At 41.0% G+C, this 72089-nt stretch overlaps 2 protein-coding genes and 1 long non-coding RNA gene across 3 annotated transcripts; 2 read left to right on the top strand and 1 right to left on the bottom strand.

The window, feature by feature from the left end:
- Positions 1-4903: 4903 nt before the first annotated feature.
- LOC115019195 (cornifelin homolog B-like) lies at positions 4904-7101 on the bottom strand. The gene is made up of 4 exons (XM_029448629.1): positions 7066-7101; positions 6230-6343; positions 5549-5703; positions 4904-5032 (listed from the first exon to the last, which is right to left on the bottom strand). Exons 2-4 carry the CDS (start codon positions 6333-6335, stop codon positions 4910-4912), a joined length of 384 nt encoding a protein of 127 aa, XP_029304489.1. The 5' UTR covers positions 6336-6343; positions 7066-7101; the 3' UTR covers positions 4904-4909.
- A 4848-nt stretch (positions 7102-11949) lies between these two features.
- Positions 11950-14355, top strand: LOC115019242 (uncharacterized). Its single transcript, XR_003833450.1, has 3 exons — positions 11950-12013; positions 12578-12685; positions 13749-14355. It is a non-coding gene; the product is annotated as an uncharacterized LOC115019242 (long non-coding RNA).
- A 16365-nt stretch (positions 14356-30720) lies between these two features.
- Positions 30721-71802, top strand: pdlim4 (PDZ and LIM domain 4). Its single transcript, XM_029448744.1, is given in 8 exon segments — positions 30721-31036; positions 39015-39166; positions 48842-48923; positions 58776-59212; positions 60612-60769; positions 67299-67437; positions 69319-69382; positions 69384-71802. Coding segments are annotated over 8 exon segments (1266 nt in total). The 5' UTR covers positions 30721-30943; the 3' UTR covers positions 69525-71802.
- The last annotated feature ends 287 nt before the right edge of the window (positions 71803-72089 follow it).

Below are 72089 nucleotides of genomic sequence, written 5' to 3'. Positions count from 1 at the left end.
TCTGTAAGTGTCACATGTACGTACACACAATGCATACCATGGCCACAGAAATGCAAGTATGTTTTTGGGGCAGTCCATCCAAATTAAACCGGAGCTTTTGAAGAAGATTATTTACATCGTTAATCCACTTGATTGTCATGCAAACCAGTTGTTTTGTCATAGCATGGTTTGAGTTGTCATTTTTTTCGAATGCTCATAGAAGCAATGGTTTGAGAAGGACCTATTATGTTGTTGTAAATTAGTTCCAATAATCTCTTTACAAATCAAACACACTCCTTCTGTATGTATCATGTTCACCATTACTGTGAATTAAGTTGTTGTGCCTGGCAACTTTGTGTGTTTAAGGTCAGGGAAACATAGTGGTCATGAAATGCCAAAAGTTACTACTCGTATGAGAGAGGATTGTACGAATCGTATGAAAACACTCACACATTTATATCCCTGCACTACATATGCATCACTTCTTCACTTTTTCCCCCTTTCAAAGCAGAAGACACACTTTTAGAACGGGGTAGTACGGTCGATGCTAAATTGTGAAGATGTAAAAAGATCTGGCTGCTTACGTGGATGTCAGCTCCCTCTAAAAGCAATTTGGGTTCACAACTCTTTAAGACAAAGTGACTCACCAAACGTGGAGAAAACTACCACTCAAACACACACACACACACACACACAACCACACACCCTTCAGATTTTAATAGACACTGAGACACTAAGATCACGGAGGGATCAGATAATTCTTGCCCTGCGTGCCCTTTTGCCCCTGCCCTCTGCCTCCCCTGCACACACACACGCTGCTACATCACCAACCTCTACCTATCCGTCTCTCACTATCAGCTGCTCCCTGCTGCCGTTGTTTTGAGAGGTCAGAGCTGTTTGTTTGCTCGGAGGCCCGTCGTCTGATAGTGTGTGTCGGACTACGCCTGCCCCTCCCTCCTCATCTTAACCTGAGCCGTTATCAGCCGACTCCCCGGCAACTCCAACCTTGTCTTTTAAAAGGAACACTTCCCCTGGAAATTATGGACAGATAGACGGTGTCTCCATCTGTCATGGTGGAAACCTCCAGACTGACAGGATGACATGTGCTGCAGGTTCAAATCCATCTCATGACCTCTGATTTACATCTCAGGATTCACTCATTAAGTATAATTAAGGTTGATTCTTTCTTTTACCAATATTCCATTGAAAAGTACAGTTTATTTTTTCAAGGAGCAGATTTAACTTGATGAGCATTTTACGAACCACACATCGAAGGTTTGTTGTGTTTCCTGCTGCAAGAGAAGGCCGTGTAGTTTATAGGAAACACGGTCGTCTTGCAGTGAAGACAGATCTGAACTTATTTCCTTAATAGAAAGCTAAGAGAAAAATAAGAGAAAACGCAATTTAGCTATAAACAAAACTGAGCTACATGCTAACGTTGGCATGCTAACATGACAATGTTGACTTACTGATGACTATGTGTAGCATAACTGATGCATAACAAGTATAAAGTTTATAAGTTAGCATGCTAACATTTGCCAATTTGCAATAAAAACAAAGCTGATGATGAATGTCATTAGTTTTGCAGGTATTTGGTCATAAAGCAAATTATTGGACACATTTGACTTTTCAACTGATGATGGAGCTACGTGAAAGGCTCAGGGATCAGATGTTACAGCTCATCCTGAAGAGCCTGCATATCTGCAGCAACTTGTATTTAAACCCATCCTATAGTAGTGGAGAGAGTCAGGATCATCTGCCATCCATAGACCCGCAGTAGCAGGGCTAAAAACATTAAACAATACAAACTTCAAACTGTTCTTTCAGAGTAACAACGTCATAAAAACTGAACATTACAACCTGTATCCAGCAGAATCTTTAAGAAGTGATTGATCTACATGGTGAAATAAGAAAACACAGTTAAATATTAAGGATAAACAATCATAAGCATAAATATTTTACACTAAAACCTAAAACGATGGTGAATTGAAAGATAAAATATAATAATTAAAAATCAGACTTATTAGGCACTAAAATAAACTCACATTTGAAATAAAGTTCTTCTGTTGTGTTCATTTATTCAATATTTCCAAACAATAAAAAGTGACACTAATCCCATTTGGGCTTTCAGAAACTTCCCTCATCTGGATGGAAGTGCAGTCGGCCGAGTGACCACAAGAAACAAAAAAAAAAGCTGTGATAAAATTACTCCCCCAACACTGGATCAATCCCAGCAGGGAGGGGAGTGCCAACCACCTGATTAAGCAACATGGAGGAAATGAGAGAAGCAAAGGGGTCCATTTTGTTCAGGAGTGGGACCCCGAAGAAAGAATGGGAGGGGATGAACGAGGGGGGTTGGAGGTGGGATAAGCTGTGTACATATGTGTGCGTGGGGGGTGTTGGAGGGTGTGCGGGGTTAAAGTCACAGATTTTAAATCAGTTCTTTGGCCTTTAACGGGCGCAACAGAAGCCCAGTATGAGAGAGCAGAACAAAGAGGGCAGCAGTGGCCTCGACCAATTAACATTCCTGCAGCCTTTATGAGCCGCCTGGTCCCGCCCCTTCACTCACACCTCGTAAAAGTCACAAACATCAATTCTTGCAAACCATAACTGTCATTATAATCCCATTAAAAACAACCCACAGAGCAATTTACAGTGAACACCAGGGCCGAGTGTGCCAGCAGAGGGGAGGGATCACCTCCGCTGCAACGCAAACCGGACTAAACTAATAGGAAGGTTTATTGGGAATAATTTGACAAAATATGACATGATAGTGACTCCATAACTTTATAGGGCAAACTAAACAACACAAAATTAGGTTAATTTAATGGGTCTTGGCAAACATCTAGCTGACCACACAGTAGAGGTGTTGTTATTTAAAGCAGCGTTGGTGGGTTTACGGCCACTAGAGGGAATAACAACACAAAAACAAGCGGACCAATGCGGAGCCACTCATTTAAAATAGTTTAAAAGTCCAATATTTGCTCTCTTTTTGCTGCGGTTTGGTCTCGAACATATCAGCTACAGGCTGTTCAACACAACAACGACGGCTCTTAAGGAGGGTTAGCGTAGATGCTGCAATAGCATCAATTAGACACTAGAGGGCATGAACAGGAGAGTATTTCACGAGGCTTTTCTCGATGGATGTGATGTTTTTGATTTTCCCGACGGCAACAGTTTGCATATGGTTTGTTGATCTGATTGGTTAAAGTGAGCCTTTGATGACGGCTTCTCAGATGGTTCTGCGTAACAAACCATCTGGTGCGTCGGGTTATAAGCATACATGCAACTTCTAATAATAACATTCAGCTAAGTAGCCTGCACCTGAGAGTGAGAAAATACTAAGTTATGACAACTCTTGGCATGGAGGCTCATTTCTGCCAGGAAAAGAAAGAACACACATGAAAAGAAAAGCTTGATTTAAAGTTAAACTGCTCACAGGTGTGTCACTTGTGTGTGTTTTTTTTTTACTTAATATCATCGTTCTTAAGGATTACATGAAATCATGATTAACTCAACATTGAATGTAATTTCTATTTGTGTTTTCCTCGTGTAAATGATCTTTAGTGAGTCTTTGGCCACCATACAGAGGGAGGACAAGATAACAGTCTCAGTTAACAGTTAAAGTCACTTCCTGGTGTTTTAGGTTTTATAAAAACTCTGTTATTTGGAACCAATTCTGGAGAAAGCGTTGGAAAGAAAAGTATTTATCCATTACTTATTTATTACTGGAAATGTTACTCCCTATATATGTTGAATTGTTTGCCTGTAGACACATTTTACTACTCTAAGTTATGCTAGCAATTCATTCAAAGTCATTGATTAGAACTGCTAATTGGACATCTCTATTTTCCTAAGTACCAAATTGCAGAGTTTGTTCCAGGAAACTGTGTCACCACTAAATCCTAATACAAAGGAAGTTGTTGAGTGCCACTTGGCTGTATGTGTCAGCTTCAATAGAGGTCTGAGTGTCCTCATTTTCATAAGTGAGGTTTCAAAGCAGCATTACGCAACTTACAAAGGCAGGAAGTCCGCAGATATTCACCGTCTGTGCTACAGTCTCTCTGTAGCGGATGTGCAAGCTTCATTAAGTTTGATGTGTGTTTGTTATGTTGTCCCTCTCCTGTGCAGGGGGCCGACAGGGCCAGTAAGACATGGTCGCTGCACATCATTGGACAGATCCACTGTGACCCCACATGGCCTCAACCGTCTGTAAAAGTCTTATTGTGAAGTGTGTGGCTCCCTCTAGCCGCTGTGTTAGGTTTCACATTAGTATTGCACTAAAGTTAAAGGTGGCTTTCTGTACGTTTCCTCTGCATTAGCGCTTTGTGTTTTACACATTTGTTAATCTTTTAAAATATATTTATGTATCTGTACCTTCTCCTAACAACATGCTATTTGAATATACAGAGAAATAACGTACTGTAATCATTTAAATTGATTTTATTGACAACAACTGAATAACTGATAAAGGGTCAACTTGTAAACTATGACATCAGCAACTTTATTATAGTAATTACGAAAAGAAAATACAAGCTTATACAATAACTCTTGTGCAGAAAAGTTGTCTATAAATCCGTGGATAGTTGCTTTCTAACCAACATCATATATTATAGAGAGTAAAAATAAAACTACAGGGGAAATACTTGGGTCGTAATGTATTTCAAAAACAATTTGTTTTATACATTTCTTGCTGCAAGAGCTTGCATGCGGGTGTTATTAGGTTAATCGTCTTAGCTAACCTCAATAAATAGGTATTACATGCACACATTTGTGCTTTTCAGTCAGTGACATTAGCGCTGTAGGTTCGGCTCTTTCAAAGGGCTTCCGTCTACAGTATAGTTGTAACAGTTGTAACTGTTAGTAACAACCAACGCAGGCTGTGGTTCATTGCAATATGTTACAGCCTTGCTGGTGAAGAGGCGAGAGCTCATGTGTTCTTGGCACTGACTAGAACGACTTGGATGTTTCTTCTCCTCATCTCTCTGGACATCTGACACCAGGTGCAGGGCGAGCAGAAGGTCGCAAACAGGCAGTCCCTACACATGGTGTCCTGCAGAAAATACAGTCAACAACAGGCTGGATCAACACACAACACTGTAAACATGTCAGGTGGGAAGTGTGTGATGAAGGCTTTTAATTATTCATTCATACACTTGGTATACACATTTCCTCCCTCGCATTTAAATAGTGTACTTTAGTTTAGTTTAAGAAAACCACCCGAAAGGAAAATATAAAAAACATAGGATGCATAACTAATTAAAGTGTACAGACTATGCAGTTTTACTAATCAGTGTACTTCTTTTAATCATTTAATCAAAACACACGTTTTCATAACCCAAAACGATCCCATGTATTTCATATGTTCTTGAATAACTGAGTTTGAGATTTATGTGACTAAAACATGTTTTATTGTAAATGTGTGGTGGATGCCATGTCTCCCTTGCGCTCCATAAATCTACATTTACAGTAAATATAGGTCAACAGATTAGAAATTGGGATTTAAAGGCAAACAGGGCTAACAACCTTTCTGCCTGCTGACAGCAACACAAGAGAATTGTGTCCTTACTTTGATGCCGTAGCGCTGCCGCATGGAGACCCTCATGGACATGGCGACGGGAGGGATCAAACCGAACATGTCCAGCAGGGGGAGACACAGACACTGGCCGTATTTCTTGGTCGTTTTACAGGCGAAGCAGGGACAGCACCAGAAAGCAAAGCAACCTATAGCAGGAGAAAAAACAAATACCAGAAAAGCAACAGATAAACACACCTTTAGTGAGGAAACAGACACGCCTACACACTCCCAGAGACATGGAAACACACACACACTGATTTAAAATGCAAATGAAGATATGAGGGAGTAAATGAATCACCAGCTCTTGCTCTGTCTTTCCGGTTCGGTATAAAACTATTTCTCTGATATGAGATTTGTTGGTATAATTTTGATGTATTTTCATATTAAATAGATTTCAGTCTGGATTTGAAGTTTCTTTGGTGTTCAAAGGAACACATAAGATAGTTTGTTGCAGGTTACACATTGAATCATTAAGTAAATAACTACATTTTCTGTTTTGATGTCGCTGTTAACAACAAAATACGAGCGGTTTTAGTTTATTAGAAGACCACGACCAAAGATTTGTCCTGTCAGTGAGCAAACAATGTCCTTTAGTCACAGAGTCATAGCATGACTGTGCACAAGAGATGCTAATATGATCTTAACTTATAACTTCTCAGCACAGACACTTACACTCCGGCACGTCTTGACGGCAGTCACATATCCCAGATCCCCACTCATCAGATTCCTTGGCCTCCATCACAGGCTGAGGCTGGCTGATGACCATCTTGGAAGTCATGATGGCTTCTAAAGGAGGAACCAGGACGTAGAGTTAATGTTCCACCAATCACATGTTGAAGTCTCCTTTAGCAATAAACGCCACATTTTCTTGATGGTCAGGGAACCACATTTTAAAGTGCTTTGGACAAAAGCAATATATAAATATAAATGTGATTTAATTTACCCATCAGCCACGTGTTTCCCTAACGTTAGTAAAGTCACCATGACGTAGAAGTGAGGTCCTTTAAAAAGAAAAACTACAAAGGTTAACCTAAGTGGAAACTTTAACCGTGGTTTGTATATGAAGACAAAGCGTGTATCGCAGGTCCATGAGGACTCACTCTCACATTCCCTAAGTCTTCAACACTCTTTGTGATTCTTAACATTTCAATAACATTCAATTTGAGTTGTCAAATTAATGAAATATACACGTTTGTATTCGATTTTCAAAATGAAAATGACATATTTTCAGCCGATTTACTTATAAAATCTTAGAAGTGTCACTTCGAAAACATCTTAGATACTTAAATAGCACATAAAATACCAACCTATGGAGATACAAATAAAAAAAATCCTAACAATATATCATAGCAAATTGATTTAAAGGAACATTTTACGGCGTGCTTAACAAAAGAAATCATAGAATCATTACATGACAGAACAATTAGATGACACAGATACTAAATACAGACAGATATATGTACAGAGACGTATTTATGTATTATAATAAAGCCCTGATAATGTCTCACCTGTGTGTTTGTGTGTGAGAGAGCTCTGAGTCCGACGTCCTGTTACAGCTGCACTGAGAAGCTGTCATTTCACTTTAAGTTCAGAAATACCGGAAGACAACAGAACACCTGAGAGAACAAACTGGACAAACCAGTCTGTCCTGCGCTCCTTGAACATCACTTTGTAATCACTTTATGTAACACGCAAAAGGATTAAATCTAGGGTGGTGACATGACATGAGCACCGACGAACGCACATCATGACCTCATGTCAGAAAATGATGTGACACGCAAAGTTCTGGATGTAAACGTCCTGTGAATGAAGATCCGTCAATGATTTCATCGGTTTAAACTCATGATCGATATTACTGCGGTCAAAGCTTTTACCTTGAAAAATAAAATGTCAAATGATTAGCATACGGTCATTACGAGAAACTGTTCAAAACGGAGACAAACAATGAAATACTGTATCTGGGTACATTATCTGCATAATGACTTCAGATCCAGTATTCACACCTGGCGTTAATAAGTGTTATGTTAAGTCTTGGTATGATGCCTGACGTGATTGCATGTCATTATGCAGAATATTAAGCAGGGCTGGCAGACTTTGTGAAGGAAGGCTTGGCAGCTACTGTTCCTTCATCTGTGTTTGTCTTGCAGCTTAAGCTTCAGGATGAAGATGCGCTTGGGGATTAGCTGGTTAGGTGGAATTTCTTTCCATAGGAATGTGACCACAATGTATGGATTGCATTTACGCCTGGCTGACGTCCAATCACAACGCGAGAGCGTGCTCTGGCCAATAGTATTACAATTTGCTCACATTCACACCTGACATCCAGATGAGATATCTGGATACAGATCACGTCAAGCTTTTCCTTACATCTTGCATAGTGACCCCTTCCTATATGAGTGTTGAACAAAATGCCTTTGCGCTTTTATTCTGAAGAACTGACAGGATTTTGAGCAGGATCCTTTTTTATGACGGAAGGAGCCATTTATCCCTGACATATATAAGAATTGGAAATGGCCCGGACTAAGTTTAGATTAAGTTTATACGACTCAAATGACTTGGTTAAGGTTAATGAAAGAGAAGGAAGAAAAGCCTCAACTTACAGAGTCAAAATCACATGCCCGAGTACCACCCTGACCCAAGAGATTATACGGTGGTAAGAAGAAGTCCCACTACTTTTGCCTTAGGGAAGACATTATATGCATGACTACAAGAGGTTTCATGGTCAGGGAAATGTGACCAAACCAAACCATACATACAAGAAATGTTGTATTTATTCTGGCAGGAACATTCTCTTGAACTCAGAGCTTCTTGCTCATAAAACATTTGGTTAGTGAGCAGCTATGTTTGTCTCTCACTGTGTACATTAAGTAATGACGGCACAGATCAAACGCGTCACCAACGAGTCACAAAGTATTTCAAGTATTGAACAGGTGGATGCAACAGGTGGTTTTGGGACCAAAGTGTCTGAGATGAATCTGGTAGTGAGTAAATAAACCTCTCCCATCCTTTTTATCTTACCGTAAAGGGAAGCTTTTAAGTGAGGCACAACACCAACTGCGAGCCACAGACCACAGTAAAGGCTGTGGATGTGAATGAAGGAGATAAAACCAGCTGCAGTCGGCTGAACAAAGCAACATGAAGAAGGCTAGGAGGGAGTTTTAAATCAAATACATAGCAGACAAATGCTGGTGAATGTGTTGCTTGTTAGTTCTTTTTCTCCTGCTTTACCAGCCAAGAGATGTAAGACCTCAGTTCTTCAATGAGTACATAAAGGCTACAAAGAAATAGGAAAAGGTAGAGATTTAAATGACCATCAGTGCTCAAAGCAGCAACTCATCTGTAGAGACACTGAACTGCCTCGCCCTGCATTCCTGTTCAGCAGACAAAGACAGCTGAACAGTGATTATCTGCTCTAGATCATCATTTCAGATACAGCGACACACTTCGACAGAGTCCCCGAATACAATGTTGTAATGTTTCAGTCATTTTTCAACCTCAGTGCGTCATTGACGCATCAGCTGATCAGCTCCCAGTTGACAAGAAACATCTATTCATGCTCATGCACAAGGTACCTCTTCTACCACACACACACACACACACACACACACACACACACACACACACACACCCTCCATGTGTTAGCTTTGTTGTTGTTCACTTTGCTAAGATCTGGTTCCCATATGTATGCTATATTAAGATTTTAATACTAAATCACATCTTATTTTGAAAATAAAGGGTCAGATTTGTATTTTTTAAACTTCCTTTCGCATTGCAAACACTGTCGTTTGACCATTTCTTGTTGTTTTCACCGACTTTGAGACAATCAGGTGCATAATCAGGAGCTGTCCTTTCCTTTAGATGAACTGTTTACTGTAAACTGTTCATCATTCATTCATTCATCAGCGTCTTGCAGCAGGATATATACTGTACATTGTGGAAATGGTTTGAACCGCATAGATTCTGTGTATTCATCTGTAACAATAAAACTAAATATGATGTGATCTAGCTGAAGTACAGAAAGCTTGTTCCCCCCATAATTGGATTTGGTTTGAATCCTGTAAATATGATATATATTTAAATATTTCTTTTTTTTTTTATCAGACATGTTCAAAAAACGAGTGTGAATTACATTTGGCTACCGTTCACGCACCTTGCCTATTTAACGGCAGCACTTTATTCAGCCTGTCGACGGACTCGTCTTTCCACTCTATTGACATGACGCACTGAAAGCTGATCCTCAACAGCTGCTCTAATTTATCAAGATTATGGAAAGCGAGTTTCTCACAGTTCACGGAAGTAAATAGCTACTGCAGATTAGGGAGCAATTCTTTTTTTAACAAAATGAGGAGCTGTCAAAAGTTAACGCCGCAGAAAAAATGCGGGAAATGTTGGAGAACATTGCTTAAATATTACATCTAATTGTGATCTGGATGAAAAGACTTTTACAAGTGTACAGGGTGAACACAATGCTGAGCTCTTTCCCCCGTTCATTCCTACTGAAGATGAATCAGTAGATACTATAAATAGGATATATCATTTCCTTTTTTATTTCAAAAGCTGAGGAAATTCTGAAACCGCTGTCATAGTTTATAGCAAATGTTACTTAATAATTAATACTAGTGGACTCCCGTGAGCTTTTCCGGCGGTGTATGTCATATCAATTGACTTTAATTAGACAACAATGGAGAAGAAGAAAACGCATCAGTCTTTGCACTGCAGACTTGCTAGTTTCAGTGGATTTGTTGACAGTAAGAATGTGCACTCAGCAGCTTTCCTGTTACCTTTCACCTACATGTATGACTACCGTGAAGCAGCACAAACTGAGTGAACCGACCCAGCTGTACTATGACACAGCTCTCACTTGCTCTCTCTGGAAACTTGTATCCACACAGTTCTATGAATAGAGAGAGAGCTGCGAGTCAACATGTGACATGCATCTTTTGAAGGCTGACTAATAATTATTCATGAACGTTCAACAGATGAAAGACAATAAAAACACCCGGTGGTATTTTAGGACAATGCATTACTTTTGAGCACGACATCTACATCACACATATTGATTGAAATTGATTTATTCACGTTGTATGTTGTAAAATAAGCCAAATGCGTGAGCTGTCAGATTCAGCAGACCTACGTAACTGCACATAGTTGATGGAAATTGCTCGTTTGAACTTCATGAATATCACTTGAGGCTAGACCTACCTACTGCTACCTGTTCTGTTCCACTTGTGAGTGAGTTTTGTTTGCAAAATTGTCACCCATGAGTAAAAAGAAGAACTTAACACTGCAGAACGTGAAGTCCTGCAGCTGCAAACCAGCAGACGAAACAACACATTTATCAGGACTTATTAGAGGAAAATGTTATTACAGACAGCCAGCACTGTCATAGAAGGCCTGGCCATTGTTTGACAGGGAGTTAGATGAAAACAAACACTTGTCTGTGACTAAAATGGGAGACGATCATGGTTTTCTCTTGTGAAAGAAAATGAGTGAATGCGACAAGTTGTCTCATATCACTTCGTACAACGGTTCCCACATGAGGTCCAAAGTGTATATTGAACCACATATGCAGGCAGTGACTTCCTGAACCCTGCATCTCTGTTGCAAGGAATATGTGGACACTCAGTGGACACACACACACACACCTTAAACTCTGGAGCTTTGTCCACAGCAGATAAACTTGCTAATCTCAGGAGCTGAAGACCAGAGAGCGAAAGTCTGCTCAGAGCAAACAGACAACGGAGCAGCAGCCGCCGTGCAAACTGAGGTTACAGTCCATCTATAGTCAACACAATCTGTTGTACAAAATCCCAAAACGTTCTTCCCAGAGGTGGCAGAGTTCAGCATCAAGCCGAATGAGTGCAGGGAAAAAACAGGAAGATTATACATTTTGTATGTCTCTGTTTAGGCACCTCAAAGCAGTTGTTTAAAAAAAGAAAAGGTCAAAATAAATATTCATTATTGTCGTTACTTATTTGATGCAGGAGGCAGGACATATTTACGTTTTCAGTGTTGGCTTCAGGCTGAAATTAAATGTTTGTTGGTCACTTGGGGGCAGTGCAACACTCAGCCTTCACTCACTCACTTCCTAATGCTTAGAAGAAGTTCTAAAGGTGCGATGCATTAATGCATAACAGTTACTACCCACATGTGAACAGTTAAATAAACTCCATCTGCCAATAAATAGCACAGTAACAGATTTCTACCAAAAAGTCGACGACTTGCAGTTGTACTTTGCACCATGAGACTAAAATGTTGATATAAAGAGAGGAAGGGTGAGAGAGAGAGAGAGAGAGAGAGAGAGAGAGAGAGAGAGAGAGAGAGAGAGAGAGAGAGAGAGAGAGAGAGCGAGAGAGAGAGAGAGCAGCGGTGACTGAGTCAGAGGAAGAAGAGAAGAGAGGAATGAGGATATCACACTGAAATCTGGTATTATCTACAGTTATGTGACATTTTGTTGTGAGTATTTATAAGTACAATATTCAGATACTCTGGAGCTGTTTGCACGATTTCTACATGCTTTTAATAATCAGTTACATGTGTGTGCATGTATGTGATAGATATGAAGCAACACATCTGAAGCCGTGTGAGCAAATATACTAGTTTGGTTCGACTAATTAAGTCAAATATAATGGTGACCGTCATCTTTGATTCCTGAAGTGTCCTGTTGTGTGCTCGGCATATTCTATCATTTGCTTGGCTGATCTTGATTGTTGTTAATCAGCTGCCTGAGGTTTAATTTAATGAGTGGTGAGACTCAACACATTGCTTCCAAAACCAAACCAAAAGCAATGAGATGAAAGCTGCTAAAATCTTAATAGAGATGATGAAGGAAATAAATGTGTTAGCATCACATTTGTATTTCCCTTTAAGTAGCTTAAATGTTGGGAAAATCTTCTACACTGTCTAAAAATCTATTTTGCATTATTTTATAAACATTTTCCCAACTGTTAGGCTGATAGATTGGGTATCTTTGAGAACATAGGGTTAGCTAGAATTTAAAACCATATGTTTTCCTTCCAGCACGTCTTCAGCCAGGAGCCAGCTGGCACATGCTGCATTTCTTCACCCAGAGAAAGACACATCTTACTCTTCTCCACACTTCTAGAACAACAGCTTCAGCACGTACAGGTTAGTTTAGCTTGGTTGGTTCATATGTAAATTGAAACATGACTAAACAAAGAAGAACATATCGTCTTTCTAGGAACTGGTTCTTTACATTACAGGGGTTTGCATTTGTCTCACTTTCATAAGACTTCTGCCTCCCCCTAGTGGAGATCTGATGAAACCACAGGGACTGTCTCAGCTGCAGCCACCTTCGTGCAGAGTCCCCAACTTGCTTTCATGATCTAACCCAAGTTACAAACTTCTTTGGTTTGTGACCCTTTAAATGTTTTCTATACAGAATTCAAAGCATATTTAGGCATTTTAGCAGCTAACATTACTCCACTATATCTTTACACAACTTTATGTTGCTGCTATAATAATGCTCTGAATGGTGTAGGCCTATATTGATCCTTTAAAAAGAACCAATACCTACAACCTGTTTTCCCCAGTTGGCAACTTCCTGGTCAGAAAAGTGAAGCCAATGCGGAAGAGACCTGAAGTTGCATACTCTCTAACATCCAGCAGGGGGCGCCTCCACTGGTTGCAAACAAGTCAATGAGAAAATGATCCTACTTCTCACTTGATTTATTATCTCAGTAAGCAATTTCCAGATGAGTTTATTGTCTTAATTGCTAGTTTCAAGTCTTTGTGTAAATTATTGTCCCATTTAGAGTAAACAAGATGATTTGACAGGTTGATACCACAGTGTTGTGTGTTGTACATCTTCTCCTCTTAGAGTTTGACGCTTTCAAAGTGTGTTTATAGTTCATGAAAGTAAATAGTGACATTTTGGTCGCCTAAAAATGTCTTGTTGAGCATTTGGTTGTATTTTGCTTATTTTGCTGTTTGTAGTCCACAAACCAATATGTGATTACATCGACTTACTTACATTCTTTGGTTATCCCTTGTCACACATTGTGTAAGAGCTGTGAGTGAACCTTCCTCCTAAGATTGATTTTTGCTTCTCATAATGTTGAATTTTAATAATGTTTTGAGGACTGAAGGGGTAAAACTACTATCTGAAAAAAAGAAAAATAATTTAATCATGTGAATATCATCTGATCTAATGCTTTGATGTGATTTACAGGTGATTTAGTGCCTCAGGTGTCCCTGAGACCGCAGTAAGCCAGAGCCTGTGCCTCCTGGCCTGGGTAGAACGTCAGCCATGTCTAGGCCTCTACTCTCAGACCCCCTGGAGAACCCGCACAGCCACTCTATCCTCACTGCAGCCCGGCTCGCCCGCAGAGGATGGACAGATGAGGAGAAGAAGACAGACTGGCAATTTTCCTATTTAGACTTATCGGCACATCAACCGTCTTTCTCCAGACCAGATGGAAATCAGAGTCCAAAACGTGCTGAGATTCTCCTGAAGGAGCCCAGGAGCCAGCAGGTTGTCGCCTTGAACGGCAGGAAGACGGCTGAGGACAGAGAAACAGACTCTGACAAAAAAGCAGATGAAGCAAAACAGACTGATGGTGCATTCTCAGCTAACAGACAAGCAGAAAGACAGACGTATCTCTGCAGTCTGGCAGGCATCCGTGTCTGGGCGCCTGGCTGTCGCACCACATGCAGACGGCCCAGAAGGTTTAAGGCCCCTCTACTACCAGTCATTGCTGAGGTGTAGGCCAGCTGCCATTTGTTCCAGAAATAACAATGGATTAAAGCCAAGGTGCATGTAAAACACACAGGTTATGTTTCTTCTTGGTTATGATAAGAGTACTAGAATCTACAGTGTGTGTGGACTTTAATCAAACCTTGTGTTTAATGGAGGACTTTAATGGCACTAATACTCTTGTTGCGACCACTTGATTTTCATTAAAAAAAATGCAAATGTGTACAAAACTGTAGGTTAGTGTTCTATTCTTGTAAAACCGTAACATTATGGGTTCGGTAGAATCAGAAGAATTTGTTTTTTGTCATGAAAAAAGTTTAGAAGCTACTTACCGTGCAGTTTAAGGTAAGGTCTGAATTCAGGTTATGATATGTGCTATCTATAACCACAATTAAATGAAAACATTACTGACAAATCTAGGAATTCAAACGAGTAAACAGTGACACCTGGTGGCATTCATTGGACATGGCAGCTGAGCAACAACTGCGCTTGTCTTGGTTTGCCATTGGGCTGGTTCTGTCACACAGACCTTAGCTGAGCAGCCAATTACTCTACAGCTATTTTAATACATTAATGTAATTATCAGAAAGTATTAAACAGAAGAAGAGCAAGTCATCCCTGGGAACACCAACAAACAATACCATATGCTGCCACAAGATGGCAGTCATTTATAGCTAATAGCTCACACCTTTCACATTTTAGCTGGAAACCCTGATGCTTTGGAAAACAACTCTGTAATCTGAATATCCTTTGGAACCTGTTCAACATTCTTCAAAAACAAAGTTGTGTCATCTGCCAGGTGACTTATGACTTTTTGGCTCTTAAAGACAGTCAATTCGTCAATATCTAAAAAGACATTGAGCTATTAGTGTCATAATAAAAAGCATTTGATTCCTGAAATTGATCGTCAATGAGGTTTATGTTTATAGTTTTGAAAATTGGCGTCCAACCACTCATAGACCATAATGACGTCACCTCCTAACACAGTATAAGTATCTGAATTTCCGATCCTTAATAAGTTTATTGGCTCTTTTTCTAGGACCCAGTGTCCAACCATACTTTTTTGGAAGTGAACTCTGTTGGATAGAATTGCAGTAGAGCGATTGGTTCCATGACAAAGTAAAATCTTATGGCGTCGTTGATTTGTGCAGAACTTTTCATCAGTTTCATCAGAATGAGCATCTTGTTTGATGCAAAGACATTCCGCACAATCAGTGGCAGGTTTTCACAATAAAACAAATCTTGATCCGCTTGATAATATTAGCTGATGTTTAAAATAGTGCAATCATTTAAATGTCTCAAAGGAAAACAAAGACAACATATTTATTGCCATTTAGTTGATTTTAATAACATCTGTGCAGGTGCAGGACAATGTTTCACACTTTTGATCTTCTTTTCTTGTGAGTTACCAGATTATTTGATTTACTTACTAGATTTTGCTCACCAGGTGTCACTGTTTGCACATTTACCACAGAGTTGATTTATAGCACCTTGAATGTAATCACCTTCTCACATTAGCTGTTACATTTAATACATACATCCGTATAAATTACAGATGAAACAGTTTATATGTTTGTGTAGCATATCTGAAGTTGTAGCAAGCCACCTTTCCCACAACGACCACAACGAGCAGAATAATGAATCCTATCGTAAATCTGGCCTTGTTGACACAACAGGGCGTTTCTGTTTAGCTAAACACAAAGGTATTTTGCTTGGAGTGCTGTCAAGGTTGAGGAATAACACGTCAACCATCAGGTCATTTTCGCACCTGAGCAGAGCTATAAAAAAAAAAACAGAAAATAAAAGGGTGTGAAACTGATTTAGTAATTGCACATGGAGAACTGAATGTCTGGCATGTCACACATCCGAGTAGAAAACAAATTGTAAAGCAAGGCTGAGGAATGTGTCATCCATCTTTTGATTTATAGTGTCGGAGGCTTCGTCTTGTGAACATGACGTCAGTTCACAAAATGGAATCAGCGGCATCAGGTTTTGCAGATACATTGAGTTGCATGATGACCAAACAGCTACAGAAAACCAAGGTCCACCCATTCATTCAGTAGAGGTTAAGGTTTTCCAGATGTTTCAAGTGCGCCCGTACGTTAAACCTCATCCTGTGCTCGGCTCGGGCTGGTAAATTGCAGAGGTCACGAGGTCAAAGATGCTCCCTTGTTTTGCAGAGAGGATTTAGAGAGCGCACACACAGGAGAGACGATGCAGAACATGTGTATGTGAGCTGGTGTACTATCTGACCTTTTCCCTGTGCGCGAGCCTGATGATTGAAAGCGAACACACACGGAGCAGGTTTGGGGTTTCAGCCGCTTTAATCAAACCTCATCAGCTGAGCTCTGGGGCTTGACAGCTGACTCCAACCTTAGTGGCATTTATTCCACCCTAGTGGGAGTTTAAACAACACAGTAAGACACAGAGAAAGCAACTCAGTGTGTGTGTGTGTGTGTGTGTGTGTGTGTGTGTGTGTGTGTGTGTGTGTGTGTGTGTGTGTCTGGTCCAGTGACTCCAACCAGGTAATGAGGCAGAATAAAATCACAAAGGAGTCTGCTGAGCGAGAGGGAGCATTCCCAGGAGTGCGTGTTTCAGTTTTATCCGCTTTTTGTTCCGACCTGCACGTCCTTAGACTGTCAGTGGATTCCAATAAAGCATTAACATTTATTTGTAGTACACATGGCATGTTTTCTTGTGGTCTGTGAGTGTGTGTGTGTGTGTGTGTGTGTGTGTGTGTGTGTGTGAGAGAGTGTGGAACTCCAGCGTAGTAATGACTCGGCCCGGCTGCAGTACCTGAGGATCGGGTTACACGAGCTGTCTGTCAGCACAGATGAGCCCCTTCGGGACGGAACAGACAAAGTGGTGTTCGCACCGCACTGATGTCAAATACTATTTAGAAGTAATCCTTCACATTTATTTCAGGGTGGTGTTTGACACCAGATACCTTAAGAAATCACAGGAATGTATTGTGAAGTCAGCTTGATTTGTGTGTTATTTACAACTTCACTGACAGCTCGTGAATCCATCCATTTTCTATTTCCACTTATCGCGTTCAGGGTCGCAGGAGGCTGAGTGAGAGTTTACACCGTGGACGGATCACAGTCACAGGGCTGACACACAGACAGACAACCATTCATACTCACATGCACAATACTCAATAATATTTTCTTCACCTTTCTGTGTGGAGATCTCATGTCTGTGGACGCCGTTTTAACTTTTGCCAATGTTTGTTCAAGAAAGGATAAGAATGGATAAGAAAATGAAGCCTCTTGGATTAAGCCTGAATATCTTCGGGAAACGCCAATAGAGAACATGATAAATAGTCTGGAAAATATCCCTATAAGTTTGTTTTGACAATGAAAAACTGGTTATAAAAGTCAGAAACACATACAAATGTTGGGAACCACCATGAAGCATCGGGAATAATCCTGAACATTTAGAAATAATCCAGGAAAATCACAGATAACAAGAAAAACAAGATCTTACTCTCAAAACTTCAGGATTATTCCTCACTTCGTATTATCCCTTATCTTTCTACCTTACCTCTGATCACTTGTGGTTGCTACTGTACTTTAAATAAACCCTCAGTGTCATGTCATTAATTAATGAATAGCATAATATTACATTTCTGCACATTTATCCTTCTCCTGTTTCCTTTCATCTCAGCCTTTCCCCTTCCTTGTTGTGTGTACAAGCACGTAAGTACATGTGTGTGTTTGTGAGCGATTAGGTGGAAGTGTATCTGTTTGCACTCACCTCATTTGACTAAAGGCTCCTGTCACTGAAGCATTATCTAACAACATATCAGTGAGTTACAGCTTCACCAATATTGACACAGCTTTTTCTGGTGAAAGAGCGGGCGGCTCTCGCAGATGCACAAACAGGTCACAGCCTATTATGGTTGTGAAATACAGAAGGAAGGACGCATGAGTAAGGCTCGTCCCTGACCTGCCAGGCCCAAACTGGTTATCTGTCTTCAAGAAAGCTCGTAAAATATCCTCCCTTAATTATACATGTGATGATATACACAGGTTCTGCACCGGTTGTTTGTTTTTAACTACTGTATTTTAGCAGAATAAAACATATTTGGCTTGTGTTGCTCTGTAGAATGTAATTTATGTTCCTTTTATTTTACAGACTGGAAATGAAACAGTACATGCATGCAGGATATGTACACAGATGATATAGTAAGAACGCAGAACAACACACAAAAGCAAACAAAAGAAATATAAGAAAAGGGGGTTTTAGGGTCACACAGTGCTACACTAATCCCTCTAAGCCCCGATCAAGGGGCTTTAATGTGGCGGATGGCTTTCCCTCCCTATGATTTTTTTTAAATGTTTAATATTAAAAACTATTCATTACCAACGCACTAATTATTTTATGTAATATTGAATTTTTTTCAATATATTTTCCAGGAAGAAATAAGTCATTAGAAGGCTTTCAAAAATAAATAGTTATTGTTAATATTGTCTGACATCGTGGAGGCTGGATCAAAAACAACAAATCATTAGATTATTAAATATGAAACATAATCGCTTGTTGCAGCCCCAAATATTTGTAATACATTAAACAGAAGACGTCTGCGAGTACCTTTTCACCTGAAGTACTGAAGTCAGAGTTCTCTGTGCAGGATCACTGACAAGGTCACCTCCACCTATACATCAACAGTTATGATCTGACAGTCCCAAGTTAGTTTACAACACAAACAACACAGTGTGTCTCTCCAGGGACAGACCAGGCGAGTCTAAACCTTTACAAACCGGACCCTGGAGGTTGTGTCTCCAGAGAGAGCTCCTCTTGGTCCACAGAGGGCCCTGCTGCTGGTTGGACTTCATACCGCATAAGGACTGGAAACCTCCCTCCTGTCTGCTGTTTCAGTCGTTCCCACAGCAATAAATGATGCGAATGAGAAAGGCAGATAAGCAGACGCTGGCTGGAGTCCTTTACGTTCCCTCTCCTCCTGGTACTGAGGGATGGATGGTGCTCCATGACCCAGTTGGCTCAGCTGCCTTGCTGTTTTACTCGTGCATTATAAATGTGTTTATTCTAACATATACTGTACATTGTTCCATAACGTGAGAACTATTAAGTCCTATGAGACCACCACTGTGATTTAAAGCTGCACAATGAAACCTGACTCCCAGCTTGGCAGTCAGAAGCTGGTAGTCAGAAGGTTCCCAGTCAGGAAGGAGGTCAGATCATCTGCGCTGTGTACATTATGAGCCCGTAAAAATCCACAAGGTTTTGAGTGACCTTGGGCTTGTAGTACTGCTGCTGCTGTCAAATTACGTTGCCTTCCAGGGCACTTGGAAAGGGTGGTTGACTGGTAACAGCATAGGAAGGTATAAAAAAAAGGCTTTCCCTCAGACATGTGCTGAAGCAATCAAAGAGCTGAAGGACGATGGTAACTTCTCACGTAGGAGCTTAAACAGAAAGAGGGGGGGAGGGAGAGAGAGAGAGAGAGAGAGAGAGAGAGAGAGAGAGAGAGAGAGAGACAGAGAGAGAGAGAGAGAGAGAGAGAGACAGAGAGAGAGAGAGAGAGAGAGAGAGAGAGAGAGAGAGAGAGACAGAGAGAGAGAGAGAGAGAGAGAGAGAGAGAGAGAGAGACAGAGAGAGAGAGAGAGAGAGAGACAGAGAGAGAGATAGAGAGAGAGAGAGAGAGAGAGAGAGAGAGAGAGACAGAGAGAGAATGCACCTTTGTCTTCTTCCCGTTTCATACTGGAATCACACTTGATCACTTCAGGACACAAACCGCAGCCTGTTAAAGGAAGTGAAGCTGATTCGTGGGAAAACGACACGGACAGAGGAGAGAAAGATTGTTGTAACCGTGCCAATCAGATATGACGGTGTACGTGCAGTTAGTTAATAATCTAGGTACTTTCTATTGATGTAATTCTGTACATATGCTCCGCTTCAAAACAAAAAAGAAATGAAAATATAACGTCTATGTGTTTGCAGGCAATGATTTCAAACATATCCAGACCAGACATGATGTCACTGACATCAGCAGAGCCATCTGAAGTAGCTAAAAAGAAACATTAGTGCACCTGTAATAGAATTAGGTCTTCAAGGTAGAGGGAGCGCAGATTCAATTACACGATTACGTGTCAGCAGAAGTCGGGTTAGTGACTGTTGCGGCCCACAGTGGCCCAATTGTTGAAGTTCAGCTCATGAGAGGTTTCCTGAACATGTTCCATCTGTGTGGGCCTTTTTGTTTAATATGTCTATTTCTGTCCCACTTTTGAGATGAACCTAGTTTGGAAATAAATCTGACATTTGATAAATGTTGCCTCTACTGGGAACCAGTGTGATGAAAACATGGTGTAACTCTTGGCAGGTGGGGATCCATCACAAAAGCCAAACTCAGCTGATCCATTTGAGCTCTCTTTTAGTTGAAAGGAGATTAATCCTTCACATTATTTTTGATGTTGACATTTAAATGTCCCTGAATTCATAGTATGGTAATATTTGAATATGAAAACAAAAGATCGGTGGCGTGGTAGCGCAGAGCTCTGATCAATAACGAAGCTCAAAAGTTGTTTTTGTGTCGACTTTTTAGATCAAAAAACATCCAATTGAACATTGATTTATTTTATATTGGACACATTTTATATCTAAATTCTATCACAATGATCTATATTTGATTTGCAATTTGGTTTCATAATTAGGTATTCGCTTGCTCATTAGTGTTTATGTCCCTTGTGAGCTCCCATAACTCTGAGCTACGTCACATTTTCAATAACATCTTTTTATTTGTTTTGTTGATTCATGGTGGAAGCAAATCACCAATAAAAGTTGTATGAATGTTTCATTTTGGCCCAGTGCTCTTTTTGTCTGACATATAAATCAGTCAAACCCTTAATCCGTGCTTTAAAAAGTTTGTTTCATAGAGGGATAAACTCCATAATGGACCCTGACAGGGGTATGCAGCATAAAAGAGAAGCAACACGCTATAGTCTGGAAGTCATCATGCAAAGAAGGTTAAACTCTCCGTCTATGATTCCCCTAAAGCCCATGAAGCCCCCGGAAGGATCTAGAAGTATTCTGAGAAGTCTCAGAAATGTTTAGCTCCCCTCATCTGAAACAACACAAACACAAACACACATTCTGAATCAGTGAAGAGACAACTCACAGCTGGTTTAGTGAAAAGATAAGGGGATGAAGCCAATCTGTTTTTCATTCTATGGTTATAGTTGTAGTTTAAAACCACATGTTTCTGCATGATGTTCTGGAAGGTGATTTTCTGAAATGGAGTTCATCCAAATACATTTTGGAGCAGACAAAGAATAGTTTTTTTTATTTTAAGTTGGCTTTTTAAAGATAGTTAGTATCGGTTTACGTATGTTTAGTGATGACGTGATGTCATAATGCTCCTCTGAAAACAGAAAGTGTCTATTTTCATCAAACTTTCCCTGCAGAAATCATTTGTCATTCCTGCGACAGTTAATACTAAACACTGATTTGTTGGTGGAGCCATGGGGGGTGTGTGTGTGTGTGGGGGGGGGGGGGGGGGGGGGGGGACTGTGAATACCCCAACATGGTTTACTTCAGATGATGCTTTTGGTGCCAACAGAGGAAAGCTTTCAAGAAATGAAATGAAACAAAAGCCAGACACCGGGTAATTTCCTGAGAGTGTACAAGTGGGTGGCTGTAGATGTCTGTGTGAGTAGGTGGGGGTGTGTGTGTGTGTGTGTGTGGGTCTGTGTGTGCTGTTTGGTCGTCCCTTTTATGTTCCTTTCTCACAAGTGCTGTTTGACATTCCTGTACAGGGCTAGACCAACGTATTTAGAAAGGATGAAGAGAGAAGTGGAGGGAGGTAACAGGAGGGATGGGAATAGAAAAAGGGGGGGGGGGGGTGAAAAGAATTGTTTATGTAATCATATTTGTGTAAACCTTTTTTAGTTTCAACTTGTGTTTTTCAAAACCTCACAAATGCTTTGTTTTTGTTGAGATGGAAGAGGAAGCAGAAACGTCTTAACTTTGACATTACACTGTATGTAAACAAGGACTCCCACTGCGTTTTAATTGGTCTGCTTGTCAGTGTGTGTGTGTGTGTGTGTGTGTGTTGTGTGTGTGTGTGTGTGTGTGTGTGTGTGTGTGTGTGTGTGTGTGTGTATGTGTGTGTGTGTGTGTGTGTGTATGTTAAAGGTGCTGTTTAACAGCAGCTGCTGACCAGTAGCTGTAATTCATCCCAGCGCTCCTCAGAGGGACACACTGTGATCTTAAAATGTGGACGCTGCCCCTTGCTAAACGTACCAGTGACTGCAAGAACGTTAAAATCAGAGCAATTTACGAGTCTTGTGGGACACGCTCGTACTTCAGACTGCAGACCCAAAGAAGGTTAAGAGAGAGTTCAGTGTCAGAGTGTGTAACAGTCTGTAAAGCCCCGATCATTCAAACATACAAATACAATAATGATGCACTCTTCTTGGCCACCAGGGAGTGTTGCTTAAGGCGGCCCTATTCCTCCTGCTGGAATTAAGTTTGTCTCAGCAGTAATTCTGATTCCCTTGTATGACTGGAATAAACTCAGATGGACTCACCTATCAGGGAGTTCCCCTTTGGTTTACGACATGTGCAATCTCTTAGCTCTGCTTCACAGCACCTGCTTCTCAAGTTAGGCCTGGGAGTCAAAGACAGTGATGTTTGATGGTTTGTGATTGCCCTTTGAAGCCATGCAAAGTGATGTGGTTTTGACTAAGAATACACACAGTAGAAACAAACCCTACTCCTTTTTCTTTATTTTGTTTATTTTGAGGTAAACATTGCAAAACACTGTGCACTTATTTAGAATTAAGCCGTTTTACAGGCAACTGAAAATCCCCAGTAGTATCCAGTACAAAGCTACAGAGTGAGTTTTGTAATATTCCCATAACCAACAAAGAAGTTTCCAATTACTTACTTCAATTAACAGACGGAGGGATCACAGAGCAGTGAGCTTGTTAAATCCCCTATGACCAATTTACTAGCAAGGATTGCGGGCGCACAGCTACTGTTAAACAACTCACGCAATGACAACGCTGCAGTATGCAGCTGTGGGAGAAATGGAAAACAAAACAAAGTCCTGCATTCAAGTCAAGTCAGCTCACTAAAAACTAATTAATAACATGTTTTCTTACACGCGTTTAGTTTATTGGTCCAGTTTGAGAGATATTTCTCAATTTCTGCCTCAACCAATTCAATGCAGGTGAAAGGAATTGCACTTGTGGTACTGAGAGCATTTGTCTTTTATGACACTATGATGAAAGCTATGGATTATCCAGATTACTCACTGCATGTGTGTGGAGGACTGGACACATAAAACCTTATGATGTGGCTAGACAACACAAAAGGTAGCTGAGAAATATGTCTTTTGGTTGTTTTTTGTGGGTGTGAACGCTTGATAGAATTAAAAAAAGTGAAATTGAAGTAGGTTTCGGTTTCACTGCATGATTTCTTGCATAAATATTGTATAACTTGACTTAATTTAGTACCTCTGGTTGGATTCAAACATGTTGCTTGTGAAGAACTTAACACGTTTATGTGCTTGGCTGTATCAACGTGCAAGCTTTCTATTATAATGCTTGCAACATGACACGGTTGGCTCATTGATTTGTCTTCTGCTGTATTGTTTATAAAATTGCAAAAATGTCACATATGTGTTATATTTATAGTTACACAGCATGTGTATGTAAACTATATGTATGAACAATAGCAGGCTTACCAAATATGGATACAGACAGAAAGGCAATCACGGACCTAATGCCAGCTGGCATGAACAGTGGTGGCCTTCAGCTCTGTGGTATTGTACATCGAGTGTAAACACAAACAAAGCAGTGAATTTGCTGAACTCAGTTGTAAACAGCAGGCGTGCGTACACGTGGGTAACGTTTGTTTGTCTTTCCCAGGTCCGAAACATCCAGCACATCAGGACAAAGACTGCATTGTTACAGCGTTAAGCTGGTGGAATATCTGTGTGTGGGGCTGCATTTAGTGATGAAGACATTAGACCTGAATCGAGGCTCGGAGCATCATTTCCTTTCTTTCAATTATCTTGATCTTCACCAGAAAGGGGTTCAGTTCCCGTTGTTCATTTCTTGGTTTATTATTTTATTCGGCGGAGCAAACGTGGAGCAGTGCTTACATGTATGTTGTTCACGAAGCAGACACAGTTGTGATAAGTCATTTGATTGGCAGATCATGAGGAAGATGACAGAAGTGATGTTCAACCAGCCCCTGGATATTTAATGTGATTTAAATAGTGCCCACGTGCATTAATCATGCCACTCCTGTTACTGTGCGCATGTCCAGTGATTACTCTTGTTACTTTGATTGTTTTGAAGCGAGTACTGGTTTGAAGACTTCGTCACACTATCAGATTGTCTCATTCTCAGAGTAATGAGGGGGCTCGGTGTCAATTAGGGTTTTTGTTTGGGACTCTGGAGAGGAGTTCTCTATAGCTACTTTAGGTTTAAATGGATGGTTTTGTGGAAATGGTTAGATGATTCATCCTGGTGAGCTTAATTATATACTCTGTGTGAGAGAAGGAATTAGAAAGAGAGAGTGGGTGTAAGAGAGAGAGAGAGAGAGAGAGAGAGAGAGAGAGATAGGGCAAGGAGAGAGGAAGAGCGTGAGAAAAGAAGAGAGATGTCTTCCCTTCAGATAAAATCAAATACAAGGAGCCGTAAAAAAGGATCACAAGTGCCTCTCAAGATGCATTTAAGGAGCATTAACATGCATAATGTGACCCCCAAACTGCATAACAGTGACAGTATTGGGTTAGGGTTGAAGACTATAAAGAGCAACAAGCCCTCCATGCCTTCTATAATATCTGCAGGACATCATGTGTTGCTGCCTTCCAAAACCTTTGCAAAAAATACATTTTATTTTACGATGTGACAACGCTGTGGTTAAGGTTAGAGTTAGACTCTAACATGACTTGGTTATGTTTGGGGAAAGATCATAGTCTGGGTTAAAATGACTACTTTGTTAAGGTCAGGGGAACTTTGGTGTCATGGCTACAGTAATAACGACCTGGTTTAGGCGGGGGTAACGACATGGTTGACTGTTAGAAGAAAACAAGCAAGAAAGAAAGCAGTCTCTTGTATTTTAGTCCAACTTTTTGTTTGTGGTTCACGCCGTCACACTGTTTCCTCCTTTTGCTCCTGAAGGACAATAATTGCTTTGACCACTAAGGGTTTGTCACTTAAATGTAAACACATGATGTTTGGAGGTATTTGCTGACACTACTGATGCCGCCGTTCATTTTTGGGAGGACAGTCTCGTCATAAGGGCTCCCAGTGCACTGTTCACCTAACATGGATGTAAAAACCCTTAAACACCCTTAAGGCTGTCAAAAATGTGACATCCCTCATTCTTTGGTGCTCGTTGTCATTTCCCTTTTCCCAATTCATTTATAACTGAATGTCACAATTCCCCTGATTTGATTGGAAGGTTATTCAGATCACCTGTTGGCTCCTAGTTAAGATTTGAGAGCAGCTTGGTGCATTTCCTCTGTGACGCCGCCCTTTCTGTAGGGCTTGAGAAGAAAGTTAGAGAACTACACACCCAGTTCATTCGGGTCCTTCCTCGACTTAATGCAAACCTTGTGTCAGCCTGAAACTCTGGTGTTTTAGGCTTTTTTGAGACTTCTTTGCTGTCTTAACTTCGCTAATTGAGGGTGATTTTAAACATTTTGAAACCTAGCTGAGTGAATATTAAAAACTCCTTTCCACTAGGTTACCTTCATCAGGGCAGCTTTTAATACTATTCGTGCAAGAGTTTATGCTTGCCGAACAGTAACCTGACGTCTTCAGGCTTGTTTATTGGTTTATTCTGATCAAAACCAACTTCATACACATTTCCTTATTGCTAAAGAGGCATTTCTTTCATTATTTTTAAGGAGGCATTTTTTCATTGTGAAGGCACTTCACAAATGTTTTATTTTTTATTTGTATGTGGTTGGGAACTGGTTCTCAGGCTTCTTCCCCTCAGATAAAATCTGGAAAAACAAAGTTATGAAATACAGAGGCAGCACAATAGAACATGTGTAGGTGTCCATATACTTATGGTTACAAATCAGATTGAGGCTGATAAAAATGGTTGATTATTACATTAGTTTGTTACACTATATGATTATGAAACTAAAACTGGTTTGTGAAGTTCTTATTTAGATCTGCCTGATGACATGGCAAAAACCGACATTATGGCACATTTAGACGCATGCACACTCGCCGAGAACACGTCTCTAAATACCACCTACAGTGGTGTACCTATTCATGCTTCTTGATGCCTGGAACATGTCCTTCTTCAGCAGTGTTATAGGAACAATCTGTTAACCAAACTTAATGAGCAGATCTGGTTCTCGTTCCTCTGGACAAACACTGAGAGATCCCCGTCTGTGATTGTTTTACAGTTTCGTGAGTGGCTGCAAAACAACGGCTCTCTGCTGGGGTCATTGTGTAATAATGTAGTAATAACGCAGCACATTCAGGCATCAAATACTACACTGGTAATATTTTATAAAGCACCATGAAATAAATGTATCTTATCATTTAACTCAAGCATGGTGTGTCTACACTAAGCCTCTCTTACTTTCATGTCAGCACACTGCCTGAAAGGTGAGTGAATACATTGTTCTTGTGAGATTATATCTCATATTTATGGACTGTACTTGAAGATTCAGCCACATCTGTTTGTTATTCCAACAACAGTTATGCTTCAGCACCACATTAAATATTCATTGCCAGCATCTGGTCAGCGTGCATGTGTGTCTCAGTGTGTGGTCAGGAAACGGAGCCATTCAATTACGAGTTTGATGATAGATAACTTTGTAAATTATCATTTTTAGTCTTGGCAAACTAAAACTTCGGCTATTACGAAACCATTTTTTTGGCCTGAAAACACCTGTTATGTGAAATTAATAAATTAGTGTGCACTTCATGCATCCATTCTGACATTTACGGACCATATGTAACTTTTGAGCCACAGTGCCTGTATATTCATACACTAACGCTGCTCGGTACAAACACATTAAACTAGTTGCTATTCAGCAGCTTTACTAGAACATCTGATTTAGAGATAATTGTGAAAGAACTGGACACATGTGTTCAGATGAAGATAAGTAGTTCCTCCAGTATCAATTGTTCTTCTCTTTAAATGATTATAATCACCATGGTTAGTGTAAGTCTGCAGCATTCTTATAAGACAGCTTTGGGGGCTGTGGTGGTCTTATGCTATGAAATCATCTGTTTTTCATTTCTGACTCGGCAATATTGCAACCACATAAATTAAGCTTCATGATTTCCCTACAACTATTTGCTTCCCCATGGGGCGCTCCAGGCACAGTGCTGTAAGTGGCACCATTGTTTCCAGCCTGTGTCATTACAACAACTAACCATTTTCAATGCAGGGGACCATAAAACTACCAGATGTCGTGTGGGCCAAAAAAACAGTAAATAAGATATGTTTTTTTTGTTAATGTGGCAAAGATGTTACCGATCGGGAGTTCAATCTGCTGCTAGATTTGCCCGTCTCTTGGACTTCACTCAAAATCATGGTGGAGATTGTAAACCCTGCACCTAATGGGATTCTGGCACTAAGACGTTCACATATTATCCGATACTGATATTTATTTATTCATACATATCCGACAGACATGTAACAAGTCATGAGTCATGTTTCTGGCCACCTGAGAGAGTCCAGTATTACTGAGTATTGTGTGACGACATTAGTACGCCCGCCACTAACCATTAATCTGCAGATTATTTTCCAGATTAATCATTTAATAGTTTGGTCTATAAAGTGTCCAACAATATCCATCCAGTTTCTCAAAGATAAAAGTGATTTCTTTTTAAAAATGTGTTGTTTTTAAGTCCCAAAGTTTAATTATATGATATAAAACAGAGATAAGTAGGAAATCCTAATATATAATTTCCCGCCATGTTTGCACGTTTGTCGACTATTCATTGCAGCTCTAGACATTAATAATTATTAGACTCCATTCACAAATGACAAAGCTGAAGGAATCAACAATTGTGCAACAGTTTGGATGACATCACTCTCCCAGACAGCCGAGAGAATCCAGACGGAGGCAGACAGCTCATGATTACAACATCCCTCGTCTTACCTGCTTGCCCTCAGGTTGTTTTCGGCTACGTAACTCAGAGGCAAAATCAGAGAGTAGATAGATCTGTGAGGATTTAAAAGGACTTCTTAGACTCTGCCTGCAGAGGGAATGTCGAATCATGACCATCCAGGGGGAAAGAACAGAGGGATGGGAGCTCTCTGTAGTTAGACGCAGATTTATTGGCAACAGGCTTTGAAGAAGACGCATATCCCAAATGTCAGCCTGTTGATCTGCTCAATAAATCTCCAGAGCAGACTACAGCACACTCATCCTTTCAGGTTCTTTGGATAGTCATCCTTTGATGTACCCTGGTTAACAAGTGAAGGAGCAGTCTGTAAACACTGCTCGGGGACACCTTCTGAAACATGATTATTGGCTTTCTTTACACGTCCCTACAAATGAGTGAATGACATATTGTTGATGCTCTTCCTGAACTATTGTTGTGGAGATGGAACTTGTACATAACGTTTGATGCACGTAAGAGGAGCATGACGGGATAATAAAGACACACAAAAGTGTTAAAGTACTTATTTTCCTCCAGTATGTCTGGCAATTTAAAATGTGATTATGTGTCAGTTCATTTGATTTGCCTGAATTTGAAGATTTTTAGGTTTGTGTACACTGAATTGATCCGACTACGCCTCAGTGTCTTTGAAAGGAGACATCATCTGACTCATAAGTTTTCTTTCATTAAAGCTTACATCATTACAATTGATACTTTCTCAACAAGCTCTGTTGCGTCACAGCAGCTTATTATCCAAGTTTATACAAGCCCTTGATAACACTGTCACTCATGATGCACTGGTGATGATACCTGATGTTGAGATCCAGTTGGTTTGTCATCAGTGCCACTGTTTTTTTGCGCACTGACTGGAATGGGTTGGTGTCTGGCTAAAATTGACTCAGACCTTCAGACAGAGCTCCACATGCCTGCAGTTGTCTGAAAGGCATATTCCCAGGAATGTCTATGAGATCATTCCCTCTGCAGTAGAAAAATCGTACTCAAACTCAATGACTCACTCCGCAAGTGGCTGGGGAAATGAAAGAATCAAAAGCGGGGCAGAGAGGATACTAGGATATCCACTGATAAATGGGATAGGTCTTTTCTCTCAGTGTCCAAATACAGCACAACATATTCATTGTTGACGATGATACTCAGGTCTTAAGACCCTGAACTGTAAGTTATTGAATGGTCTTAGTTTTAAGCGCATGTCCAGATTGTTTTACAAGCCTATGTTTTCATTTACTTTCAGTCACGCTAGCTGCGTGGTTCTATGGATGTCAAAGTTGGTCTGTCGGTCTGCTGGTTTTTTTGGTGAAATTGTCTCGACAACTGTTGGACTGCCATGAAATCTGGCACAGATGTTCATGTTCTCCTAGGGATGAATTGTAACAACTTCGGTGATTCCGACTTTACATTTAGCAGCATCATCGGATTTGTCCAATACTTTGATTTATGACCTGCAAAACGAATGACATTCCCGTCAGCCTTTAGCTGCACTTTGTGATTAGCGAAATGTTGCTATGCTAACACTCTGGTGAACATGGTAAACCTTATACCTGTTAAACATCAATGTTAGCATAAGGATAGAGAGCATGTTAGCAGTACCAACATTACAGTAGCATTTAGCTCCAAGCAGCGCTGGGCTCAGTCCAGATATACACAGGTATTGTTGTAGCCAGGGTTTTTCCATTCTTTATTATCAGTCCACATAAGTACTGTTTTAAAAAAAACAACTAGATAGTAGGCTACTGTTAGCACGGTTATTGGGCCACATTCGCCATTCATACTTATGCTTATGTGATGCCCCACAAAAGGAGATAACGGTGCACACTCTGACGTTAAAAGCCAAAAACCTTGATCCTCCTGTGCCCACATCAGCACTGAAAACAAAACAAGAGTGGCCAGAGTTTTACAAAAGCTCCTTTTTCAATTACCTAAAAATGCTGTTTGTTTATATGTCACCTCTGTGTGAATATAACTGTTTCTCTTGTATTGTAATATAAGTTATTGATTAACTTATTAATCACAGAAGTTAGTGATAAATAAACCGTACCTGTGTGTTCACTGACCTTGCAAGAGGATGAGAAGGGAAATAACTAGGGAACACAGAAATACATACACCACCCATCTACTCAGCTGATAATACAATATATCTTGAATATAGTTCCCCACAATTTATACCTGCAGTGTTGAACAACAAGCTGCTTTTTGTGACTCACAGTTGACATGTCACAGCACACTCTGCAGGCTCGGTCCCCCCCACCCACCTCCTCGTGCTCCGTCCCCTCCCACTCTGCAGACCGGGTGAAGGCGGGCAGGACAGGCCGTCATCTCGCGTCAGAGGCGGCTTCGTTATTTAAACTTGATTCAAGAAGAGAGGAGGAAAGTTTTCACAGACGGGACAGCGTTGCCTAGCAGCTAGGTGGAGGACTCGTGCTACTTCACGTTGCCTTTTTGTTACCCGCGCGCTATATCGAGGAACCGCGGATATTTCCCCTCTCCGCCTGTCATCTGTCCGTTTCCCCCCTTCTCGCAGTCTATATTGCAAAAAACATGAGCCAGACCGTGACACTAAAGGGACCCTCTCCTTGGGGTTTTCGACTGGTGGGTGGACGTGATTTCAGCACACCGTTAACCATCTCCAGGGTATGTAGACACTTTGCTGTCTGTGTGTTGCTTCGGTGTGTGTCCATTCATTGAGACGTGCGCAAAGCTTTGCAGGACTGTTTCTATATTAGAAAGCGTGGTGATCCTCCCGATTACAATCATTTAGATTTATACTGACAGTAAACAATAAAAAAAAAACATGTATGGGAAGTTCGAGTAACCGAGTCAACCTAGAATACTTTACCCAATTAATTAATCTTGAATAAGAAGTCGCCCTGGTCTATTATCACTATAGCAGTATGAACAGGAGCTTTACTCTAAAAGCTGACAGACGGTGCCGTCTAATTCCTGGCAGCTAAAGTTGCCAGTACAATTTAGTGAGGCATTGCAATTGGCAGACCATAAATTATAAGCTTTCACTATCCGCCTCAATAGAAGCGAGGAAAAAACACAATATGGTAGTTAAAAAAAAAAAAGGGTGTTTCAAAATGTGAATACAACTATCAATATCAAATAAATGAAATACAAAGTTAGTGTGGAAATAATTCCATTTTAAAGTTATTTTTCCAAATATCTGACCTCAGTTTTTAGTCAGAGAGGCTATTTTTAAACGGATGCTGGACATGGCAATATGGTCATGATTACTGTAATATTATATGTGTTATTTAATTAATACTTGTTCATTTTACCAGTGGAAGTAGTAGCGAGTAGTAAAAATAGTCTTCATGAACTTTCCTTATCCTCAGAATATGGGTCAAGGAGAGAGTATGCTGGCAGAGGATCTGGCAGTAGCCAATAGTTCATCCCGGCCAGGGTAAACACAGCCAGGACCTGCTGCAGGGCTTGCAGAAGGAGAAAGGGGGGCAGGGGGTGCTGACATTTGTTTTTCATCAGAGCTTATTGGTGCTGCTGAGGGATTCCAGGTGTTGTGCTCAGCTGTACCACCAGCCCCAAACAGACCCTTTAACTACAGGGCCCTCGCACTTCAAACTAGACGTGTCATTTTTAGATTTACGGCGGGCGATTAACGTCTTTGAGAGAAGTAGACAATCCCTGAAGGTCACCTAAAGTGCTCTCTGTGTTTAAACCTACCACTGCATCCTTTGAAACAGTTTGTGATGCAATGGTGAGGCATACTTTGACTCACAGTGTGTGCAAGGCTTCTGGTTTCAACAACAGAGAGTCACTTGCTTGCTTAGTTGGCACCTTTGCTTCTCCAAATCACTGAATTTTGCAACTTGAGAAATTTCTGTGGCTAGATCACTGACTTCATGCTTGATCTTTATGTTTGAGTTTGTCTCTATGTGCACAGAGTAGAGTTTCCAACAGAGACCATTCCCAAGCCCAGAATAATTAGGAAAAAATGAAACCTCTACACTGCAGGCTATTGCAGCTCTCTTGTGTTTCATGCTGAATTTAAAGTCAAAATGTTGCTTGCTTCGAGGCATCTCAGATTTTCTTGGGTGCATACCTTACAAACTTCTTACGTTTGTACAGCAGGCGAGTTCCCTTTTTAAATAGTGATTTAACAATTTCTGAATTTTGCTATGTCTGCGCATACTTGTCAATGTGGAGACCATGGCATGCAGAAGGAAGTCTTCGCATTGTGTATTTTAGCGATGATGGCATCGGTAAAAATAATTACAGGTTACATTTTACAGACAGTTGCGTACAAAGAATGGCAATAAAAACCAACGCTGACTTGGAATTGATGCTTGCGAGGTTAAATGGGAGTTTCGACTAATTCCTAAATGTTGGCTTGAATTAGAGAAGGAAACAGCTGGTGAAATGCAAGCATAGTTAACAAAATATGTAATGTCACTGGCATTAATACACACAGTGTTTTGGCAGTGAGACCCAGCATTACACTACCTCCTGAAGACTTCTCTTTCAACCAGACATTACTGAGCAGTTTAGTGTCCAATTGAAGTCACATGCTCGGAGAAATCAGCTGACAACACAAAATGTGTTTTATTGGCCAAACTTGATAATTGTTTTGTCCTGGTGTCTAATATGCTGGTTTACAGCAGTCAATAAATCACAATAAAATTCAGGGAGAAGTGAAAAATGGGAAATGGTGGGAAAGGAATCCTCTCGCCTCACCATGGGAGCTGGTCTGAGTTTGAGGCCCGGTGTGATTCATTGCGGCTGATACACTGGAGTATCTCCTGAACTTGCTATTCATCACATGCTCGCTGCATTCTTGCTGTACAGTGCATGCCCAAGACGGCAATTACAACGTGTTGAATGGTGACACAGAAAGAGATACATGGATGGAGAGAGAATGTGTTTGAGAGGAGGATAGTTTATGTATCCGAAATGCCTCTTCGGGGGTCATTTAAGTATCATGTAAAAGCTACTTAAAGCCACCACTCTCTGAAGGTTGTAACATAGTCTGTTGTGCTCTGTATAACTAGAGAAGGTAAGGTTTAACACCAGACCTAAATGCTAGACCTCGTCTTCGCGTTTGAGTTTGAGACGTAACCCTTCCAATCAAACCTCTACTTTGCATGATTGACAGATCTCCTCCCTTCTTTGTCCATGTCGTTATATAAAAGTGAATGAAACACCTGCACTTGGCGACGGTGAAAGTTGTAAATACCAGAAAACAAGTTTTGATGGCAGCAGCTGCGTTTCCCCTAAAGGTGATAATGTTCCAGGATAAGCCCATTAGTCCCCTGCCAGCCCGTTAAGACTCCAGCCAGTTAATGACGTGTCTACTTGACTCTGAAAACATTTGCTGTGTGTGTGTGTGTGTGTGCAGTGGTAGGTGGTTAAAAGGTGTTATGTGCATGCGAGAGAGAGAACAAGTGGCAGAGAAACACAAACATAACAAAAACAATGATGTAACTGCTGAAGTATTTAGAGAGGACACGTTGGATATGGCAGCTGTGGTGTGAGCCCTTTTGGGAATCTGTGTCCAACTGATGTCTAGGCAGAAGGTGACGCAGGACGCTTGTCCGTCTTCTGGAGGGGAATTCACAACTGCGTGTCGGGTAAATAATGACCCGAGCGGTGCACAGAATCACTGTTTTATACTGTGTGGTCTGTCCGGTCTGTCCATGCATGATGGGAAATGGTCTGCGCAGCTTTCAGACAACTACTGTTCTCGCATGTAGAGGGTTATTTTGCACGGGAAACTTTCTTGACACGTTTGTAAATATTTGATTTATCATTTAATTCATGAAATATCAACTTAAGGGCAAAATGTCCATCCCAAATACCCAAGGTGAAATCTTCAAAGTGCTGGTTTTGGGCAACTTACAGTCCAAACTCAAAGTTTATGATCCTATAAAGCAGAGAAAAGCAACAACTCCTCACATCTATAAATTATTTATGATTTCTTCAAATAGATTTTTTTCCTCGATTATTTAGTTTATTATCACACAAGACAAAGAAAAGAAGCAAATCCCCACAATTTAGTAATAAAGTAATAAAGTAATCAGCTTTATATTATTTTACTGCTTTTATATATCTTTTTGTTTTCCATCTGAACGGGATCAAAGTCTACCCTCAGACAAACTGATACATTATCAGAGTAGAATAAACTGGGCTCCATCTTAATCTTTTCTTTAAGAAATGAAGGCAAGCGATTTTAGAGAAAGTCACAGTCATGTCGAATCAATAAAATCCTTGTCATCTCAATTTGATAGAGTTAAGAGAAAAACCCGATATCGTTCGGTGTTTGTTAAGCTGATTTCACAAGGGCATTGGAATGGCAGCGCATGAATTAAAAGAAAGAATGAACTTTTTTTATCTCCGACTGCATCAGCAGTTTATACGTCCAATGAACTCGGTGTCCTCTGTACCCTCTCATCTCTCTGTGTACGTCCGCCTAACTCCGCCGCATACCAGAGCCAGGACATGTGACCTAAAGCCACATGGGTTGTTTCTCTTGACGCTGCTGGTTATAATAGTCGGCTTAAGGCTTCACTCCGGCTGCTCTTTTTCTCCAGCCTAGAATTATAGATGCTACGAGCTGCATCTCCACAACACACTGAGCAAAAGATAACAGATGGCGCTCTCCAAGAACTTCCTGTTGTCAGTGACGCCGTCCTGAAGCCGACTGTGCGGGAGAACAATGCGAAGCCTTGAGTCGTTGCTGAACTTGTCCTGCTCGTATTGTTATCTGAAGTGTGTAACTGAGTCTCTGTGATTGATGCTAACATGGAAATGTGTTTTACAGATACACTTAAATATTAAGACCATGTGGAAAACAGCAAGTGTTTTTATTACATTAAGTGCGGCGCCCTGCAGTTCCACGATATTTTCTCTCTCTGTAGGAAGCGAGTTTTGAATTATGTGCTTTTCCTTGCGAGCTTTCATGCCGTCTTCGCCAACTTGCACATCCACAGACGCGTGTTTGTTTCGATGTATTCGCTGCGAGGACTGCCAAGTATCTTAAACATGATACGCTCTCATGGTCATGCCAAACATATTGAAGCATGAAATGATGAGAAAGACGTACAAGAAGCTCCTCCGGGAAAGCAGATCCCACGTGCAAGAGACGCACTTTTTTATTGCCGTGTAATATCATGCTCATTCTAGACATGTGCACATGCATTACAGTGAACCTAGCATTTGCTTGTGTTCTCATTAAACCCCACATATTTAATCATCAGCTGATCTTGGCAGGTTCAGCCTCATTGTTTCAGTCAGAACCTCACACCCCAGGCTATGTAATGGCTTTCCAGAGCGTCACCAAGGTCATATCCATGGTTATGGTTATCGCAGGTCCAACAAGCAAACAAAGGCTTTTGACACGATGCCAGCGATTATTCTCAGTGTTGCTGAGACGTGCGACTCGGCGCTCCCGCCCAGCAGAAAGCTTCTCTCTGGGATTTACATGCATGAGGAAAACATTTGGAAGTGACCGTTTGTCTTGCATAAAAACGTGTTAGTCTGCAGCTTTGTGACTTATTGAGTTTCTACTAACCCAAAGAGAGTTATTGAACTAATTTAAAGGTGTCTATGCAGACCAGAAACTAGGGAGTATTCACCTTCCTGATTTGTACGGCTTCGCTATCAGACACAAACAACGATGACATGACTGAATACTTTGCCCTGAGGCGGCGGCTTCAATGCAGCGTCATCACATCCAGTACTCCTACATACACTCACACAGACATTCACAGGCATTCGTTCTTTCTTTGCTTGTCTCTCTTTCATGCTCAAACAAACAGAAAAAACACGAGCGCCCGCAGTGAAACCGCACTCACAGCTTACATTCATCAGGCCTCAGCGCGCCACATGATGACTCTGTGTGACATGAGGCTGTCATTTGCTAACCGCTCTATCTGTTAGCAATTAACTTTGTCACTATATATGGAGCGGACCCTTATGGAAACAGTGTGACTGTTTTGGATTGCCCAACAACCAGTGAAGTTCCTTTCTGCACCATCACCATCAAATCCACCGTGGTCACATCTAATGCGGCCTTATCACAATTGAGTAAATTGAGCGATTTAATTGTCAGCAGCAAGATTGATTTATATTATTGAACAACAAAGTTGCTCTTTGCTGTTTTTTTTTAGGAAATGCCATGAATATCTGCTGCATTTTAAAAAGTGGTTTTGGATTCATACCATATGATCTTACATTAAGTAGTAAAGTTGGATCATTTCTTCCCTTCCACACCCACCGTGGCCTAGAAAGCACTTCACATTCATTCACAACAGCTTTAGTTCCCTCCTCCTGCCTTACCTCTATAACTCTTCATTATCCCAGACGACTGTCGGCTCTAATTTTTGAGTTGTATTCTCATTTTGTCCAACAACATGAAGCCAGTAGAAGTGGATCGCTCAGATTGTGTTACCACCGGTGGTTTCATGTGAGTAAGAAGACTAAAATAAAACGTTAAGGATTTATAAAAAATAAATAAATAATAAGTTTGTATGGTCTTCAAAGCCACTTACCCATGCCATGAAGTAAAAACCTACTTTAAAGCTCTGTCGAGTTAAGCTATTACATCACTCTACATCCGCCGTGTAAATATAGCAGATTATGATTATGTGAACCACGTAACTCTACCTCCTTACATTTCCTTGCAGACAGGAATGTTTTGTCCTCCAGTGACGACCTCAGTCATGCCATTGTAGCACTTGGCATACCAGTGTGTGTGTGTGTGTGTGTGTGTGTGTGTGTGTGCGTGTGTGTGTGCGTGTTTGTGTGTGTGAGTGAGATTTATGCACTATTCATGGTCTGACCCTGGGGTGATATTACTCAGTGTGTTTGTGTGTGTGTGTGTGTGTGTGTGTGTGTGTGTGTGTTGGGGGGGGGCATGAACTTCGGTCCACTATGACACAGACCAGACACACACACACACACACATTTAAAATGCATTCTCACAAGTGAGGGTAAACTATAACCTGCAGTTATTGACCGTCAACAATGGCAATTCCTGCAGTACACGAGTGAAGTGAGTTTACTTGCCCCGTGATTTACACACATTTCCCACAAGCCCCTGACCTCTCAGTTTACCGGAACTGAGTCAGGGACATTTGGGCGGTCAGAGGCTTTAAATTTAGGAATTCCACATCTGAGCCACACGACTCAGCTATTAGTGCTTGATGGAGCGTGAACTTGTGAGCCTTTGCTCTTAAAAGGCTCTTCCCAGTTAGCGAGGCTGCGTGTCTTGCACAAACAGATCCTCTTTCTCTATATGAGTTCTGTTGATCATTCCAGACACTCATATCTTAATGTTTCCAGGATTATTAATGTCTGTGAGAGAAGTAAGTGTTATTTCAACCCAAGGTTTCACCGTTCCAGAAACGATACATCTTAACTGCGCAGCTGTCAAGGTAATGGGCTTTACAAGATGTTTTCGGGTCAAAGACGGGACAAAGATTAATCACTGACACTTGAAATGTTAGAGATTCATTAACAGGAACATCATCCTCAATCGTCTGTCCCCTGTGTATTTATGGATACAGGTCATTTTTAGCCTTTTTGCTGGAAAATGAAACAATAAATGTAAAATAATCTGTTGTTGTGGAAAATGAATCTGCAAATGTGATAATCAAAATATTTTTTTAAAGCAAAGTGTGTGTGTGTGTGTGTGTGTGTGTGTGTGTGTGTGTGTGTGTGTGTGTGTGTGTGTGTGTGTGTGTGTGTGTGTGTGTGTGTGTGTGTGTGTGTGTGTGTGTGTGTGTGTGTGTGGTGTGTGTGTGTGTGTGTGTGTGTGTGTGTGTGTGTGTGTGTGTGTGTGTGTGTGTGTGTGTGTGTGTGTGTGTGTGTGTGTGTGACTTAGTGTTTCTATGAAGGTAAAACATTACCATACCCACCTTCCCTGTTCCTCCCTGTGGGGCTCAAATGTCCACAGACTGGTGTGTGTGTGTGTGTGTGTGTGTGTGTGTGTTTCTGGAATGAGAAATCACAGAAAGGAACCTGCTCACTGTCCAGCGGCTCAAAGATAATCTTCTAAATTAAAGCGATGTAGATATATGTTTTACAAGATCAAAACGGTCCAAGTTACAAATCATGAAAAGCTCCAAGAACATATTGAGCAGATGTTTGCAAATTAATCCAACATTACCGTTGTTAAGCTTCAAGGTTCATACATGCAAACTCTGTTCAAAGTAGCTCCTGCACTTGAAATTATCCACCAAGGGTTTAGTCTGAAGCAATTGCTGAGTGATCATAACATTTCACATTGTTGTTTTTTTTTTTTACTGAATTTCAAAAGACCAGGCGTGTGAAAATGTTTCAGTTCTTTCCGAATATTTCACCACCTCCAAACTCTTGAGTGGCCTCTCACTTCTAAGTGTCGCTGCTTGCTTTTGAAAATATAAACCTAAAGTGCTGCCCAAGGCAATATTTCATAAATCAAAATGCTTTTGTTGAATTTAGCCTCAGTGTTGACACTCCCATGCTAATACTCTTTTTCTTTCTTTCTTTTTGTCTTTCCTTACTGACAGTTTGACACCACTTATAACGGCTCTTTCTTTTCTTTTCTTGGGTGTGCTTGGATCGCTCTGTGTGTCTGTGTGTGTGTGTGTGTGTGGTGTGTGTTCTTCAGATAACACCAGGCAGCAAGGCAGCCCAAGGGGACCTGTGTCCAGGCGACACCATCTTGGCTATCAATGGCGACAGCACAGAGCTCATGACACACATGGAGGCTCAGAACAGGATCAAAACCTGCACTCAGCAGCTCACACTCAACATCAGCAGGTATGGAAACACGAGACTGTCCTGACCAGAGAGCATCGGTCATCTGATCAAACCCTTAGAACGATCTACAGTATGTTTAGATTGTCCTGACAGCAACCTCTTGTGCTCATGCTAGCATGATGTGGATGGAGCACCAGCATCATATTTGGTTGATTTGAATTATGATCAAGATCTTTCTTCAATTGCCTTAAAAAGGAATTCCACTGATTTGTGCACATCAAAGTCTGTCTACTGTTCTTGGGGAGTACTACTGTGTTTGTGAAAAAAGTAGTATAAAGCCTTTTGTTGCTTTTGAACGAGTTTGAGTTTGATAAATCTGATAAATGACCTCAAGAGACGTCATTTGAGTCACTGTCTGTTGGGGCCGAGGACTAAAAGTCAGAAACAAAAATAAATCTGGGTTTCGGATTTGGAAATAGGTGAGATTAACAGACATGTAGCCCGCTCTTTATTTCTGCTTGAGGCTATCGGCTCAAGGCTAAACTAGCCGCTGCTAGCATAACACCCCCAAACTATCTGTTGAATTGCATTGTGGGTAATGTAGGTTTTAACTAGGAAAAAGAATGTGGAGTAAAAATCAATTGTTGTAATAATCATATGGGACGTTTTGGAAGGCACTGACCAACAAACCTGTACACACACACACACACACACACACACACACGCACACGCACAGAAACGGAAACGGAAAAAGCCCAAATGCACATGTACTATATTTGTTTATAAAAATCTTAATAACCATCGTTTTTACGAGCTATAGCTACCCTGCATGATTGACTACGTCATTAGAATGTAGTTTACTTTATGTTTACTTGCGTCTTCAGATTATGTGTCAAACTGTATATTCAGCCAATTTTCCACAGAGTATGACTGATGGGAATCATGACGTTCAGAATAATTGGGGAAATCAGGGAATGTTACACACATTAGTCACTTGCTAATCAGTCATCACTTTTTTAACCATAAGCAGAGCCTGCTTATGGTTTATGCTTTTAGGCTCATTAAGTAAATTGAGTTAAAAAACTTGAGTCATTTTGTATGACAAAGGTAATTTACTGCCTCTTGTCCAGAAACACATTGTTACTATTTCTGGTGGGTCCGCTCAGCTTGGCACAGTTGAGTCATACGGACAGATGACAGGTTTACGACACTTTAAATGATCGACTCTGTGCTCCTATAGCGCGCCGTCAAAGTCAATGAGGCTTATGCATACAGTGAGTCAGACATTGACCTTTTGAAATGAACTTCACAGGTCGATATTGTGCATTGAACCGGTTCATGAGGTGGAAAATTACCTTCAACTCCTCAATCATTTTTTAGGCTGAGCAAGTGAGGATGGACGATTTGGCCTTAAGCGGAGGACAGAAGCAACATGTTTCTGTCAACATAGCCAAGCGGAAATCATCCATCTAAACAGTTAATGACAAAGAGAGAGGGGGGGGAGATGGGGCATAACCAAGGAAAAACTGAAATGTCAGTTGCTTCCCACATTTCTATTAGATGGTTAGGGTAGCCAGCATACTGGAAAGTGCACAGCAAATCTGGCAAACTCTGAATCCCGTCCTCTCAGATGAAGAACACTGTGTGGTTTCAGCCTCAGTTACAAGCGACAACTGCCAACTGGTGCTTCAGCTCTCTCCTTTTTAGGGCAGCGGACAACACAGTCTCTCTCCTGTAACGATTTGGAGCATGAAATTGACTTGCAGATGCGGTGGAAATAAGAATCAATCTCGGAGTAATCGGACCTGTCAGATAAGCGAAGATTCACACATGCAGGAACTACAAATTCAGACAGAGAAGCTCGTTTCTCTCTCGCTCTCTCTCTTTGCACTGTGTTTGTGCTTCATAGTATGCACTTTAGCATGCAACAGCCGTTCCTTTTCCACAGAATTTAGAAGAAGCCATCCGTCCAAATGATCAAGCTGAGCTGCTGAGAGTTAAGTGGTTTGTCCACATAGGGATAGTAAATTTATTTAAGGATGCATAAAGTAGTATTCAGATCGGGGGAACTCCTCTGCAGCTGCATGAACAAAAGGCAACTCCCTCACTTAAACTCTTGCAGCCTAATGTATCCAAATTCAGCCTGAATGTTTCTTTAAGTAGTCAAAGTTGTTGAAGACATATTAGAGAATGTAATTCAGTGTGATTAAAAAATGATAACCACAAGTAAACCACCAGACACTAGTCATGCTGTTGATCAACCCCCCTTCATTTGCCATCGAAACTGATGAGATAGCAGCACAGCAGAAGGAGAACAAGGCCATCCGCTGGTATGTGACCTTTCCGCAGTATATTGCTGGAATAATTACAGTCAGGAACTGCCCTGCTGCTGGACAGGAGGAGGGTAAGGCGTGTCTGAGAGATAGGCATGCACCTTTGGCTCCAGAGCACAGAGTTAATAAAATGAACTGCTGGTGAAGGGCAGGGAACACAGGGCAACAGGGGTTCAAGAAAAAAGAGAATTCAAAAATGGATATGAAGGTATAAGCAGACTAATAAGTGTATAATAAAGGAATGGCTGAAAGAAAGTGGGGAATATGAGACAAATAACAACGGTGGACAGAGGGAAAGACAAGAGACCAAGACCGAGGGAGGAAGTTGAAGCCAAGTAGAGGAACGGTGAATCAAAGAGACCAAGTGAGGAATCCACATGGCCTCTTCTCTGCCTCGAATGCTGTTTTTACAGCCAACATTTTCTGCTGGGTGCATTGCTGGAAATTCAATTACACAGACAACACAGTGAAGCAAGAGTTGAATTTCTCTCCCTGAGATAGAGGACATGCGTCACCACAAGTTTTGAAGTAAAGCAAATATTAATAGAATATCCCTGCTGGACTTTTTTGGAAAAAAGAGATGAAGGGCGGAGACTTTTTCGCACACTCTTCCAAGGAAAATATAAATCAAGGCTTGGTGTGAGTTAAGTCTCATACCCATGTTTTCCAATTCTTTTCAGTCTTTTGCCAGATGATTAAAGCGTTACATATGGTGTCCTTAACATCTAGTGTGAGGTAGCTTTCTCCCAGGAAAAGGCTGCACAGGAAGTTTGGCTAATATACAGCAACGGTCACTATGACTGAGCAGGAAAACAAAAATAAAGCCACGTGCATTAGCGCAAACTTCATCAACAGGACAAAATAGGTCACAGTTTTGGCTGCTACTAATTAACAACCAAATGAAAATGACAATGGTGAAATAAAAAAAGGCACAATACAAAGCAAATGTTTGGTAGGCTTCAACCTTTTTATAGCCTGGAAAAGGTTCTCTCAGAAAACACATGACAGTCTGTTCTCTGTCCAAGCTTTAATTATCCAGACAATGGGGATGTCATGTTCATATGTAAAAGATGGGTACGGTATTTTGAGGTTTTATTGGAAACACTCCTCACTTGCGTGCTACAGGAATAACTAAGGATTATTAAATTACATCCATGGATTTTGGAGTCCAAAAAAAGAGAAAACAAATTGGGAGCGACTCAAAAAACTCACATTGACTCACGAGAGAATAATATTTTAGAGGTCACCAGTTCTCAGCCCTCCATTAAAATACTAGGCCATAAACTACTCTGAACAGTCACAGAGTCGTAGAGGGAAAAACAGCAGACCTATAATTTTGTGTTGCTGCCGATAGACAAATATATGAGTCTACACGTCTGCTGTGAACCAAAATTACAGTACACTGGATGCATCTGAGCTTGAGGTCTTGTATAACACAAGAATGTTTCTTTGTAAAGTCTTATAAACTCCCATTTTTCATAATTCATATTACGGAGCATTTTGAAAAGTGCTCTGCATCAGAGGTTGGTGCCCCGGGAAGCTTGTGAAAGCCGAGGACGAAATAAAGAGGCTTCATGAAAATTCGACCGGCTGCTGAAGTTGTTTTTTCCTAAAAGAATGTGGTCATCAAAGGAAAATTCAACCTTTTAAACGCTCATATATTTGTCAATAATCTTTGCCAGAATATTTCCTTTTGTGTGTGATTAACTGTGTTGTCTTGTCTACTTTTACTGCCGATAGAAATAGTTCCAAAAATATCTTTCAGTAACCCCAGGAAAACTTTCAAAGCTACTACCTACGTTCAGTTGAGTTTTATGTCATGTACTCAATCAAAACACATCTTGTTGCTGCATTACTATCTGGTGAACTGAGGATAAGAAGACTAGAGTACATACTCTTAACAGTTTGATATGACATTTTCAAATTGTATAAGCTATTGCTCTTTTTTTGGGACAACATTAGTTGTAAATAGTTGCGCTAGTTTTAGCTATGCTAATGGTATGGCTCCAGGGATGGCAGTGTCAGTTGGTCTGGCCACAAACTTTGGTCCAGACTCATATCTCAACAATTCTTTGATGGATTATCACCAAATTTTGTAGAGACATACGTGATTTCCACATTATGATTCCTAGTGACTTTGGCGATCCCCTGACCTTTCCCTCTAGCTCCACCATGAGGTTCACATTTGTGGTTTTGAGTGAAATATCTTGGCAACCATGACATTTGGCAGAGACATTTGTCCAACAACTAAAGATAATTAGTTCTCCAACAATGTTTGAAAAGATATTCCCTCGTTTGGTGCTCCTATGACTATTGTAAGGAGAACTGTCTTTATTCTTTATTTAGGATCCCCAGTTATTACTGCAGTAACAACTATTCTTTCTGGGGACCACATAAAAGACAAAACTAAAACTACTCTGTGATTGGTCTTCAGTTGTGTTGAGATTTGGTGACTATAACTGCAATTGCAAATGATTCACGTCATTGTCATACTTATTTAACTATTCAGCAAGCCCTAGTGCCCCAGAAGCAACTTCATTCATTATGTTTATAGTCATTTATTCAGATTTCCATCCCGTCTACTTTATATACCACCAAAGAAGAAAATTGATGCAGAAACCAAACGTACAAGACATTACCAATAATGGGTTGTTTCTTTGTTCTTGGGTGGATCTTTGGTTTTATGTTTGCTAAGCTAAGTGAGGAGAAAGGTTAGAGAATAAAGGAAGCAAATGAATTGGTGAGATGAAAGGAAAGAACACATGAGAAAATAGAGAAAGCAAGACAAGAACAAGGAAACTGAAAATAAATTGCTCTTAGGTCACCACCTCTTTACCACAGCTTTCCGTTTCCATCAGGCCTCCCCACTGATTCAGGCCTGTCAACGCTCCATTGTGAGGTGAAACACCCTTGCTAGTTTTGTTAGTTTCTGGCATCAGTGATCAAATAGAGCTGTGTCATCTCGCTGAGGAGGAAAAATGTCCGCCACCCCCGCCACACATGCACACCATCCAAGTTCACTGTAATGTCAGAGGAACTGGACAGACACACAAGGCCTATATTGGTGTGTGTCATGTCTGCTTTGCTTGGCTTTAAAATGTTCAGACCGAAACAGTCTTTTAATATATGAACCAGCTGTGGAAGAAACCTTTCTCCTCCATATTCTCCTTGTTCTTCTTTTTATACTCTTCCTTCAACTTCCTCATCGTCCATGACCTCTATGTACCATCTTGCCATCGCCCTCTCCACACCTAATTCATGCGTCACTAATCCACTATTTCTTCTTTTTATTTCTTCTTTTTATATCTCTTTATCTCTCGCTCTTCCAACCTGCCTTCGCCTCCCTGCTGTTTCCCTTCTTCTGCCAGAGTTTATTGCCATGTGGTCGCAGAGGCCTGAGAGACAGATGATGGTGGTTTGGATGTGTTTCCACCGCTGGTCAGGCTGTTCGGAAAGAGTCCTGCTGGGGTGGCAAGTTAAATGTGCTGAGAAATTAGTCATGATGCCTGAGCTGTGTGTGTTACTCTGGCTGTGTGTCTTGTTCTTGTGAAGTAAGGACACCCTGCTGTCCTTGTTTCAATTGTACTTACTGTGAAAAAATAATCTAGGATTAGGTTCAGGCTTGAACGAAGTCCTGCTTAGTCTTAGGATCTCGTACTTCTGGCTAACCAGCTTTTCCCACGCTTTCAACTGCATCTGAAAGTCTTCATCAGTGACTGAAACTGGAGTGTTTTACACTTAGGTTACGTAAGTGTAAAAGGCTGGTCGAGTGATGATAGGCGGTTGTATGATACCAGAAGCCCTGTCTCAGTTGGACGATGGCGTTGAAGGGAAATGGCCTACTTGAGCTTTCTCCGGCGTCTACTGACTGATCAAAAGCTCTGAAAAAGCTAGTAGGTGGACCTTTGAGTTGAGGCTATTGTGTCACATTAGAAATGTAGACCACAGTATAATGTGCTGATCAGGATACAAGCAGTTTTTGCTTTTTTAAAGGGCAGTATTTGTACAGTAGGTTATTTGGATTTGGATCAACCATTCAAAATCAAATCAAAACACCGGGCAGAGGATTCAGGAGGAGTCAGAGAAAAGACACAGTCAGACCTCTGGAGGATTTGCCCCTGCTGCCTCGCTTTGACTCACGGACCTGTGACTCACAGTTGAGGAATTATGCACGAGGCTGCATGGGACCAAAGGAACACAGGACTCCAACTGGGACAAAGACAAAAAGAAACTCACACACACACATGCCACTCTGCTACCAGCATCGCTGCCTTCCCCTCCTTCATCCCATCATCGCATCATTCATCTCACACTCTCCCGAGGCCCCTTTTGTGTGGTGCAACATCAATAGAGTTTGAGTGTCTGTGTTACAGAAAGGGAGGATGGGAGAAACCACAAACCTCCCTCCCTTTTGCACTCTTGCATTCATCTCGTCATCACCCAGATGCAGATCTTTCAAAGTGACCCCCCCCCCTCAGGTCTGCAGATTAGACCCCAATACCTCCTCTTTAAAAGGTGATTGTCTTCCTTTAATCCCCGGGGGAGAAAGCATTGAGACTCTTTTGTAGACTCACATTACAAAATAACAGAGGAACTTCTCCAGTCACGTCTGATGTATTATAGAGTTGAAAACCGTCCTTTTTCTGATGGTTTTGACAGAGCGAGGCAACAGGGCAAGACTCTTCGGTGAACCCTGAAATGTTCCACGATCGGCCGCATCTTAATTTGAGGGCACTTGGTTTTATAGCCGTCTGTCTCGTGCTCCTCCTCAAACATGGTGATCCTGTACGGCCAAAGTAAACTCATCCACCGCTTAAAAAAACAGATATTCCCAATCAGGAAATTAAACCTGACAGGGAGAGGTCAGGCAAGGGAAAATATTACCAAAGGAAAGAATAGGAAAGCCGTCCTGGTGACCTGAGACTTTCTTCTTTCTCTTCCGTTCCTGCATGTGTTTTTTCCCCTTTCTTTTGTCTCTTACCATATTCAGACTTCTCTGGCTGACTTCCTTTTTCTTTTCCTTCCTTTTATAATTCTAACAGTACGTTTAGGGTCTGTCAATATTATGTGTTTTAAAAAAATAAGTTTCTTGCTTTTTAAGTTCCTGTATGAATGAGGAATATCAAACAATCTGTGGCCATTTGAAAACAAAAACCAAGTAACTTAACATATTGGTCTCCAAGATGAGGATGTGGATCATCTATATTTTAGAAATGCGTTCTTTTTCTTCCACTTTTCTTTCCATTTGTCTGTATTCAATCATTGATCAACGCAGTAATAGCAGATGGTGGGAGAAAATCAAAGATGGAGTTTAAGGAATGAGTCTGAAATGAATCACCTATTCACAAAAGTGCAGCTCGACAGAGGGGGTGGAAGTGAAGAATCGTAATTTATCATCACATTTGAAAAGGTAATTCTAGGTTAGGAGGGAATTTTACCTGCTCAGGCTACGTTACCTTGGATCAGGGTGAATTATAAATGTAAAACGAGGAGAGAAAGAAGAGGTATAGAAAAAGAAGTAGCAACAGCAGGATCTTGATCACGCCTAAGTGATAAACGGTAAATAACAACACAGTTAATTTCCCCTGACCAGCAACAGATTGTTTCTGTGCTGCTACTTATGTAACAACACATTTATATAGGAAGCAGATTATGTCCATTGCTCAATATTTGAAGTGTGACATTCAATTGTAAGCATGAAGCCTACTTACTGTAATAACAACCAAGAGTCCTAACAGTCGTGTTTAAAGTGTAATATATTATTTCAAGTACATAACTGACATCCCTCTTCAGACTGACACTTCAACGCTGTAAATCCCTAGCTGATCTGCCTCTCACAGTTTCCACCCACGCAACGCCGTTTACATCTCAATTATTATGGATGGATGCTAAATTCTATGGTTCTGTCTTGCACTTCCAAAATGTCAATTCAAATAGGCCACTTCAGACTGAACTTTGACTCGTTTCAATAGGCTGTTTGTGCGGTAACCAGCAAAACAATCGGAAAACATGATGGCTTTTTCACTTTCCGGCGGGGGAGGGGCGCGCCATCCTACGCAGTCCACCAGACACTCGCCGCCTCATAAGAGCGTCCTTGATAGCAACACCGCCATGGTTCATATCTGAAGCATTGCCTCAGCTCAGCCAACGCCGTGCCAGCTGCCGCCTGATGACCTCAACTCTTTAGACGTCAACTCTCCCTATCTGTGGGGTTGACGGCTCCATGCACACGCACTTGCAGTTATTATTTAGATTTGGATGGAGGTGTGAAAGAATAGAGGGCAGATGGGTGAGGAGAAGCGCACACAGAAACACGCGGTGTCCTTTTAGTTATTCTGCATGATGTCCTGGTGTTACCCTCTTGGAAGTTGGATGCTTTCCCACTGAACAGCCAACACCATGGCAACAGAAACCTCCCAACTCGTAGGACCAAAGAATTCCCCTCAGATCTTTTTTATTTTTTTTCAACACATAACTTGAAAGTGAAAGAGGATTGCAAGTGAACCGTTGAGTGATGCCATTGGAGACTAATCACGATGTTTTATCAGCCTGAGAAATAAATTGCACACCATTAATTTCATCAAAGCATTGAATTCTTTGGAAATAAGCGATGTGGGTCCCTGCTTATGCATGCACAGTAGGCCAATTCAGCAGTGCTGTAAATAATGGGTTTTATCATTGCAGTAAGTCATGTAGTTTCTTGTAAGGAAATGCAACTGGGGTCAATTACTTGTAATCTGAAAGGGAGGGGGGGGGGGGGGGGGAGGCTCAGATATCAGTAATTCAGTTATCACTACTTTTTAAAAACCCATGGCTCAAAATGCAATGTGTTTTTCCAAAAACTGGATACTAACCCATATAGTGGAGTTATGATGTGATGATGATTTTATCTTCCTAGTGGGACGATGCCAGAATGAGCTGTATCCCATTCCTAATGTGAATACCTGCCAAATGTACAAATCCACATGCGCACACACGTGCACACACTTACGAAGCTACCAGTGCAGTATATGATTTGTTAACTGCAGCTATGTGAGTGTTTTGGCACTTAAAGCGTACAGCATTTAGTGGGATATCGTGTGACACTAAATGCGTATCCTGAATCTCAATAAAAATTGGATAAAAAAAATAATAAAATATGTGAAGCTAAAGTCATTATCTTTCTCAGCTGACAGTCATTCTAAGAGGATTTAAGTGAATAATGTCTTCGCTTTCACTTTTTTTCCCAGTTTCTTTTCAAACATTTCCTGTCAGAAATAATTAAATTTTATTCACTGGATCTTCTCTGGAAAACCTGTCAGCAGAGAAAAATTGATACTTGTCAGCAGAAACGACTACATGCTTCAACACTTGGGTGAATTATCTGACTCTCTCTCTTTCTCTCATGGGTATTGTCTTTCAGGTCGGGATCAGGAGACAGAGTGTGGTCGCCAACACTTAGTGAAGATGGCAAGACAAGCCCTTACATGGAGCCTGACTCACAGGTAACCACTGTTTACTCTGGATTTATCGAAGCACAAGTAACAAAGGTTTTTTCAGATTTAAATTCACACCCACTGGGATGCTGTCAGAACTGATCTGCTTGAATTTCTTATGTTGCCAACACAGAGTTTCAGTGCTCGGATTTCGGTCAAATTCCTCACCAGACCACAAATGTGATAAATAACTTATCGGTAAAATTAGATGGTGAAGTCTTTGGTTGGCTCTATGACCTCCATTTTATTATTATTTGTCTGTTGCCTAGTGCTGAAACAAGCAGGTTTTTTATTTTTATATATATATATATATATATATATATATATATTAAAAAAATTGGCGCTACTTAATATAGGAACATGTGACTCTCCTGGATACCACTAGTTTGAATTATTTTAACTTCGTTTCTGACAACCCTCGTTTTGTTGATCAGTTAGGCATGGCGGACGTATCTAAATACTATACCCATGAGCCTTAGCTTGCATTGCTATTGAAAAGAAGCCGGTCAGAGGCGCAAATCAGAGTTGAAGGGAATTCAAACAAATGTAAACAATTGTGTTAATATCTAAAGGGCCATAGTTGCTGAATTAATCTAAATGTGGCCCATAATCCAAAAGTAAATTGATTTAATTTAAGTGCTCCAACAAGCATGTAACATTGTCTATGGGAACTCCATAAACTTCAATCTCAAGTGGTATTAGAAGGTCAGTAATAACATTTTGAAAAGAAAACTACGGATAAATTATATTTAGTGTCCATAGTTTAAGTGACTATGCATAAAGAACCCTTTAAAGATCCTTTAAACCCAATCAGATCATTCAATGTTCAGTAACTCTTGATGAGATATCAGCTACAGCAAATTCTTAGATTAAAATCTAGTTTTTTACTTAACTATTCATATTTAATGCTGTACACAAACACTTCTACCAGCCACCTTAATAAACAAGGTGGCTGCTTGTGGTGACTCAGCAGGATATTTCTCAGGGCTGATTTCATCTAAACTCCGGTTTGTACTGCTTTGGATTATCGTCCTTTTGGTACGTACTGAATCAGCCACAAGAGTATGGATGAGTCCCATCTGGGGTCATAATTTAAAAGTACAGGTCTCTGAGTGTGAGACCCAAGTCCTCTGACTCTGTTTATATCATAAACAGTCTCCTTGGAAACGGGCACAACAATCCGTAAATTGCATGTACACTATCATTCACTTGATTATAAATGAGATAATGCGTCCCACTGTTCACTGCAATGGTTTTGAAATAGTATCTTGATTGTTCTCCAATTGTACGAGCTGCCAAACGGACATTCAAGGCATGATGAACTCTAGCAGATGATCTTTTCCAAGTTTTCCAGTGCTGGCAAGCCAACAGGTTTCTGAGCACAGAGAGGTGTGTGTGTGTGTGTGTGTGTGTGTGTGTGTGTGTGTGTGTGTGTGTGTGTGTGTGTGTGTGTGTGTGTGTGTGTGTGTGTGTGTGTGTGTGTGTGTGTGTGTGTGTGTGTGTGTGTGTGTGTGTGTGTGTGTGTGTGTGTGTGTGTGTGTGTGTGTGTGTGTGTGTGTGTGTGTGTGTGTGTGTGTGTGTGTGTGTGTGTGTGTGTGTGTGTGTGTGTGTGTGACTTTGTGATTGAAACAGACAGACAATGAGCATATTGTGGCTCATGTGAGTGTCCATTTGTCAAGTATTGTATTGTGGTAGTTGTGAAGTCAGGACTGATGTGTCTCTCAGCCCTCTCTGTAGCAGGGTCTCCTTGTCTAAAAAAAGGGTGGACCGGACACACAAAGAACTTAAGTGAAATCCATCTGTCCACCCATCAATGGGACTTTTTGATGCCTTACAGGAAAGTATTGTTTTCAGTGGCAGAGACGAAAGTGAAAAAGGCTTCGGCGTATGTAATTCATCTGGGTTGTTTGTAGTCATTGGAGTAGGATTCCCATCACATGATAGGAAGGATGGAAGGATATCAGCAGCTTCCCATGGGGACTTTATTCTGAAATTACCAATCAGTAAATTGACATGCTGTGCTGCTAAGTATTAAAGTAATTTTTAGACACAGAAATGACTTGTTTCTGGTTATGATTAAAACTAAAAACGAGCATGTCATGCCACCTACAACACGGTACTGTATACATACATAAGAATCTGATCAAACATATTTATCCATGGCTTTCCAAAAAACATTGGAGAACAAGGGATGAGCAGAAGATGAGGTATTCATTCATATGTTGATACACTTATAACAAGCAAGCCTTCTATGTCCAGCCAATGGGGTAGGACCTCTGCTGCAACAGTCTTCTTCTCGCCTTGCTTTGATTACCACAAGGAATTGCCAAACCTGACAGAGAGAGAGAGAGAGAGAGAGAGAGAGAGAGAGAGGATCCATCAGCAACAACTGTTTGTACAAACAGACGTGAATGACGGGGGGGGTTTGTGTGTGGGTAAACGAGAGGAGCAATTCTGTCTTCTCTCAGAGTCTGGCCTATTGTATCTCTTTAACATCTTATCCAGTCCTTCCTCTCTCCCTCACTGAAGCCTAAAAATATTCCCTGGCGTCTCTTTTAATGAAGAGAACCTGGACGGCTGGAAACCGCCAAGTCAGGGCCACTTTATCGTCACGCTCAGGTGGATTCTTCTGAGCATGAAAAGAGGAAATATCCGCTCCCTGGGGTCACATAAAAGACCAAGGCTCTTTCTTTCTTTCTCTACTCTGACACATAACAATGCCAATTGTTCCTCAATGGAAACAATATATGCACCGGGGCCTCTCTCCCACTGGCTGAACAAAATCCTGAAGTATGTGATACTGTTGGCCCGCAGCTACTCCAATGAAGAGCAAGTTTGAACAACATTAGGAACATTTACTGAATCAAATCAGTGGACGACAACACAATTTATGATTGTGCTAGTCATCCATAACTTACCTACAGCTAAGTGACTTGGCTTCCAACATTAGGACTCTCATTTTGGCTGGCAGGGTGAGAACTAAGGCATACCAGGACACTTCAGCTATAAAGAAAACAAATGACCACACATTTTTCTGGCCTTCACAGGCATTCATTGGTGTTTTTACTCTGCAGATTGACTCCATTAACTAAGAATATTGCAATATCTTTTACTGCAGAAATGTTGCCACTTGAGCCCAATAAAAAGCTCCCAAATAGTTACAAATCCAATGACGGCATTTTTCAGGACATTCTGTCTTTAACATTTCCTTTTGACATTTTTTTATTCATGGAGTCCTTGTTCTTGACCAACTGGGTATGTTGGAAATTCCTGCCTCGCTTGTCGGAGTTAGCTACTGAGCAGGAAGTGAGACATGGAAGCTATGAGGTGTTTCCTTTCACCTTGGGAACATGGTAGACTCATAAAAGTCGATGAGGAAATGCTGTATTGTTGGATATAAGTAAGTGTATGACTCGAGCATGTTGATGTTTTTGCTTTTTGGGCGTTTCTTTGATTAGTTTGGGGAATTTTATGGAACTGTATGATGTGTTTGCTAAGAAATGTGCTAATGTCTTTGGCAATACTTTCCACAGACTACTGGATGTCACACACAACATCCTGAAATAGAAATCATTTGATAACAAGGGTATGAGATCATGATGAGGTGTCATACAGTCAGTAAAACAGCAAGTGCATGTGTTGGTTTGACAATCAAATTTGAACTTAAACTCCACTGTATAGTTCTGGGAAGACACATTAGTTGTTATCAGATGCTTTGCACAGCTTCCAAATGTCATGCAAATTAATAGGATGCACTTGAGAGAGAGGATGTTAAGTTAATATCAAGCTAAAAATAGTCTACTGAATGATCTGACAAGATTTATCCGTAGGGCTCACAGTGCGTTGAAAGTGACTCTAAGGGGCCCCTGACCAAGTGCCCTGCCCGTATGTGACGAGGTGGGAATGACTACAGGTTATAATCTCAAAACAGCAGAGTCAGTCCATCACACCCTTTGCTGTGAGAGTTTTGTCATGTCGTCGTTTAGTTGCTCCTGACCTCATCTGATCCAGATTGTTAATCTGATATTTTCATCAGCGGTCTTAAGGTTTTAGCGGTCGAATAAGCGAATTATCACTGAAACATAATCTCGTGAAAAAACAACTTCAAAATCTCATCACGTATCTGAAATCTGAACCTTTTTTCCAATGAGAAAAACTGTTATGGAGAGAAAATGCCTCTCTGCCTTGTAAATGGTTATCTCATTGTGCATCTGCCGGTCCTGCTCTTGGAATAGTTTTATGCAGAAGTAGAGCGATACCACCAGTTACTGACATTTCAGGTTTTCAAAATTCCTTCCATTAAATTACGTGGCAGCTTCAAGTAGGTGGGAAGGGCCTGTTGGTCAATGTTAAAGCCAAACTGTATTTTTCTTGGTGCTATCAGAATGCCATTCATGGCGGCTACCCTATTATTAAAGTGATAGCTATTGTGGCGAAGCACTATGACCTTGTGGAAAGAATGAGGCCTCACAATGCGGAAGCTGAGAGGTCTGGATCACACGTCACTGAAGCTTCCAGCCGTAGCCCTGGAGCTGGCACCTGAAGGTGAATTCTCCAAGCTAACATTAATAGGAGCTGACAGACAGAGCCTTTGCATGACTTACAGACCTTAATTCCTTCACTACTTGGAATTCAATTTGACTTCAGGCAGAAAAAAGTGTGCATGATACAAATTTGATTTATGAATGGAACAAGACAGTTACTTTCAAATATCTGTCATTACGAATCATTTGCTTTCTAGTAATAAGTTGTAAACTTAATTTGTCAAAGATGCATATGCATGATGAGGAATGATGAATAGTGAACTAGGCCAGTTGGAATGAAAGGTTTTGTGCAACACTGGATAAACATTCACACCATAACGAGCCTTAATTCAAAACAATATGGGGCCATTAAAGAGTTGAAAGAATTCTCATAGGTTGCCAAAATATGTTTACTGGGTCCACTGCTACTTTATCCCCTGCCAGGAAATCTTAGACCAGTCTTTATAGCAGCTCCACATTCGTTCACACAGCAGGCCTTTTAGATCACAGACCTCTGACCCCACTTATTTGGTTGTTTGTGTTCACTAATCAGCCAGTAATCCCCAGAAATGTCCAAATCAGTCTTTGGGTTTTCCTAATGGAGCCCTCGCTGCTTCGCTTGGCTGTCAGCATGCTGGGGGGTGGACTGGGTCATTGAGAGCACGCTCTGCTTGGGTAAGAAGGTCCAGAGAGACTGCAGCCAACCACGCTCATTCAGATTTAGAATAACTGTCTTTCCACTGAGAGCGAGAAGTATAACCACTGCACAAAAGACACGTGGTTTTAAAAAAAGTTATAAGATAGGAGTCAAAGATACAATTATGTCTTTTGAATAAACTGTGGGAACGTATTGGCCTTAGCAACCCAAGCTAACTGCTCACTAACTGACAACAAACTCAAACTAAAATATGATCAAAAGTAACATTTCTTTCACCTGAACAATTCAGGCTGTATTCTAATGCTGTAATTGGCTGCCTCACAAAGAATTTAATTCAACCCAGTGGTGACTTGGCACAGTCAGTACGGAAGTAAAAGTTTCTCGATAGCTTTATTAAATAAAGGAAATTGATCAAATGCATCACATTTTAAATACATCCATCTTGCCTTGAGCATTGTTTCCCTCTCAGACAGGCTCATGGCCAGAAGCTTTAAAAACTCTGGTCTTTCTTCTCCCAACCCCCCAACCTCGGCTCTCTGCAACCTCCTCTCTAGCCCGTCTGTCTGTCCCTCCAGAGAGGCACCCAGGGCCAGGCCTAGGGAGCCATAAAGGGCTGGTTTGTGTTTGGTTAGTGGTGCAGAGCGCCATGTGGAAAGCTTAATTTCGAAGGTCCAGGGGGTTAAACCATGCAGGAGGCAGAGAAGGAGGTGGTGTGTGTGTGTGTGTGTGTGTGTGTGTGAGTGTTATCATGAATGTGTGTATGTGTGTCTGGTGAGGCAGGCAGACTGAGGTCTCGGTCCACACTTAGAGACAGGCATATGATTTCAATTAAGGTCCTCCACCTTTTTCTCCTCCTCAGCTCCTCCTATCGTCTGTCTGTCTACTGTGGTTGTTGCCTAAGGTACCATGGCTGAAACTGCATTTATATCCGATTCAAGCACTTATTAATCAGGGTCACTTTTAGGCTGATGAATGGAAGAACTTAGTACCTCTTGGCTGAATGAACCTCAGTTAAATGTAGTTTATAAGAGCATCCGGTCATCCTGTACCATTAGACATGCTTGGTTACCATTGTAAAACAGGTCAGTCAAATCAGATCCCAGCCTGAATGTATGTGCTTATCGAAGTAGACAATGGTGGTTCTCATAAGTAGTTACTGCGTTAGGATCGACACCTTCTTCTTTTTTTGTCTTTGTTCCCCCTTTCGAAGTTTCTCTTCGTCTGAGCCAGGAGGAATGCAGTCGAGATTTGGGAGAAAAGGAAAGAGTAGCCATGCTCAAGAGAGAGAGAAATTAGGAAATAGATGATCTCACAGATGGCCTTTTTCAACAGTCTTGTTGAGTTTCTGTTGGACATAAAACTGATGCTGCTCATATTAACTTTGAACTCTTTTAACTACATTGTGAAAACAAGATAAGGTTTCCAGGGGAATTAGAGGGATAAGACATTCACCAGATTAGCGTGACTGTCACCTTAAGACAACATCTCAATTAAACCTATATGTAGTCCAGACGTGAAAAGGTAGAATGAATCTTTTTAATGAGACTGTTGGTTTACAGCTGATTTTTGTAATAAAAGGAAACCAAGCCACCATACCTTTTTAGAGCAACATGAAAGCACTAACCGGTCCTGAATGTTACCAAACTGGCATTTTTATAAGGCAAGCACCAGATGTGCTGCCTTATAAATCTGCCATCCACCCAAAGCAAATATCTTTGCAGCAGGTATGTGAGGCCAGAGAGGAACGAGTGTTACGAGAAAGAAAGACAAAAGGAGGGGGTTCAGTTCAGCTGAAGTGTTCACATAATGTCAAGCAATCGTTGCTGACAAAAGGGAAATATACCTAAAGAAGCATTTTTTTTAAGGGCTACATTAGCCTTTCGGGTATGCAAGTACATCATCTTTCCTCTGGGTTAGCCATTAGGTTCCTGTTCAAGAGTAACTTCTGTATTTTTCAACCTGGATACTATTGTCCCATGTGGGCGAGAGCGCTGCAACCGCAAAACGGGCTGCATTGCAATCCTCATTGTACGTACGTCCACTAAAAGTGTTCTCAGAGTGTTATTACAAGTATCACCAAATGTGACTTGTTGCAGGTAGATAACGATGAAGACCTTAGTGAGAGCTGGCAAGAGGAGTGCCAAATCTGAATCCATTGTTTAAGGATACAGGGTGTCGTTTGTGCTTCAGATTGCTCAGCCCCTTTGTGACTAATTTGTGATTTGGGGCGATTTTAAATCGAATGGACTTGATTTTCTTCTTCATGACAATTTCCCATCTTGTCAATAAAGCAAGAAGGAATATTTTTGTGACCCTTTTATCACTATATATTTTTACCTTTGCATGTTATGTTGTTCCACATTAGGAGTCATAAATATAATGTCTTTACTGCCACTGCAGGAGCGTGTAACATCATGCACTCTCCTCAGGAAATGAAAGACGTAATATGAATCGAGCTGTGAAATAAAAGATGGCTCGCTTCAAAAGGGCACTTTAATCAAAGCAGGGCAGCAAAACATTAAAATCCATTATATTTTCCACTTTTAATGCATTAAGAAATGACCGGAATGTTCTTTTAAAGGAAGAGTGGAGATGTTTTGATCAGTAGTGGTGCTGAAAGTAATGAAATAATAATTTAAGTATAATGTAAAATCCATCTCTAGGGCCACATCTTCAGTCGTCCTTTAACTCTAACATAGTGCAGATAGAAGGAGGGACAAGTTATCAGTATTATAGAACTATTATGAATCGGAAGATTTTATACTTTTCCCCCTCATGGATTCATTTTATAACAGTAGAATCTACAGGAAGTTTTGAAATCACTGTCAATGTAAAATTCCTTCAAGGCTAAACCAGGAAATGCTCCGTAATGTCAACAAGACTCCGTATAAATGTATCTTGTGCATCAGTGATTTTATCAAATGGCCTTATTCCTTCCATATTCACTAAAAGCTAGAGGTTGAAGGAACCTTTGATTAAAATCACATGAGGTCCACCATCTGTGCAAATAAGGCTAAAGATAACGAGTAGGATCTGGTTTGGCCGTGCGGTGAGCACCAGGCTTCAGTGTCTGGTTTACTTGGAGAGGGAGCCGCAGAGAGCTGGGTGTTTCTGACATCCTGCCCAAACAGGGTTTGGCTCTGGGCGACAAGCTGCATCCAGCGCTGACTCCCCTGCCTGCTTCTCCGAACTTTAACCATGAATGGCTATCTGCTAGCATTTTGTTCAGAGGGTTTCTGGATTCATCCGTCTTCACTGTCCAAGGTTTTTGAGGTGAATAGGAAGAAGTGGTTTTAAATTTCTCTTGAGTCATCCATCTTAACTACGGGAGGCAGGGCAATGACAGAGCCGCTTTCCCAAGCTGTGGGCTTGTTGGTGTATGAGGACTGAAAAGTGCCGATTACAGAAGATCTGTGTGTTTTTGTGTGTGTCAGTACATGTGTGTGCGTGTGGTCCAGGTGAGAGCAGAGGACAGGATGACATCGAGCAGACCCATCTGTTGAAATGACAGGGGTCCTGTCTGGAGAAGCTGTGAACCTCCACCTCCTGTGGCTAAGGCACTTTAGCTCAAAACACTCAGTCACACACATGCACATGATCATTCCAGTGGCTCACAGTTACACCAGTCAGACTCCCATCCTACTGCATTGCTAAACTTGTAAACAAGCCACTTTGGTTCATCCAAAATGTTTATAGTCTGAAGTTATGATAATGTGCAGCCCTGTTTAGTCTTTCAAAACTACTGGCTATCTCTGAAATTCAAAGCACTAAAACACTATCGGAGGTGGTGACATCATTGCAAGCCACGCAATAAAACTTTTATCTGTAAAGTTCAGTTTCTGAGACGGACGAGCCAGGCTGGCAGTGAGCGTTATCACTGAAGTGTGCTGATAGCTGTGGTAAACACTGAGAGGCTCAGTGATGTCACTGTGCAGTTTGTGCAAATGCATGAAAAGGGCGTTGACCTCGGCATAAACACACTGAGTTTACAGTGGTGTAAGTGTAGGTGTCTGCATCTGTCCTGAATTACTCCAGCAGATTCTTCCATACAGCTTCAGCAGAGCATATATGTGGCAAGACTGTAGAAAGTCTGCTACAGCGCGTTAATAATGTAATCTTTTACTCTATCTCAGCTCTGTCAGCTTCTATAAACTCTTCAATCCATAGAAGAAGTAGCCATGGAAAAGAAATATGTTTTTCACCATTAACGCCACACAAGTTAATTTGTTTTGACAGAAACATCTGCAGGGAATCTAACACAAGCTCCTTCTTAATAAGCCTTACTATTAAAAAGGGTAAAACAGAAATGAAGTGGAAAAAGCTTTTCTCTCAATCTTCACCACTGCAAAGCCTCATTTGGGAACAACCGCTCTATTGGCCTTTGAAGAGTTGTGTTGTTTTACTCAGGGCACCACTGGGCTTGTTTTCTCTTTCTACTTTCATTTCCTAACCCTAAATATAATGGTGCATTCTGTAATGGGCCCATTACCCTTTTTTCTTCTTCTCAACATTATTAATTATGTCTCTGTCGTAACATGCTCTTTCTCTTCTACCATTGTATCCATGTTTATGTGGTTTTACAGATTTCTCTCCCACTAACGCTGGATATCTTGTGATGTTTTCTTTAGCTTTTTTTTCAGTTTTTTAAATGCGTTTTGTCTTTTTGTTCTTTCTTTGTAGAATTTCCGTCCCATCACCAGTGGATATGGCGTTTCCAGTCGCAAACCTTCGTATACACCTGAACCCCAGTACACGCAGGCTCCCCAGTACACGCAGGCTCCTCAGTACCCGCCATCTCCCCAATACACGCCGTCTCCCCAGTACCCGCCGTCTCCCCAGTACCCGCCGTCTCCCCAGTACACGGCGTCTCCCCAGTACCCGCCGGCTCCCCAGTACACGCCGCCTCCCCAGTCCCCACAGGCTCCTCAGCCTGCACAGGCTCCCCAGCACCTGAATAATGGACACTCCAGACCCAACAATGGCCACAGCTATGGATACGGGAACGGAACCGGGAACGCTCAGTTCAACAACCCAGCAGGACTTTATCATAATGGCAGCAATGGAGACAGATCTCTGCCAAGCAAGATGGGAGGCCTGAACCTCAGCGCCACACACAGGTGAGGTCATCTTAATTGTGCTGCGAGGGAGTGCAGAGAGAATAAAATATATTCTTTATAAGTTTTGACAGGATTAGTCTACACTTACTGTAAGGCCCGTAAAATTTTATTTTATTTAAAGCATATTACCAAATTACTGGTGAACTTTTAAGAAATACAATTTGGAGTTTTCCAGACTTTTTGTATTATCATTTTCAGAGCTGTAAACACCACAAGAAGGCGGTTATTTAATACGCTGATCATCCCTCCATGACTTCCGACAGTCATCGTCATTAGACACCAATTTGGTGTGAAGATCACAAAAGGAAGGAGGCTCAAGTGCCTGCTTCTAAAATCCATTAATCTTTCCATTAACGCAACAAGTAGCAAGTAAGATTGTATGTAACAATTCACCGAGTTTATAGTGTATACTGGGATACTTCACAGACGCATGTGTTTGTGTGCTGACTCCCCTAACAGATGTAAAAACAGAAACAGACACTTAAACACACTTTAGATGTGTTGACTCGCATGCACAGATGTGGACTGGAGAAACTATTTGTTATGGTGCATCACCTCGACTGGACTGTTAAACCTGACTAGTCTCACACACACACACACACACACACACACAGACACAGTTTAACACTGCTCAATGCCCACTTGTCCGTCACTTTCTTTATTTAATTCATTACACAATGTCTCCATACTCTCCTGTCTTTCTTTCTTCCTGTCTCTCACTCAGTCACACTTTCACCAGCTCAAGCTTTCTTTCTCTCAGACACTCACTCAAACAAACACACACGCACACACACACACGCTCAGACTGCAGTGAAGTGCTTCCTTCAGACTCATGGAAGGGAGACAAACCTGCAGTTAAGTGTGTCAGGATTTGAACACATCTGTCAGCAGCTTTGCCTGCCCCTCTCCCAGACGTTGGAACGTATCAACTGCACAGGATCCTGTTGGCTTTGGGAAAACTTGATGGATGAGTAAACATGCAGATCCATAGCGCAGGGCTATTGTGATTAAGACTTCATGCCTGTGGAATCACATGTAGAGTGGAACGTACACCTCCATCTCTGCTGTCTCAGTTAGTCAGCTTTTCTTTTCTTCCTTTGGTGGTCTGGCAACTGTCATCTGTTCTTTTTTTTTTTTAATGTTTAGGCTACTTCAGCTCCTTTCATTCCTTCCTTGCTCAAACATCCCATCGGGACACCACCTGATAAAAGACAAAAATAAGACGAAACCTAATCACTCCAATGTCAGCACATTTAGTCACAACCTTAGCTCCTTTGTTGCCTTGACTGATTACTAAAAGAAGTGTGTGTTTTATGTCACCAGCCATCTAATCCTTATTGTAGGACATAAGATTGCAGTAAAATAACACTGTATCTTCCTTTTCTTTTGTGTCCTTCAGCCCAGAGCCTCCCACACAATCCCCTGGGGGCCGTAATGGTTTCGACCCACAGTCCGACGTCTACAAGATGCTGCAGGACTACGAGGAGCCCGTCTCTGCACCCAAACAGTCCGGCTCCTTCAAATACCTCCAGGGAATCCTGGAGGCTGAGGATGGAGGTAGGGATACCTGTGTGAATGCTTCCATGTGTGTAATGGTGGAGGAGGAAAAAGCATGTGCACTGCAACCTACAACCTTTTAGTGTTGAGCTACTTTTCCCAGGAACAGTTAGATCACTTTAACCGATGCTGTGATGTCATGTCGACAGCATTACACTTATTGACCTGAGTGTGAAAAGCAGAAGATAACAAGACCATACATGTATAAGCTATAGGGCTGCAACTAAAGATTATTATTGATTCACCTCTCAGTTATTTTCTCAGTTAATTGGTTTATCGTTACATCTATAAAATGTCAAAATGTCTGACACAATCTCCCAAAGCCCAAGCTGAGAGTTCAAAGTGCTCTATTGGAAGACCAACAATCCAAAACACAGAAATGTTTAATTTAATAAAAGACGAAAACGAGGAAATAGTCCCATAATCATATCTTAAAAATAATTAAAAATGGATTAATCAATTGTGTAAATATTTGAGATTTAGAGAGCTGAGCAAGGCTGCATCTTGTTTCCTTTTTTTTTTAAAGCGGCCAAACTAAAGGCAGAAAAACGTAATGCCAGCTATTGGGACACTTTGCTGCTCCACTGTCCACAGACATTAAATATACTGTTGAAATGTCTAACACTGTTGAGCAGGTATAATGTAGCCAGAATCTGGGTATGCCCACGTGCATCTACTGTATGCAATTCTCTCAAAATATTTTGTTATACGCTGGAAGTTTCAGAGTAAATATTTCCTCCTATTCAAATTAGACTTATCATTCCAGCCAAAAGGAACATCTTGCCTTGCTCAGGCAGCTCTCACTGTTTTGATCTGCTCTGTCTTACTGGCATAGTTTTCCTTTTATAGAAAGACACTAGACAGTGATGTTGAGAGAGAGAGAGAGAGAGAGAGAGAGAGAGAGAGAGAGAGAGAGAGAGAGAGAGAGAGGAGAGAGAGAGAGAGAGGAGAGAGAGAGAGAGAGAGAGAGAGAGAGAGAGAGAGAGAGAGAGAGAGAGAGAGAGAGAGAGAGAGAGAGAGAGAGAGAGAGAGAGAGAGAGAGAGAGAGAGAGCTTTAAATAGCTCACACACGCATGAACAGGGGAAGGGAAGTTTTAGAAATGTACTGCAAAAACAACTTCACAAAGGACAATAAAGTGAGAAATATGGTTTTCCTGTCTGCCTTCTGACGCCTCAGCATTCCAGCTTCTGAGGTGGAGTCATGTGATGCTGACAGCAGCAGAGGAGGGATAATCCTCTGAACTAAAACGTTCTTTTCAGGTTCCATGTTTACCACTAAAGCAGGGCAACAGTTGTGAAAGTCGTAGTGATAAGCCAAGTGCTGGTATGCTAAAACGGAAATAGCCTGGACCTCAGAGAAGTGGGCTTTTGACCTGCTAGCCCAGATTGCCTATGCTTTAATGGGGTTTTTTTTCAACCTCTGCAACTATCACTGACGTCCTTGACAAAAGTCCCTTAATCCTTATTCTTATTAGTGGAGTGTTAGCAGCTGTGAATGTATGCATCTGCAGTCTCAGAGTGTACTGGTACATATGTTAGTTGTTAGTGAACCTAATGATGGCTCAGTCTTGGATGTTTTCATGCAACAAAACAACAACTTGTAGTTAATGTGTCCTCTTGATATTACCTTTGACGGCGGAGAAACCATAGAAAAACACTGTTTTGGCCCGAATGCAAGATGGCCTTCTCTCTCTCTCTCTCTCTCTCTCTCTCTCTCTCTCTCTCTCTCTCTCTCTTCTCTCTCTCTCATATATATATATATATGATGTGTATCACATACTTGATAGTGGTGATAGGCCAGCGACAGGTCAATAGATGATTTATACCGGAATGATATATGTATCGGTCAAATTCACTGTTTTTCTTTCCCCGTGGAGTATTATTATCTCAGGGCTAGAATAAAAACTTCCCACTCGCTGATCACATCTCCGGGTCTACCTTTGATGTGAGAGCCGACCGGATAATCCACAGCACAAAGGAACAACGCTGACTGCTCCTGCAGTGAGGCCTGGAGCAGAGCCAGAGCATACTGTTTCCTTAATTTAGCACTTACCATTACACTCAAAGTAATGAGAGAGAGGGAGAGCTAAAGAAAGAGACCGACTCTAATGACAGACAAAGGGGGCTGGAGGGAGGGAGACACTGCTGATGGATTAATTTAAAGGGGAGTCTTTTTGTCTGCTGTCAGTGATCTTTCAGCGTGGGAGACTGACAGGTTGATTGACAGGCTAAGCCCTTGATGAAACAGCAGGACACCTCAGGTTTACATTAGGGTCATTCTAAAAGCTACCTGTATCTGTGTTGATGTGTTGGCGGTGTCATTCAATCTGTGTGAGGGTGTGAAGTCCTCCCACTAAAGTCTGTCCCTCGGTTATTGTTAAGAAACAAGTCAAATTAACAGTTCAACACGTTCACCACAAGTCAAATCATCCTGTTTTTCAATGCATACTTTGCTGGCAGGCTTTTAAATCACAGTAGTTGGTCCTCTTTTGAAGGTGAAAGCCCCTGCAGAGGCCATGTTGACTTTCAGGGGGCTTTTAAAGCTAAAGCAAACAAGAGTGTCAGTTTACCCAGAATTCCTCAGACTCTGCCATGGTTTGGAGAGCAATGTGGATGGAAGAGCCAGGGAGTGAAAGTAAAATGCTAGTTTTAAGTTAGTGTTTGAAGCTAAATTACCTAACGTTGACAGATGATATAAAGTTGTGCAAATACGAGGGTCTGTTTTTCCCATACCATGTTAAGGTATTACTTTAGTTTTTTTAATATATTTCAGTGATATACTATTGAATGTAAAGTCTTTGGGATTGCTCTGTTGCCAATGAGGTTTATTAATTTCCACCTGAGATGAATTTAAGGAGATGATGTGCTGGGGGAGAGTTCCTCTAACAGTTGGAAGGAAAAATAAACAGAATTCCTGGGACGTCTCTGAAACGCCACTCATTCCTTGAACTTCAAGGTTATTTGTTTAAAGACAATCATAGTTTTTACTCTTCCTTACATTATGTTTTTCCACATATGTGGCTTTACGGCACATCGGCTTGCCAGGGTTGTTATATTATTTTCAGCAGATGAATGATGCAAAGTGCGGAGACCCCTCCGTACTAAGATATCCATCAACCTCACTGCTATTCAGAGCAGGAAATGTTATACCTTTTTTAATGTACAAGACTTGTCCAATGATTGCCTCCTGCATTATAACATGTAAACTTAGGAATGTTTACATAGTCACTTTTATCTTACTTTGCTTTAAAAGTTATACAGGAAGTTTAAATAGATCCATATTCCAATGCACCAACTTGGATTTGATTTAAACAGCGTGATTTAGAATTGTCTGTGTTTGTGGCCACCTACTCAGAGAGGTAAAGATAAACACCACATCAATCACGTCCCTCTTCAAACACACTGAAGAGTAATTCAATTCTGGATGTGAAGTTTCAAGGAAAAGTAGGGGGAACATTCCGGGCAGATTGTTATTCCACAGGGATCCAGACGGAGCTGAAGAGATACAAGATTTAAAGCTTGTAGTCCAGTGGGGGTAAACATGTGATGCCAGTGTTGAGGGGCTTAACCCTTTGACTGTCTGGTAGAGCAGAACAGTGCCCAAAGTGAAGTGAAGTCGTTGTTTTATTTGTTGGAATTAAGCGCTCAGTTTACAGTGGTGTGAAACAAACAAAGCAAAAATAAACTCCCTAATAAGTCTGAAATTGAAGTTTGCCAAGATTCTTCTTTCTCCCATGATAATGATAATGTTTGTTCCTCCTTTTACTGTATGTTTGGCCCCAGAGATTAAACATGTGTCCTTCTGAAACATCTAAGATAAACATTATGCCAATTTTTCCATGATGCTTGTTGTTATCTAGTCTTGATTTAAAAAAATAAATAAATAAATAAATAAAAAACCCTCCTTAAATCCCATGAAGAAATACAACCCGAGAGTATGTGCAGCGAGGTCAAGAATAAATCAAGGTTGCCGGGGTTTTTTTACGTCCTCAAAAAGTTGAGACAATATCCCACAATAGCTGCATAAAATGATATTATTACAGATGTCTTTCAATACTCTGAGTCCCCTTGCCTTAAATTCCTTGAGGCTTCCCACTCTGCACTTGACAGGTTTGAGTTAGGATGAAGGCCATTTTACAGTATGTCTGGTTGATATTAGTCACAGTGTAGGACACACATTGTGCTGTGAACGATGCGTGGGGTCAGCAACGTGTTGCAATCGCCCAACTTGTCACTGTCTGTCAAATAAAACATGGTGTCTGTCTGCATTTGGCAACATAATATAAGGGGCCTAAGTAGTCTGGCTATTTAAAAATGTTAAAGCAAGACTAAACAAGCACTCATTCATTCTGCTTTTTGTATCTATTCCTGACTTTGGTGTAAATACTTTTATTAGTCAACCTTCCCCTCTGAGAGAAAGTCACCAAAGTGCTGCACATAAAAGGTTTTCCATTAGAGTGCATCATTAGGTAATAGAGACATTAATCCCAGAAATAACATACCTAGCTAATGTCAGCTCTTAAACGCACCATGGAGCAGTCGGAGGATAACTGTTACTGAGGGATGGAAAGTACTTTAGGTCAGGTGCCAGATGAAAGGTAATTAGACGGTGGTTACTGGCACTGATAGGTGGCCTCAGCCTGTTGGCCTGAGTAGCCTCTGCTGGCACATCAGTGAAAGGAAGTCATATAGTGCTCCACTGATCTACCCTAGTGCACTAGTGACCACTGGAGTAGCTTCAGATATCCGGTATTAAGTAAGCCCCTTCCATGCATTCCAGTCAGGCATAACTAAACCATTGATGATTGGGTTTGATCGCTCTTAATGCCATCCGTGGAAAGGCAGCAACCCAGAATTACCAGCCTTAAACACTATTTTATAGTTTTTAAAAATAGCTTTTGATGGTGGAATTGAAACATAAATGAGCTTTATATACTGCTGGTGTAGCTGGTTGAGTTGGTGTCATCACAACTCTTGTAGCATACCGGTGTGATGGTTAAAGATTGACTCAGTAACATGGGATGTTTTTCCTGCCGGGTGTCCAGTCAGGTTGACTGATGAATTCCTTTGAGGAAATGCCTCTCCAGACTCTTGAACGGAGCTTACAGGAAGGAGCGAGAAACACGAAGAGGTCAAAGAGAGGGCAAGGCGTACGAGAGATTGACAAAAAGATATTCAGTGACTTTGATCTAAAGGAAGATTGAAAGCCGGAAAAAATACCTCCTTATGAGTTTACACCAAGCTGCAACCTCCGGGTCTGAACAATGAAGCCAATTCAGGCAACTCCACTGGTCGCAGAAAGAAGTCCGATTGTATAGAAGTCTATGAGTCTCTTCGCCTGATTTATTACCTCAGTAAATGTTTTCTCAAAGAGTTTATGGTCTCAATCTCTAGATTCAAGTGTTCTCCAATACAGCGTAATGTTCATTGAGTAACTTATGATCTCACTTAGAGTAAAATAGACGATAAAGCAGCGTATGCTTTAGATCGTGGCTACCTTGTGATTGACAGGTCGCTAACACAATGTTTTCGTCTTAGAACTTTAACCCTTTCACAGTCGCTTTTAAGTTCAGGAAGGTAATTGTAACATTTTAGTTGCCTAAAAATATCTTGTTCAGCATTCGGTTGTACTTAGCTCAATCTTCTCGTCCTCTCGATGTTACTTCTGTTTCCAAAAAAACAAGATGGCGACGGCCCAAACTGCAAAATCAAGGCTTGAAAGCAGTCTATGCTCAACACAGACTCACATGTGATACGTATTGTATTTTCACATCCATGAATCCTATTAATTTTGAGACCCCCATGATGATTGACGGCCTTAAACATTTTGCCCTCTTCATTGTATTTTACATTGCGTGCCACTGGGTTGTATTTCATGATATCAGAAAGTGAAAATAACCAAATGTGGACAAACACAATGGGGAGGCTGAGGAAGAGGATAAGTGGCAACATTCTGTTTGTCAAAGCAAGCAACAAGGTTAATGAGAAATGTGGTCTTAACACATAGAAACACTAATGCACTAATGTCAAAATGTTCCACAAGGGCTGAGTCATCTGTCTCAAATGATTGGTTTCTTTAGAAAGCAGCTGTGTAATAAGAGGCTTTCTGTACATTATGCCTTGCAAGTTGTTGCTCGATGGTCACTATGGTGATATTAATATCACTTTCAGTCCTGGTGCAAACAGCCACCGTGGTCATGTCTAACTGCCTGGAACTCTAGGGGACTTTCCTCCACAGTGCAAACTCAAACACAAACTCTCACGGCCCTGCATGGCTCTTCCCCTTGAATTACCAGATAAGCACTACCTGGCATCTAGTGGCCCTGGAACACACACACACACACACACACACACACACACACACACACACACACACACACACACACACACACACACACATAGAGTGTTACCAGAGGCCCACATAGGTTCATATTATATCAGTTGTACATTAATAGCAAGTTTTTTTGGTAAGATCTGTCCTGTGTTCTTGTATTTATTCTGTGGTTGTTGTTGTTTTGTTTTTTTGTAGGTGTGTCCCCAACAGACAGAATGAGAAACTTAAAGTCTCCGGTCAGGTCTCCAATCCCCAAACTGGGAAGCCCCATCCCCAGCCCGATGTCCGGTCTTCAGAAGCTACCCCAGTGCACACGCTGCTGTAATGGCATTGTGTAAGTATTGTACAGATCCTGCTTTCATTTTGAAGTAAATGCAAAATGTTTATTTTATAAACATTTAAATTTGCTTTTAAATCAACACTCAGATTGTAATTGTAAGGTATTACATATCACCGCATAAAATTTTATGGTTTAAAAAATATGGGTTCTGTGTTTTACAACTACAGACTACTAAAGATGACGAAAATAAATACATAAAGATATGAATGATTTATTATTAGATTTGCTGTTAAAACTATTTTAATCGCCATCTGGAAATGATATGTCTGCGTGGGGTTTTATCACTCCGCCTGTGGTCATAACGTTTAAAGGTTCAACTACCTGAGGAGAGTAAAGGTTCTTGACTCTGAAACAAAAAGGTTAACTGGCGCAGGTCGACGTGCACCAACAGGCCTTTCACATGTACTCAGGAAAACCTATTCCCATTTATCATTTTAACGATTAAAGCAAGCCATCCTCCACACCCTTTCCCACACACATACACAAAGGTGCATATACACAAACATAAAGCGTGGGCACATGTACACGCACCTTTCTGCCAAAGTAACCACATGCACCGGTAATTCCCCCTCTATAAAAGCAGCTGCAGGTAAGCAGTGATGTCATGGTCTTGCTTTACTTGTTAACAAGAGGGCATTGTAGGAGCTCGTCGTGCACAATAAGGCTGTTATGACCTGGGAGCATTTTACAGATTTTCAAACAAGTGTAGAGCACTGTGTCAAGAGTTTATCCTGTAGGTCTTGTGGTTAAATGGGGAAGGCGGTAAAAATGACTGAATGTTTGCTGGCCGGTCCAGAAAGGAAAATCTTGTTGGGAAACAGTGAATGAACAACGCCCTTAATGACTGAATCACTGTGTGACTTCCTAATGCACCAGTGTTGACCAGCAGCCAGCCAGCAGAATAAACCTATTCAGCTCCCAGGTGTGACAGTATGGCGTCTGTCCACCTGTCTTTAAAAAAACTTCCCTGAAATATGACATGAAATATATTCAAATACTTGAACGGTTATAGTCGCTATAAAGTATGATAATTGCCGATTAGCATAGATAATGGAAAGTTCAATGTCTCTGAGTCACTCGTAAGCAATTCCCCATTTATTTCCTTTTACTTCACTTACACTACATATAAGGATGTGTTGGATTCCAGATTCTGACTCAGGCCTAACAACAAGAAACCACAAGATAAACTAGAAGAGCACTCTGGGGGCACAAACCTCAACCAAGGCCATGTCCCATCTCGCAATGTTAATGGAAGTGAAAGATAATTTGTGTATCCGCCCGATGATTCGTATCCACTTGAATGGGTTCTTCTTTGGACCATGCTACACCTTCGACCAAGTTTCATGCACATCGGTCCAGTAGTTTCTCTGTAATCCTGAAAACATAACCTCCTTGATGAAATGGAAAGCTGTCAGCACTAAACATGCTCTGTTTCACTTTAAGCATCCTCAGACTGGACATGGCATTACTGACAGAGAAACTATCCAACGATAGTGAAGCTAAAGTATCATACAATTACCTAAAAAGACAACTTAGCTTCTCTTAAACCTTTGAAACTTAATTTAAACAAATCCAGCAATAGTCGCTGTATTGTCAAAAGCATCATACTATCTATGGAAAATGATGATTGACAAAGTGTCAACTGCACAAGGAGCAACCTTGTTAAATCTTGAGTCTTTAGATCCTGATCAACCATGACCATGCAAAACTCAGATCTGGGGTCAAAGGGAAAAAGGGTAAAAGGGTAAAAACATATATAACGTTGGACTGCACTGGCACCAAGTCTGTTTCATCCTCTTCTGCATCTCCATCATTTTAAATGTGTTAAAGCCTTCATAAGTCTAACTCTCCATCTCCTTTCATCTCCCCATCCAGTGGCACCATCGTGAAGGCCAGGGACAAGCTCTACCACCCCGAGTGCTTCATGTGCGATGACTGCTGGCGTCAACCTCAAGCAGAAAGGCTACTTCTTCATCGAGGAAAATCTGTACTGCGAGATCCACGCCATGGCTCGCGTCCAGGCCCCAGAGGGCTACGACGTTGTTGCCGTTTACCCCAACTCTAAGGTGGAGCTAGTCTGAGACAGAGATGGATATACTGTAATATAACTGGGAAAGTCAAATTTGGAAGAATGGGGCTACTGGGTATCGTTGCCTCCATTTATCAGGCTGTCAGGGAGGAATGCCGATCTTGGATGAGTTTTCTCCTTTGGGGGGAGTCCGATGAAATGTGTGCATTCGGTGATCCAAGATCAGCATTTCTACGCTGACAGTCTTGAGAAATGGTTTGTATATTGAGCATATTGTAATCTGTTGACAGAGTTATGCTTGCATCTGATGACTATTCAAAACTCAAGATGACATTTTATGTCCCAACCTGACAGCCCTCATCTCTCAATCAGTGTGTTTACATTCAAGTCCCAGAAACATAATGAACAAGTTAAGGCCAAATTCAAATCTACATCAAAACTACAGCAGAAGAAGATTCAATGTAATAACTAAGAAAAAGTCTGCAGATAATAGACTGAAATGTTTATGCAGTGTGAAATGACTACACCAGTATACTCCAGCACTCTGCTCTTCTAACAATCAGCACATGAGTTTATTAACAGCATCAATTTCAATATCCCCTGACAACCCTCACACAAGCCTTAAAATAACTACACAAGGTGTGTGTGTGTGTGTGTGTGTGTGTGTGTGTGTGTGTGTGTGTGTGTGTGTGTGTGTGTGTGTGTGTGTGTGTGTGTGTGTGTGTGTGTGTGTGTGTGTGTGTGTGTGTGTGTGTGTGTGTGTGTGTGGTTATCACAAGAGCATTTTGAGTTGATTGGTGTGTTGGCTGTAATGAGCTGCAGATGATATTTAGTTTAAGCTTCGGTTAAGGGGGTTTAAAAGTTTATAACCATGTTACAGTTACACATTATACTCCTGTTGTGGATAAATGACTTTTGCATTTTGTAATTTACATCTATGCAGTTTATATATCAGACTTTCTATGTTACAAAGCTGGGGAACATCTCTGTTTGGTGGTCGCTTTTTCTGCTTACTTTTCAGTTGTGTGAAACAATAAGTAATAATTCCTTATAAGCAGATGTCTAACAAATATAATTGTGAGTGTCTGGAATGGGTTTCAGTATGCTTTAGTAAATGGTTTTACAGAACTATAGCATACAGCGCACGCCTTCGTACGCAGCTATCCAAGCAGCTTCTTCTGTGAGGGACTATAGAACTCGGTGAAAATCAGTTTAAAGAATTTCTCCCAGATGCGATCGCAACAACCTCAATATATAAACAACAAAATTGCAAGAAATGAGACTTTAATGATTAAGTCACTTAGCCTAACGCTGCGCGTGCTTTCATTAATGACATTTTGAAAAGGCGTGACACACAGTCACAGAAGATTGTAACTAAAGTGCTGCTTATCACCTCACTGAGAGACGCCTTCCAACTCTCATTCTCACTTGACAATTCCAGTACACACAGAAAACAAAAGCATGGAGTTCATTGTGTCTGTTTATTACAAATTCTCCATTTTGACAACAAAATCCACTTCTCATGACAACTTTAAAAAATGACCATGTGCATTTGAGACGGGAGACATAAAACTGTCCACAGCCAACAACATGTGGGAGTAATTCTCCTTTTTTATTTCTTTTGGACCCGCAACATAGATACATTACAGCTCGCTTTTTAAAGGAAGAAAGTAAAGGACAGAAGTTGGAAGTATGCATAGTTGTATTCCCTTACTACTATGAACTCAAATGTCTGCTCACATCCAAGTGGATGAAGCAAATGTAATACTTCTAAATTTCCTCGGAGAGAGAGGGAACACAAAGGGATGTGAGGAAGAGAGACGAGAGGACGGCATAGATTTTAGAAGGAAGCGTGTCATTGTGACAATATGTGGCCGTCCCTCTTGGCTTATTGTGAATAGCTGTGTGGAGAAGAGTGATCTTTTTCTTAATTTTAGAAATGTTTCTAACAAACCTACTTTTTTTTTTTTAAATGAGAGAATTAATTTTGCAGTGCTGATGTCCATCATTATGTTTAGATATCAACAGTGATGCGTAGCTGCTGGTATGCCATCTATACTAGTTATCTTGTAAATTATGTGAAAATTATATTGCTACCACATTGTTTTCTCTGGTTCTGTACATATTTGTTTTATTATGATTTCTTTAACATACAGTGCGTAACATGTCACTCACGTGCCTCTGCATACCCGGTGTCTTTTTAAATGATTTCTTTGACACAAATCGTCTTTTTGTGTTTAACTTATTGTTTTACCAACACGTGTTTTTTTTGTTCTTATTTGCTTGTCTTTTTCTAGAAACTAAATAAAATGAGGAATGCATTACCATGACATGTCTACGGTGTGTACATCATTCACTAGGGTTAATTGAGAAGAAGTGTGTTTTTGAATCTTTAGATCCGCAGCTATCCTGGGACCTGTTTCTATTCTAGTGTAAAAAATAAACCAGACATTTGGAATTGTTAATCCTTGTTTTAAAAGCTGCTTTCTAAAAGACATCTGAAACATGTTTTTAGGAGTAGTTAAGATAAATTAAGTGTTAAAACCGATTGATTTGATCTATTTAAGTCCTCATTTGTGAGAGTATGTGCAGGCAATCTGGTAAAAACATGATTTAA

The sequence above is a fragment of the Cottoperca gobio genome, chromosome 14 (genome assembly GCF_900634415.1).
Source record: "Cottoperca gobio chromosome 14, fCotGob3.1, whole genome shotgun sequence".
NCBI classification, from domain to species: Eukaryota; Metazoa; Chordata; class Actinopteri; order Perciformes; family Bovichtidae; genus Cottoperca; species Cottoperca gobio.
This window is presented reverse-complemented; position numbering and strand designations above follow the sequence as displayed.

What these genes read in the sequence shown, in the direction of transcription:
- LOC115019195 (XM_029448629.1), bottom strand. Translation starts at nt 6,335, where the DNA reads ATGACTTCCAAGATGGTCATCAGCCAGCCTCAGCCTGTGATGGAGGCC. An exon ending in CCGTCAAGACGTGCCGGAGT is followed by an intron (nt 5,704 to 6,229) that starts GTAAGTGTCTGT and finishes CTCCTGCTATAG; the next exon opens with GTTGCTTTGCTTTCTGGTGC. An exon ending in GGCAGCGCTACGGCATCAAA is followed by an intron (nt 5,033 to 5,548) that starts GTAAGGACACAA and finishes TATTTTCTGCAG; the next exon opens with GACACCATGTGTAGGGACTG.